This window comes from Suncus etruscus, chromosome 5 (genome assembly GCF_024139225.1).
Source record: "Suncus etruscus isolate mSunEtr1 chromosome 5, mSunEtr1.pri.cur, whole genome shotgun sequence".
Classification (NCBI taxonomy): Eukaryota; Metazoa; Chordata; class Mammalia; order Eulipotyphla; family Soricidae; genus Suncus; species Suncus etruscus.
This window is the reverse complement of record NC_064852.1, coordinates 71,289,754-71,361,842: the sequence shown is the minus strand read 5'-3', so window position 1 is coordinate 71,361,842 and position 72,089 is coordinate 71,289,754. Positions and strand designations below refer to the sequence as shown.

The 72,089-nt window shown below is 42.2% G+C and overlaps 1 protein-coding gene and 2 pseudogenes across 1 annotated transcript; 1 reads left to right on the top strand and 2 right to left on the bottom strand.

The window, feature by feature from the left end:
- Window positions 1–9,749: 9,749 nt before the first annotated feature.
- On the bottom strand, window positions 9,750–20,582 carry PROC (protein C, inactivator of coagulation factors Va and VIIIa). The gene is made up of 9 exons (XM_049773133.1): window positions 20,398–20,582; window positions 18,854–18,940; window positions 17,481–17,647; window positions 16,329–16,353; window positions 16,083–16,220; window positions 15,845–15,979; window positions 13,171–13,310; window positions 12,276–12,393; window positions 9,750–10,409 (listed from the first exon to the last, which is right to left on the bottom strand). The coding sequence occupies exons 1-9, from the start codon at window positions 20,441–20,443 to the stop codon at window positions 9,832–9,834; spliced, it is 1,434 nt and encodes a 477-aa protein (XP_049629090.1). The 5' UTR covers window positions 20,444–20,582; the 3' UTR covers window positions 9,750–9,831.
- A 19,969-nt stretch (window positions 20,583–40,551) lies between these two features.
- LOC126008606 (cytochrome c oxidase subunit NDUFA4-like) lies at window positions 40,552–41,663 on the top strand (annotated as a pseudogene).
- Window positions 41,664–51,485: 9,822 nt separating this feature from the next.
- On the bottom strand, window positions 51,486–52,724 carry LOC126008605 (heterogeneous nuclear ribonucleoprotein D-like; annotated as a pseudogene).
- Window positions 52,725–72,089: the final 19,365 nt, after the last annotated feature.

The following is a 72,089-nucleotide window of genomic DNA, read 5'->3' as shown; positions in this document are numbered from 1 at the left end:
TATTTGCTAAACCTACCCAAAAAAATGCCACAAAATTGTTGAACAACAAAATGCATTGTCTCAGCTTTCTAGAGGTCAGTGGTCTAAGAGTGGAGCAGTGACAGCAGCAGTTTCTTCCTTTGGCTGTGAGAGAGAATCTCCTCTGTCTTTTCTTGCTTTGGAGAACTGGTGACAATCTAAGATATTCTGCTGTAAACAAAACACCTTGATATTTGACTCCACATTTACCTGATATTTTCCTTGTGCTCAAATCATCTTCCTTCTTGATAAATCTAAAATTCAGGTTTCCCTTTTAATAAGAACATCAGTAATAATAATACCCTCTACTCTGTATTACTTCTTCTGTATTACTTCATATAATTAGCTACATTTTCAATGATTCTATTATTCCTAAATAGGATCAACTTCTGAGATTCTAGGGGATTCAAACTTCAGCATATAAATGGAATAGGAATCAAAGTTGAACCCATAACTCTTTATGATAGTAAATCTTATCTAACAATTTAGTTGAGCTATAGTTCCCAGATAATTGGTCAAGCAATATTCTGGATGCATTTTGTCAGAGTTATTTTAAATTATAATTTAAATCAGTAGAGTGAGTAAAGAAGATTAACCTGGGTGGGTCATATCCTGTCAAGGGATGGAAAAAAACAAAAAGTGATAACTCCTGAACAAAAAGAAATTCTATCAGTAACAGCTTAACTTCTGGGTTAAATGTGAAATTCTTTTCTGAGTTGCTCCCATCCGGTTTGGGGCTAGCCAAGCCCTTGCTATCTCATCACTCAATTATTTAAAAAAAAAAATCTCTCTTTTTACTGTATGCTTATGTTACATAAATTATCTCTAATTTTTCTATGTGTGTGTTAGATCATTTTAATCCTACATTTCAATTTTTAGGAAACTGGCATCTTTATTATATTGAATCTTCACATATCTTTACTCTGTTGGTTCCGTTTCTCTGGAAAACCCTAATGATAACATACTTGCATTTACTTTTTTTCCTTGTGTTTTTATAGATAAAATTTTAGCCCAGAGAGATAACAGTGTGTCTAGCATCCTGAAGGCCTGAATTTGTACTGAGTATGAAGCAACCCACTGAGCACTGCCAGTAGTCCCTTGAGCACACTAGAAGTGTACCAAAAAGACATAAAAAAGCATAAATAAATTAATAATAAAGATATAATTTCCATCTGTGTATTGTTTAGTTTGTGTCTCACAACTTAACATCTAAGTCTACTTTTTAGGAGGGAGGCTGCATCTAGTGATGCTTGAGGTCTTTTCTGATACCAAGCTTAGGGGACTGTGTGGTGCCAGGGAATGAACTTGGGGGTGATCCATGAAAAACATGCAGCCCAGCCCTTTGACCCAATTCTATTTATTCCCCAACACCCAATTCTATTTTTTCATTTTTATATGAATATTTTACTAATATGTCTGAAAATATATCAGAAAATTATTTTTAATTTCTATTTGACTCTTTCACTAAAAGATATTTTTAATTATATGAAGTCTTTAATGTCTATTGCCTTCACGTTTTAGTTTATTTTGTAAATATCTTGAAAAACAATTTTCTCATGCTTGCTAATTTTATTATCTAGGATATCGATATATGCACCTTTTTTTTAATAGGTTTTATTTATTAGTTTCTGAGTTTTTTGTTTTTGTTTTTGGTTTTTTTTTTTTTGGTTTTTAGGCCACACCCGGTAACGCTCAGGGGTTACTCCTGGCTATGCGCTCAGAAGTTGCTCCTGGCTTGCGGGACCATATGGGACACCGGGGGATCGAACCGCGGTCCGTCCAAGGCTAGCTCAGGCAAAGCAGGCACCTTACCTTTAGCGCCACCGCCCGGCCCAGTTTCTGAGTTTTTAAGTAATATCCAAATTTTTCTTTGTACTTTTATCAATGATCATGTTATAGGCAGGGCTATTTGGGAGTCCTCATAATGTATGGAATCTAAACCAGCCCAAAGGACTTTGAGATCATATATTTAAAATATCTGTTCCATCTGAGAAGACTCAGAAAATCATTGAGATGCAGATGTCCAGGCTCAGAATATGATTGGACCTTCCTGGGAGAAGAAGCTCCACTATGTAAGAAAGACCATGCTAAGAATGTTAGAAAAAAAAAAAACGATTAAGAGATCCAGACTCAGGCCCGGAGAGATAGCACAATGGCAATTGCCTTGCAAGCAGCCGATCCAGAACCAAAGGTGGTTGGTTCGAATCCCGGTGTCCCACATGGTCCCCCGTGCCTGCCAGGAGCTATTTCTGAGCAGACAGCCAGGAGTAACCCCTGAGCACTGCCGGGTGTGACCCAAAAACTAAAAAAAAAAAAAGAGAGAGAGAGAGAGAGAGATCCAGACTCTCCTTAGAAACCAACATAGATAGCAACAGGCTTTGGGACAGTTTGGTAAAACTATATATGAACTAACTTGGAAAAAGTAAAGGTGCACATACACCCACATCTCTGTCTGAGAAGTGTATTTCTTTTCTTTTATCTTACCATACATTTACTGGCATCTCCCCCTAAATTATGGCCTTTCTTACCTTAAGGCACTTTTGCGCATTCCTGCTTAAGATGTATTCTTTGCTTTTCACTCTGATGAGTTCTCTGTTTCTGTCTGTCTGTCTCTCAAATAAACTTATTTCTTCATTAAATTATTTTCTGTGAAGGGTGACAACAGTCCTGAGAAGCCTGGATAGAATTCAGGACTGACTTTCCTTTCCAGCAAATACCATTCTTTGCTCCAGTCTTATTCCATGACTCCCCCAAAATTCTTGTCACAGGAGTTTATTTTCCATGCCAAGCAGAACAAATAGAACCCAGGGGAGATTTGACAACAGTTTCATGGGGCTTGTGAAACATAAGGTCTACTACTATTCAGGGGCTCATTGAAGATTCTCATCAGTACTAGAATTTTCCAAGCACAGGGGCCGGAGTGATAGCACAGTGGTAGGGCATTTGCTTTGCATGTGGCCAACACTGGACCGAGCCCAGTTCGATTCCCGGCATCCTATATGGTCCCCTGAACCAGGAGTGATTTCTGAGCACAGAGCCAGGAGTAACCCCTGAGTGTGGCCAGGTGTGACCCAGAAATAAAAATTTAAAAATAAATAATAAAAGAATTCCCCAAACACATCTGCAGGTGACCCGAAGAATAGAGAAGAAAGTAGTGGGCACACTTGAAGCTTTCACCTCCCTGCTTCCTATTTCACATAACCCTGCTCTTTCTACTGGGAGCAACCTCTCCCAGCTATAGAAACAATTAGTTTCTATATTATGAGTTTATATTGTTAGAAGCACAGGGCCATTTCTGAATAATTTGGGGCACACTCGTCAATGCTCAGGGGTTACTCCTGGCTCTGAGTTCAAACATTACTCCAAGCAGTGCTTGGGAGAGCATATGGGATGTTGGGGATTGAACCCAGGTTGGCCATTTGCAAGGCAAACTCCCTACCTGCTGTACTATTGCTCCAGGCCTTTAATTGCCATCTTATCCTGTAGTTTCCCTAACTGTGACTTCTTATTTTATTTTATAGACTTAAGTTTGTTTTGGTTGAATTTTGTATAAGAGATTCTCATCTATGTGTTAAAAAGTTTCTTCTTCCTCTATTGAATTGCTTTTTTGGCAAACATAGACCCCCAGTTAACATCATATATGAAGGTAAAATCCAAATGGATTAAAGACCTTGATATAAGACCTGATACCATAAGGTATATAGAACAACATGTCGGTAAAACACTCCATGACATTGAGACTAAAGGCATCTTCAAGGAGGAAGCTGCACTTTCCAAACAAGTGGAGGCAGAGATAAACAGATGAGAATACATTAAGCTAAGAAGCTTCTGCACCTCAAAAGAAATAGTGCCCAGGATACAAGAGCCACCCACTGTGTGGGAGAAACTATTTACCCAATACCCATCAGATAAAGGGCTAATATCCAAAATATACAGGGCACTAACAGAACTTTACAAGAAAAAAAAAAACATCTAATCCCATAAAAAATTGGGGAGAGGAAATGAACAGACACTTGAATAAAAAAGAAATACAAATGGCCAAAAGGCACCTGAAAAAATGCTCTTCATCACTGATCATCAGGAAGATGCAAATCAAAACAATGATGAGATACCATCTCACACCACAGAGATTGGCACACATCACAAAGAATGAGAACAATCGGTGCTGGCGGGGATGTGGAGAGAAAAGAACTCTTATCCACTGCTGGTGGGAATGCCGTTTAGTCCAACCTCTATGGAAAGCGATATGGAGATTCCTCCAAAAACTGGAAATTGAGCTCCCATTCGACCCAGCTATTCCACTCCTAGGGATATACCCTAGGAACACAAGAATACAATACAAAAACCCATTCCTCACACCTATATTTATTGCAGTACTATTCACAATAGCCAGGCTCTGGAAACAACCAAGATGCCCTTCAACAGACGAATGGCTAAAGAAACTGTGGTACATATACAGAATGGAATATTATGCAGCCGTCAGGAGAGATGAAGTCATGAAATTTTCCTATACATGGATGTACATGGAGTCTATCATGCTGAGTGAAATAAGTCAGAGGGAGAGAGAGACACACACAGAATAGTCTCACTCATCTATGGGTTTTAAGAAAAATAAGTCATCTTTGCAACAATCCTCAGAGACAATGAGAGGAGGGCTGGAACTTCCAGCTCACTTCATGAAGCTCACCACAAAGAGTGGTGAGTGCATTTATATAAATAACTACACTGAGAACTACCATAATCCTGTGAATAAATAAGGGAACTGAAAAGCCTGTCTGAAGTACAGGTGGGGGTGGAATGGGATGGAGGGAGATTTGGGACATTGGCGGTGGGAATGTTTCACTGGTGAAGGGGTTGTTCTTTACATGACTGAAACCTAATCACAATCACATTTGTAATCAAGATGTTTAAATAAAGAAAATGCAAAAAATAAAAAAGAATAACTGCAAATAAAGCAGTTCAGTCATAAAAAATAAGAATTGCTTTTTTGGTAAAAGATTTAACTTGGTCAGTCACACCAAAACCATCTTTAGACAAAAAAGCAAGGAGATATTATTACTTATATTTAAAGAGATTACAGCTAAGTAAATTGGTCTTAAGTTATAGCATAAAATAAAAGTTCAGAATCCTTTTAATAGCATTTTTCTATCAATCATCATAAGGGGTCAGACAGAGAAGGCGATAGAATGGGAGTTATGGATTGGGTGCTTTACCACAATTCACCCTTATGAAAAGGGTTAGAGAGGGGAACCCTGGTAGCTAAATTCTTTGTGTTTAGTATATTCTGTTTATAGACATGTATTAATTTACTAATTGTTTCAGTGGTTCTGGCCCCTTCCCTCCTGGATAACAGGTTGGTTCAGATCCTTCTGTCTGTCCTGAATATTTATTCTGAAGTTATGATTAATGGTCCATTCATCTTTGCCCAAGTCCTTCCTCTGAGTTACCTCTCCACTACCTCTTGATGCTCCAATTTTCCAAATACGTTCATAGAATGATGATTTAAATCTATAATGCATCAGGATAAAATATTTCCCAAGCAAAAAGTAACAATAAGTACACAAAGATTAAAAATATCTATTTTTACTTATCCCATTTCAGTTTTGTACCTATGTCAAAAGTCGAGTGGCTTTAGTAGTGTGTCTATTTTGGGATTTTCTATTTTGTTCCATTCATCTCTAGGTCTCTTCCTTCACAAATACTATAATTGAATCCTGATTACTATAGTTGATTGCTATAGTTAATCACAACAGTGCATAGAGTAATTCTTCCTACTTCCTATAAACTTTTCATTAATAGATATTTATGAATTCTATGTATTTAGCGTTATTTGCCTTTACATACATATATTTATAATAAGAGTATCTATATCTGGGCCCGGAGAGATAGCCTAGCGGCGTTTGCCTTGCAAGCAGCCGATCCAGGACCAAAGGTAGTTGGTTCGAATCCGGGTGTCACATACGGTCCCCCGTGCCTGCCAGGAGCTATTTCTGAGCAGACAGCCAGGAGTAACGCCTGAGCACCGCCGGGTGTGGCCCCAAAACAAACAAACAAAGAAAAACAAAAAACAAACAAAAAAAAAAGAGTATCTATATCTGCTAAAAATTTGGGCTTTGATAGGAATTTTATTAAACCCACAGATCAATCTTTGAAGAAAAATTGCCATCTTCTTACTGAATTTCTGAAAATTTCTCCATGTTAAAATATTTTAAATGTATTTTATCTGTATTTTATCACATTAAACACACATATCTGATATAAGTTAGGGTTTTTTTGGGGGGGGTTGTTTGTTTTTGGTCCACACCTAGTGATGCTCAGGGGTTACTCCTGGCTATGCTCTCAAAAATCATCCCTGGCTTGGGGGATCATATGTGACAGGGGGATCAAACAGTGGTTCGTCCTAGGTTAGTGCATGCAAGGCAAAAGCCCTACTGCCTATGCCACCACTCTGCCTCCAATCTGATACGTTTTTAAAATTCATAACAGCTATTATATTTTCTTTATAGCTCATACAAGTATTTTCTTTTTTTTCCTGTTTTTTTTTTTTTTTGTGGGGGGTCCACACCCAGTGACACTCAGGAGTTACTCCTGGCTATGAGCACAGAAATCACTCCTGGCTTAAGGGACCATACGGGACACTGGGGATCGAACCGAGGTCCGTCCTGGATCAACCATGTGCAAGGCAAAAGCCCTACTGCTGTGCTATCGCTCTAGCCCAAGTACAAGTATTTTCTTTAGAAGTTTTGTGGATTTTTTGTATTGTGTTTATTTTGCTTATGCACCTTCTTTGTTAGTATATAGAAACGCACTTGATCCTTGTATATGAATATTTATTCTTATTCTATTTATTTTTTGTTGGACATATCATTTTCTTTTTTGTGAAATAAAAACTATCTCACTTGCTAGATGATAATAACAAGGATAATCAAAAACTTTATATATAAAAGTTTTAGAACTATATTTCCAACAAAAGACAATTAAAGAAGTTGTACTGACATCTTAATCCTCACTTTATTGATCATTTGTAATTGGAGAAACTAGAATATAGCAGTATTATCTCATTTTAGGATGTTCCTTCCCAATTGTTTTGTTTTGTTTTACTTTATTTTATTACTTTATTTTATTTTTGGTTTTTGGGCCACACCTGGCAGCTCTCAGGAATTACTCCTGGCTCTTCACTCAGAAATCACTCCTGTCAGGCTCATATGGGATGCCAGGAATTGGACCTGAGTTCATTCGAGGTCAGCCGCATGCAAGGCAAATGCCCTACTCTTGCTGTCACTTTGAGCCCCCCCCAATTGTTTTATTAAATTTGCTTTTGAATGACTCTCTTCTTTATCATTTAATGTGAGGTTCATCAAAATAAAAATAAAGCCCTCTATCAACAATTTCTTACTCATAAAGTAACATTTTAAGTCAATACCTATTTTGCAACTATTTGTTGATGAGGTAGATGAAAAGCACCATTACTTTCTGGACTTTTGGTCCCTGAACATAGTACATTATCTTTCTGATACACTAACCATTACACTTACCTCTAAGGTACGTCAAAAACAACTTTGTTATTTTTCTTGTTTTTACTTAAAAGCTATATTTTTAAAAATTTCTTTGTCCTCAGAATCAGTTCCAGAAATTTTGAATGGTTGGTTTTTATTTGTATAACTTTCACTAGTTTCACCATGGTATAGGACAGATCTACTCAATCTTCATGCCAGAAGTTATCTTTTTTTTTTTTTTTTTTTTTTTTTGGTTTTTGGGCCACACCCAGCAGTGCTCAGGGGTTACTCCTGGCTGTCTGCTCAGAAATAGCTCCTGGCAGGCATGGGGGACCATATGGGACACCGGGATTTGAACCAACCACTTTTGGTCCTGGATCTGCTGCTTGCAAGGCAAACGCCGCTGTGCTATCTCTCCGGCCCCCCAGAAGTTATCTTGCCTATGCTAATTAACCACCTTGATGGGAAACTCTTCTGGACAATATTTAACAGGGCCAAACACCTCCAGAACACCGTCCCTCTCAAAGTCATTCAACAATGCAAATGAAGACATAGCACATGCACTAATTAGCCCTAGGATTGGCTTCTATCCACCTCTCACTGTCCTGCCCCTCCATTTTTCCAGTGCACAGAAAGAGAAGGGTACAAGGTACCTCATCTCATGCATACCTCCTTTTCTGTGCTTGCACAGAGAAAAACTTTGTTTTTTCTGATTTGTAATTACCACCTTGGATTCTGAATGGTTGTCAGAACCAGTTATCATCTCATTAAATCTTTCCACTTTAGAGTAGTGCTATACTTGCTAAAAGTGCTGCTCTTCATTATCATTGACCCTGGGACCCTAAGGACTCATGCCTACTCAAGTAGAAAAGGCCCCAAGAGACACCAACTGCAGTAATTTTCAACATTAAAATGATCTGGAGAGGACTGGAGCAATAATTCAGTGAGTAAGGGATTAGATTTGCACTTCAAAGAACCAGATTTGATCTCAACATTGCATATGGTTCCCTGAGTACCCAGGAGTAATTCCTGAGTGCACTCAGGAGTTAGCCCTGAGTATCACCAGATGTGGTAGCAAAATATATGTATAATTATATAGAGAGCTTCACATATTATGTTGGTGTTCTCCAAACTAAATCAATTAAATCAGAATCTGTGAAGGGGTTCGGAACTGGGGGTTAGGGAAGAGCAAGTTTTATGCAGCCTGTGAACTTTTTTTGAAATCTCTCTCACTCATTCTCTCTCTCTCTCTCTCTCTCTCTCTCTCTCTCTCTCGTGTGTGTGTATGTGTTTGTGTGCAAGTGTAGATACATCTCATCACTTCAGTTATTAAAGTGGAAGCTAAGTGACTTGCTTCAAGCAACATATAGACTAATTTTAAGACTGTAAGCTGTCCTGGCTTTGTCTCACGACCATCCATTTTTTTTCTTTTCCTCAGTTTCTTATTTTATCTTTGTGTTTGTGAGTGTGAGTGCCTGCTAAGTCTTGAATCTCAAATACACAGCTCCATCAGCTGTGAATTCACTCTGGTTGAAGTCACACCTTCAGGGGTTCTGGTTATATGGCCAACGATGCCTTCCCAGATCAGCAGGTGCACGGACAGCTAAGAATAAAGAGGAGCATCTGGGTTTGTGAGTCAGACCTAAATTAGAACCTTGGCTCCCCCATAGTAGCTTTCCTGAACTTCAGTTCCCTCCTGTGCAGTATGAGCTAAAAACTTCTACCTCCTTGTTTGGGTTTACTTATAAAGTTTTGGTCTCAGGCTCCCTGATTTTCACACATTCCTTCTTCCAAATTCCTGCAAAGGGCTTTAAATTTTATGGTCACTTTAAAAACAAAACAAAAAAAAAAATTTTTTTTTTTTTTTTTGGTTTTTGGGTCACACCCGGCAGTGCTCAGAGGTTACTCCTGGCTCTGGGCTCAGAAATTGCCCCTGGCGGGCACAGGGGACCATATGGGATGCCGGTATTTGAACCACCGTCCTTCTGGATGTAAGGCAAATGCCTTACCTCCACGCTATCTCTCCGGCCCCTAAAAAAATTTTTTTATACAAACATTATCTGTTTCAGGCTACACAAAACTTGCTCTTCCCTAACCCCCCAGAGGGACTTCAGGCATAAATAAAATTCTGTTCCAAGCATGTGGCATTTGCAATAGGTGCTCAATACAGGCTACTTTCCTCCAGAACCTATCCCAGAAAGCACATAGGAAAGACAGGAAAGCTCTGGCGTGCTTGATCCCTTTAATGCCCCCACATACTGTCATTCAACAGCCCAGCCCCCATTCCAAAAGTGGTGCAGGGCCAGCATGAGGGGCATTAGCCGGACTGGTTCTGGAATTGGTGCTCCTTGGTTCTGATGTGGTCATGGATCCAGTCAAGGTAGCGGCTGACTTTTGTGTAGACACCATAGTTATGCAGGCGCCCACAGCCCTCGCCCCAACTCACCAGGCCCACCAAGAACCAAGTGTCCTGGAAAGCGGCAACCATAGGACCCCCACTGTCGCCCTCACAGGCATCCCGAGGGTCCCCCAGGATGCCTGCGCAAAGCATGTTCTCCGTGACTCGGTTTTGCATGACCTGGATGCACTCGCTGTGCGATGCCACGGGAATCTGGATGAAGTTGAGTATGGAGGTGCGGTTCTTGCTGGTCTCGCTGCGGAAGCCCCAGCCGGTCACCACCGTCTCCTGGCCCACCTGCGTGAGCTCACGCTCCGAGAGGCCTTTGTCGGGGAGGCAGATGGGCACAATGTTTTGCGAGAGCGGGGCGGGCTGTGCTAGGTAGAGCAGCGCTATGTCGTTGTCTGTGGTTTTCTGGCTGTAGTTGGGGTGGATGAAGATCTCCTGGATATTTATGTCCACCTCCGTGTTCTCCCAGCGCCGCAGGTTATACTCCCCTGAAAGACAGAGGGGGCTGTCAACGTGGACCTGGGAGATGTCCTCCGCCCTGGTAGAGGGCAGAAGTGGTCACCCTAAACATGCCTGAATCTCAGGTTTCTATAGGGTAATGGCCTGGAGGGGTGACACAAAGGGAGGTAGAAGGTAGTTGTGAATTCAGGGCTTACTCATGACTGGAGCAATATGTGGGTCCTCTTTATTCCCTGGAAACTCAGGGTACAGAGTAGACTCACAAAGGGAACATGGTATTAGGGCAGCTGGCGAAACAAGATTCTTATCAGTATAGAGCAGGCAACGATCTGGCATGTCCGTACCAGAGCACAAGGCTGAGGGATATGAAAGATGGGCTGAGGGCGAACAAGGCAGGACCAGCAAAACACACAGAGAAGAGCTCTTGGGACAAGGGTTCTGCCAGGTAGAAAGATCTGGATGACACACACAAGAAACAAGATCTTCTCAGGCAAGGCCAGCAGTTTCTGTAAGGGGACTGATGGAAAACTATAAGCAGGAGCCAGAGAAATAATATGGACAGAGTGCTTGCCTTGCATGTGGCTGACTTGGGTTCTATCTCCAGCACCCCAGATGGTCTCCCAAACACCACCAGAAGTGGTCTCTTAATATAGAGCTGGGAGTAAGCCTGTGTGGGGGGCCCCAAAACAAAATTAAAAGTTAAAAAATGTGAGCCAGAGAGATAGCACAGCTGTAGGGTGTTTGCCTTGCACGCAGCCAATCCAGGACAGGTCCCCCGAGCCTGCCAGGAGCGATTTCTAAGTGCAGAGCCAGGAGTAACCCCTGAGCACTGCCGGGTGTGACCCAAAAATCAATCAATCAACCAATAAATAAATAAATTCAACTGGGAAAAGAAAAGTGTCCATCTGGAGCTGATAGCACGGTGGGTAGGGAGTTTGCCTTGCACACAGTAAACCCGGATTCGATCCCTGGCATTCCATATGGCCCTCCGAGTCTGCCAGGAGTAATTTCTAAGTGCAGAGCCAGAAGTAACTCCTGAGTGCCGCCAGTGTGATCCAAAAACAAAACAAGACAAAAAGTGCTTATCTTTAAAGGGAGGGGGCAGATTCGATGCAAAACTGCAAGAGTTCACAGGTCATTGCTTACACTGGAGAGATGATTTATATGCTCATATCCAAAACATCTTTTTATTTTTTTTTATGGTTGTGGACACCCCTCCACCTGCCTCACACTGGGAAGCCAAAAGCTGCTATGCAGAAGCTAGGGTCCCACCGTATGAAGCCAGGGGCCCAGGCCCTGTGGAGACTTTGTGAATCTCTGCACCCAATGGTTCTAGTAGCCTACACACAGCATGTTCCACATGAGTGAAGAAGCACCCATGTGTACAACCCCCTAACACACAATACAACTGTATAGAAGTATCAAGGCACAGCTTTGAAAGAGTTCCCAGATGACAAACAGAAGGTTTTACTCTATAAAATCCCACCACACGAATGCTGGAGTCTGTGCACACCAAAACTCTTTGCCCCAAATTCTTTGCATGAAGCTTAGGAAACCTCTTCTTTTTTATAAGAACACCACCCTGTGTTGCTAAGGGGCCAGGAGTCACTTTCCACTGCACAGGCCTGAGTATGCAGTGCTTAGGTCAATGCTGGAAATGTTCATAGCAGAGCCATAAACAGTGCATAGCCCAATGCCACCAGGCAGTACTCAGCAGCCACTAGAAGCACAGCAGGTAGTACTGAGGGATGAGGGCTTGCAGTGTTGAGATCAAACCCAGGGCCTCACACATGCCAGGTAAGTGTTCTACTTTGAGCTGTATTGTTAGGACCTCCAAACCTAGTGAGCCTGTCTGGTATCACCCCTTCCTGAGGTCTCTGGTGGCCCCAGCACACCTAGCCTGACAGTGAGTTTCTTCGTGTTTTCAAAGCAGTGGGCCGCTGTCAGCACCCAGAACGTATGGATGAGCACTGCTCCACAGACCAGCTTCTTTTTTGAGTCCAGCAGGATCACCTAGAAAAGGTTGAGTTAATGATAGCACAGTTTTAGCAACCTGAGGCAGGCTTCCCAGTCTCAGCATAGCCCCACCATCTTAGATTTGCTAACCTGAAGCACTAGAAGCACAAACTCATCTTTCCTGGCTTCCCTGGTCTCATGAGTCCTGATGTAGAGCTCTCCTCAGCACTTTCTATTTAGAATGTTCTTTGGAGGTGGCCTGTTCGTTCCACTGTACCTTGCTGCCTTTGTCCTTTGACACTATTCCTAGTGTCTTTCTCATGACACCAAGAGAATTCTTTGCCTCTCTGAGGCACAGAGTAGCTTCAGGTCTTTAGGATGCTTTCTAAAGATGCCAGGATGCCATGAGCATCCCACTGGACTTTGCTCCACCCTTGTCCTGCAAGCACTCTATTCTAGTTATTTTGCTGTTTACTTGGGGACCATAGCCCCAAGGCCTCTTAGGGGGATCAAGTATCAGCTCTGGTGGTGAAACTCGAAAGGTGGTATGGCAAAGGGATTGTGACTCTCCTGGTCCTCTCCCTAAGCCAGACCTCTAATAAAACAGTGTTAACTTTTTGGCTCTTTAGCTCAGAATTTAATTCTGCAGTCTTTCCCTCCCCTACCTCCCCCATCTCTGTTAGGACTGTTCATCGACCCCAACTACTCCTCAAACCCCCCCGGCTCCAACCTATACCCCTGGTATTGACACCCCCAGCAGGCAATAGCAGCACTTCCCATCCCACTCTGTGCTTCCAGGGTCAGGAATGCATAGGCCACTGCCCTCCTACTCACCTGCCAGGGGCTATCACCCCATTTAGTCATCTTCCCCATGATAAGTCGTGGATCCATCTGTTCTGCTTGTTCTGTGTCACGCTTCAGGTTCTTACGACGTCTCTCGACTTGTTTAACTGGCTTCCCACAAGGGAACTTTACTAAGGGTAGGGGAGGCATTGAGGACCTGTCCATACTACTCTCAACACAGCCCTCCCTTCTTTGTGTGCCTCAAGCTTGCAGGTTAGCTTGCTAAATTGTAGGACTCCAGCAATGCTCAAATAGATAAGATGGTCAGTCAACAAACAGTGTAAGTGACGAGTGACAAAGAAATGACAAGTCAGAACAAGCCACCATTTCTTCCCTAGTAGGATGCTCCCAAATTCCTAAGAAAGGTAAGGAGGTGGCAGGAAGCCTCAGAGAGCTTCAAATATTTTTCTAAGGAAAGTAAATATGTACCAGGGACTGAGGGCTGGAAGTCTATCAGATTACCCCATGATGGCATTTTGGCTGGACAGAAAGATTCTGATGTAGTGCATAGATCACAGAGAACTATCTGCAAAGAAATGATTGAGTAACAGAGAATGGACATGCAATGACAGTGACACTCTAGATGGGAACAACAGATGTGATCTTAGTTCACTAACATAGTTCACCAACCGAGGAAGCAAAATTGGATATACAGTTTACAGTATACAGACATGCTACTTTGCAAACACCTAGAATACCAGAAACATCCAAGCTTCTGATGAAGGAAGTATATTGGGGATGCAGACCAGAATACTAAGAGCTTGTAAAAGAAATGACAAGGGTCCTGACTTCTGTCCAAGCACTCACCAGTAGCTCAGCATTCCTTTCACCCTTACAGAAGCTTACAGGTGGGTTCTTTGTGGATAGTAAACCTGACACTGTGGGCTGGGGACCAGACCCCACCACAGATGAGACATGTGCAAGGTTAGTGAAAGTCACAAGACTTCTTCAGGGTGGACAGATGCCAGCTTCCACTCCTACCCAGTCAGGCTGCAACTCCAAATATGAACCTGAAGGATTTCTATGGTAGAGTAGGTCATCTAAGGAAAATATCCAGTGTCTCGAACATGGCTGACTTGGTTCTAGCCCCAGCATCCCATATGATACCCTAAATACGATCTGGAGTGATCTGTGAGCACAGAGTCAGGAGTAAGCCTAAAGTATGGCCCAAATTCTCTCCCCTAAAAGAAAACAGCAAAGGGGCCCGGAGAGATAGCACAGTAGCGTTTGCCTTGCAAGCAGCCGATCCAGGACCAAAGGTGGTTGGTTCGAATCCCGGTGTCCCATATGGTCCCCTGTGCCTGCCAGGAGCTATTTCTAAGCAGACAGCCAGGAGGAACTCCCGAGCAACGCCGGGTGTGTCCCAAAAACCAAAAAACGAAAAAAAAAAAAAAGAAAGAAAGAAAGAAAGAAAGAAAGAAAGAAAGAAAGAAAGAAAGAAAGAAAGAAAGAAAGAAAGAAAGAAAGAAAGAAAGAAAGAAAGAAAGAAAGAAAGAAAGAAAGAAAGAAAGAAAGAAAGAAAGAAAGAAAGAAAGAAAGAAAGAAAGAAAGAAAGAAAGAAAGAAAGAAAGAAAGAAAGAAAGAAAGAAAGAAAGAAAGAAAGAAAGAAAGAAAGAAAGAAAGAAAGAAAGAAAGAAAGAAAGAAAGAAAGAAAGAAAGAAAGAAAGAAAGAAAGAAAGAAAGAAAGAAAGAAAGAAAGAAAGAAAGAAAGAAAGAAAGAAAGAAAGCAGCAAAGGGCCCAGGCAGGGGGGACTGAATCAATCCATCACTTGTGCCCTTAGAATCCATAAAGAAAAGCTCTCAGGCAACAGATCCATCAAGCAATTCTTTGCAACTTCCTGTGATTTTCGCTATTTCAAAATCAAAGCTAGGAAACAATTTAGTAAAAAAGATTCGAATTTAAAGAAGGAAGAAACACAAATTTAAAAAAATAAAAAAATAAAAAAAGATTCGAATTTAAAGTGGTAGGAGGCTGGAAATGTGACTCAGCAGTATAGCACAGGCCAGACCTGAGTTCAAAGCCAAGCACCACAAAACAATAGCAACAAAACGACAGACGGAAAGACAAATAGACAGACAGATAGATAGATATAGACAGGCAAACACACAGACAGACATGAACCACGAAGAGAGGGGAAGAAATAAAATTTTCTATTTTCCTGTTTTTAGGTCACCTCTGGAAGTGCTCAAGGGTTACTCCTAACTCTGTGCTCAGGAATTACTCTTGGTGGTTTTCGGGGGACCATATGGGATGCCAGGGAGCCAAGCCAGGTTGTCAGTATACTAAGCAAGCAAACACCTTAAGCACTCTGCTATTTCCCCAGACTACTTCATAGAAATTTAATCCAGGAAAAAAATAGAAAAGGAGGCAAAATCACACAGTTCCTGACTCTCCTGAAAAACCAAAGGTAAACAGATGGAGTAGGATCGTGGACAGGGGCTTTTGGAACGAAAAGCCAGGCTAAATGGATAGATAGATAGAGAGGCTGTAATCTGTCAGAGTTAGCGAGTTGAGCCCCGTCTAATGGAGTGATCCAATTGAGAGTGGGCAAGAGAAAACAGGCAAGCACAGCTGCCTGGAGCCTCCCTTTAAAGAATGCAGCCTGTCCTCGCTCAACCGCAGATAGCCCCCGTAATCCCCCACCCCAAACCCCGACAGATTCACCTGTGGGCTGGCACTGCAAGCCATCTTCCGCTAGCTGATAGCCAGGCGCGCACTTGCAGCGGCGGTGACCCGACTCCTCCAGGCAATAGTGCGCGCAGTCTCCGTTGTCTATGGAGCAGTTAGAGAAGCGCACCTCTGCGGGGCATAGTAGGGCCATCTTGTGACACAGCGCCCTTGAAGCTACCCTTGGGCTGCGCCCTCCCCGTTCTGGGAATCGGCGCCTCCACTAACAGCTCACCGTGTGCGCAGTAGCGTCCCTCCCAGCCCTGGTTGCAGTCGCAGCTGAAGCCACCGATGCCGTCGATGCACCTGCCATGGCCACAGCATGGGCTGTGGCACGGGTGCTCCTGGAGCGTTGTTGAGCACTGATCCTCGTCTGCAGCGTGGGATGAGGGTGGCATTGTCACTGGTACCGCCAGTCCCCTCCCTGGCCCCCAAACGGTGCAGAGACCCCATTAGGGCCAAGAGTCGGGAGTGCACTCACCATGGTATTTAGACCAAAAAGTCAGCTGTGGAGAGAAGCTTCATCAGGGGCCATCAACTGGTTGCCTCGGGGGGTCCCACAGGGCAGCTTAGGGGTCTAACCCAGGGAAAGAGGGCAGTCTCCAAGTGGCAGGGGAAAGAAGGCTTTGGTGTCTCTGTCCCAAGAATCAGCCAAGTTCCTCTGTGACCCCTTATCTACACTGCGACCCTTGAACAACACGGTGTTGCCCTACAGCAGGAAGCTGTGCTCAAGACTGTCTGCAACCATAGAAGGTCACTGTAATGGAAGGCTGTTTTGTCCCCTTGCAGTCCCTTATCACTCAGCCCAGCTTTCCAGGACTGCTCAGACATCAGGAGTGGTGCTGACTCAGCCTGAATCTCCTGCAAGTGAACACCAGCACAATGTGGTGAAACACAGATTTCTGTTCAAACATTTGGGCCAGGGACTGTGGATATGGCTCAAAGTACTAGAGAGCAACTGCCTTGCATCTCTGCTCTGCATGGTTCCAGAGCATACCCCAGGGTTGCCTTGAGCTGAAGCAGCCCCAGGTCAAGTATCACCAGGAGTGACCCATGGGCCCCCTAAGCACTGCTTATGAATCCCATTCTACCCCCTCCAAATAAGAAAATTAAGCTGAATGATATGTCTCAGTAGTAGAGACTTAGCCTTGCATGTGTGAGGCCCTAGGTTCTACCCCAAGTAAAACATTTTCACAAGCAAAACAACCTATGGCAACAGGGACTGCTTTTAAAGAAGTTCCATCTGCTGCTCTCCAGAACAAATAATATGTGGACAGAGCATGGTCAGGTCATACACAACCTGCTCAGCAGGGGCCTGGGCACCAGCAAAGATAGAAACTTCTATCTATCTAGGGACCAGCCAGGAAAGGCACAGGCAAGGAGGAATGAACTATGGAAGGCAAGGGAGGAGTCAGTTGAAGGCACCAAAGTGTTCTCCTTCTAAAGCTGATTGCAGAGCTCTACTCCTCACAGTCATATGGGCCGTGACTCAACAACCTCCTTAGCCTGCTTTTTGTCCCTCAAAGCTAAGAGAAAAAAAGGCTTCCCTCATGCCCTGGGGTCCAGTCTGCTGCTCTATCCTCTGCCTGTCAGTTGTCATCTTTCCCTCTAGATCCAGTGACAGGAGTCTTACAGTTTTATCCACATCTTGGAAAATCTCTTGGGCCTCCTCGAAGTCACAGATCTCCTCGATGCATTCCCGCTCCAGGTTGCTGGCCCGGAGCTCCTCCAGGAAGGTGTTGGCACGTTTGCGGATGCGCAGCACCTGGTGGGCACTCTCACTGCTGTAGAACACTGAGTCTAGTGGGGGAACAGGGGGACCCATTTGGTCCAGAGGCCTGAAGTGGACCACCTGGTGGCAATACTCCAGTTCTTCTATTTCCTGCCACATAAGCCAATATTGAAACAGAGGACAGGAAACAGCCATTCAAATCTTCCTCTGAACTTCTTCTGACTTCTAGGTGAACTATAGTGTTACATCTATAAACCTCAATTTACCTATCATACAATGAGATGGTCCCAATGCTTACATGTATGAGGCCCTTTTACTGCAGGCATACCCACACACATACACAGAGAAACATACACACTCACACTTATATACCAAAGAGATATGTTCATAGTTACCTGGCATAGAAAAGAGCATCAATGATACGTACCATATATTGTTTTTATCAAGACTGTAAAGTTGAATTCCCCTCATTTTGACTCAGCTTGGCCCAATCCTCCTTCCCCCCTTTCACTTCCCCACTCCTGAAGATCCCTTCCATTGGCCAAACACAGTGGGAAGCCAGCCCCTGCCACACAGTGAGCAGCACCAAATGTCTCCTGGGCTCTGAGATGTGTCTTTAGACAAGAGGAAACAGAAGCCAAGTTGAAAAGGAGTGAGCCGGGGGACTGAATTAGAGAGCTTCAGTATAGTAAATGAATGCAAAGACCAGAAAATGCATCCTCAAGAAGGGAAAGCTTTATGGGGTTGGGCCTAGCCAGGGGAATCAATTGTCAACTGTCAATCAGCCCAGAAAGATGGCTTATTTCCTTAAGTAAACCAGGCTTTGGAGTAGAACAGGAAGCTCATTTCTCTCCTACAGACACTACTTCTGGATAGTGGAGAAAGGGGATCCAGGGGAAGGGGCAAGGCAAGAGAGCTCCACATGTACACTTAGGAGTAGTCTCAGGGCAGTGGGACTGTGTCCTGGATCTTTAGTCAGTCAGAGAGAGTAGATGGAAATAGAAGACCCAGGGAACCCTGTAACCCATTCTCCTAGGTGCAATCAAAAGCTCTAGGAAATCACAGCAGACTCTCCACCACACTAAAGATGGTGATACACTCTAAACCCCTGTGTCCCAGGAGAGCCTCCATGGGACTATTATTCATTCATTCACCACCTGCCCCACTCCTGTCTCCCCACAGGCTCACAGGAGATGGTAAAAGGCATGAAGGCCTGGACAGGTTCCAGAAAAGGTTTTATCAAGTTCTTCTCCCAGGGTCCCAGTTGGCCTTACCAAGAGAAGCAGGTGTGCCGGAAATTCCCCAGAGGGTCAGCAGCAGTACAAGGCTTGCAAGCGGCCACATTCTGAAGTTGCTGACACCTGTCTGAGAAGGACTCCTGAGCTTCCAGCAGGCCCACAAGCCCACCCCCATGTGGGAGATAATACAAAGGCATCTCCTGCCTGCTGTTGTCAGGGCAAAGGATGGGGCTGGCATAGAGAGCCACCTGGTACATAGATCACCTTCATTCTGTTTGACTAAAGCCACATCACTGGCTCTGAGACTGAAGATGAAGAGAGAAAGTGACTGAGTATGAGGTCCTAGTGAGGATCAAAGAGGGCTCAGCATAGAGGTGCTTGGCAGATGGCCCAAAATAATCATGGCCTCCCTTGCTCCCATCTTCTGTAAAAGCTGGTAGGTGGTGCTTGTGCTGATGTAAGATCAGGCTAAGAATATTAGCTAATCTTTCTTGGACACTCACATTGCCCTTCATGCAATTTTTGTATAGTTCAGAGGCCAGGCCACCATGCCAGATAAACTGCAAATCTCAGCTCTAGAACAGTAGCATTGGGCAAGAAACCGAACAGTTCCATGCCTGTCTTTTCTCATTTATAAAATTGATAAAAAACACAACTACATTTCTGCTTACCAGAATTACTATGAAAATTAAATTACTTCATCTATTTAGAGTTCTAAAAATATGCCATGCTTATAGCAAATATTTAGTAAAATGTTTAGTAAACATTTGCTATTAGTTTAAGGGCTCAACACCTCCCAAAGTTGTCACTCCATTTCTAAATAAATTAGGGCTCAGCAGACATTATGCAGCTTCTCAAAAATTTAGAAATTGGGGCCGGCGAGGTGGCGCTAGAGGTAAGGTGTCTGCCTTGCAAACGCTAGCCAAGGAAGGACCGTGGTTAGATCCCCCGGCGTCCCTATGGTCCCCCAAGCCAGGGGCAATTTCTGAGCGCTTAGCCAGGAGTAATCCCTGAGCATCAAACGGGTGTGGCCCCCCAAAAAAGTTTAGAAACATTGGAGATAGCAGAGCTCTGTGTGATAGCCAGATCTGTGTGACTCTAGGCCTGGATTTTTTACCCCAAACCTCAAACCCCAAACCAGAGGTGCCCCACAAGGCCACAGAGATAGTTCTATTCCCCAAGACCACACTGAGTGGGTTAACCAATCTTCTCATCTGCACCTCCAATAACCTCCCTCAGAGATTATTTCTGGCATTTATTTAAAATCAGATACCCCAGAGGTGGGGGTGGGGACAGTGGGGAGCTTTGAGCTCCTAGCTTCCTCTGGTGATGACCCTCAGCTTCAGAGACCCTAACATCATTTTCACCTGTCCCAGAGTCTGGATAGTAGGCATATGAGTGGGATCCTGTGAACGGTGGCCCCCAGACAGGAAGAACGCTAACCAGTGCCTGTCCTAGCCAGTGCATAAGCCCTGATTGCCCTTAACTCCAGGTTTCCCCAGCCTCTAGAACTCTTGCTCTAGTATCCCACCCTCACCCTGCTCAGCACCCCTCACAGACCTGCCTCGAAGAGGACTTACTGGGGTGGGCCGTGCAAAAACAGCCAGATCGTCCTCCTGCCGCCATGACAGCCTGGAACTCAAGTTAATCCATAACAGCAAATATTTGTTCAGCCCTCAGAGCTGGAGCCTCCCTCTCCACAGATTAACAAACAAGTTCCTGACTCTGGACAGCTCTGTTTTCCCAGAGCCCACCTCTGTCCACCCTGCAGGGGATGGGACAGTTCACATGGTACAGATCTGTTCTCTGAGCCTCATCACAGGTCATTTTTGTAGATAGTGTTTTTTTTACCCAGATTTTCACAATTTACATAAAGTCACCATGGATAACCCGAGTCAAGATGCCAATAAGGATAACATACCCTGTGTCAAGAGCCAGTACCAACATAAAAGAACATTATCAATTATGTCCTGACCAGCCATCCCCATGGCTGATGCAAAATATGAAAAGTTGTGCCTCTGTGTGTCCCTTACATAGTGGGGAATCTTTTCTAAAATTTCAGTTTCAATAATTCCACAATTGTTTCCACAATTACACGTGACTATTCCTGAAACCAGAGCTGTTATAGGACAATCTGAGGACAATCTTGTATTACTCACAACATCCACTTTGCTGGTATGCAGCAGATGGGTGGGTTTTCCTGTTACCTTCTGTCCTCTTGGTGAATATGTGAGAAACATTTAAAATGATACAAAAAGGCTGTAGTCACTGGGTGACAGGGCTGCAGACAGGAAGAGAAGAAGTAAAGGTGACTCACATCTCTGGCCAAGGTCTGCTGTCCATCAGATCAGGCTTCCTTCATCCACTGGAGCACTGAATCTCACTTCTCCATCTGCATCACTGGGATCCCCTTCCACATAGCTATGTGACACACCTGCCTCTTAGGACCACTCTGGGAAGTACCCCAGCTCATTCTACCTGGTTTTCTCTCCCAGATATTCACCCTAGGGCCCAGGAGCTGGGCCTCCATGTTTAGTCCATGCACACTGATATAGGTTCTAGAGCCTGGCTTTTCACATCTACAGATAAGCCTGCTGTAGATGAGGATGGCATCACTGCACAGAGAGGCGCTGAGAACCAAGACTCCAGAGAATTAGAATCAAAGGAAAGAGCAGGAGTGGGCCCAGTCTCCAGGTGACCAGGATACATCCTGGTTTTGAGGGCCCCACGCTTTTCTTGCACACCCTCCTTTCCTTCCATCAATGGAACCACAGTGATCCTGGCAGCCAGATGTGAAATGCCATGCATCAGGTCCTGAGATACTACATAGTCCATGCGAGAGGGCAAAGGTAATGGACTGAAAGTCTATATGGCATGTTATCTCTTGGTGGCTTTAGGGAAGAGGGAAATCAGCACAAGTTAGGGTGGCCAAGGCAGGCTACCTGAAGGAAGTGATACTTTAAGTGGGCATCGGAGGGCAGAGGAACCCAGGGGAGCTCAGCAGTAGGGAAATTAATGACAATGGGAAGGGGACTGACAATTAGAGCTTGGAATGGAGCCCAGGATGGATGGACTGTGACAGCGACAGTGACCATCTGTGGCAGCTTGCCTGAAAAGGGAAGATGTGCTAAGATCTCTCTTACCAGGCAAAATCATGCAGCCCAAGTGCTTGACCACACAAGAGGGGCAGTCGCACAGCTGTGAAACTTGTAAAAGTACTTATTGCACCCATGTTCGTGGCCATGAATCTCTCCTGTTAGTCTGCATGGCTGCTGTTCTGTTCTGGGTTCTTCCTCCTCCCAAATCCTCCAAACACACACACACACACACACACACACACACACACACACACACACACACACACACACACACACACACACACGCAAGTGTTTCCTAGAACCCCATTTCTCCTCACCAAACTTCTCGGGTTCACTCGCGTTCCAGCCTAGCACTGGCTGTCAATGCCACAGGAAGTCTAACTAAAGTGAAAACACTGATCAGAACCTGCATATCCGGCCCGGAGAGATAGCACAGCGGCGTTTGCCTTGCAAGCAGCTGATCCAGGACCAAAGGTGGTTGGTTCGAATCCGGTGTCCCATATGGTCCCCTGTGCCTGCCAGGAGCTATTTCTGAGCAGATAGCCAGAAGTAACCCCTGAGCACCGCCGGGTGTGGCCCAAAAACAAAACAAAAAACAAACAAACAAACAAACAAAAGAACCTGCATATCCACCTCACATTTGGAGCGATCTAGATGACAGCCTCGTGCTTTTCTGGGGGTACCTGCATCATTGCATCCTCATTGGCTGGCAGTATGGAAGAACTGTGTTACCTCCCCAACACAGGGAATGAGTCGACCACCAGGAATTATTTCTGATATCTGAAAGAGTTGTAAACCTTGCGGGAGAGGCGAGATGTCTTTATTCATTTGCAATGAGTTTCCAGCAGGGGGAGCTGCTCTAGTGCCGGGCAGATAACTGGCAACTATTCAAATTGCTACCTCACCAGCAATTCCGTGTGGGCCACTGATTAACTTTATCTGCCTCTGGGGTTTCGCTTCCCAGCTGTGAGTCACCCCAAGTGGGTGATTGAATTCAAGCTGGCCAATTTCAAGTGTCTGAACAGGACGCTGAGTTATGATTTGAAGAGGAGGGACGTATTTCTGTTGGGAGAATTTTGCTGTATTTGTAAACATGCTGGCAAAAAAAAAAGGAAAGAAAAGCCAAATCCTTGGATCTTTGGATGAAAAGACTTGGAGGCTTAGGATGCAACTAACAGTAGAATTTACAAAAACCTCGTCTTTGGGCACAAGAGGGCTTATCTATCTACTTATTTATTTGATTTTTGAGTCACATACTGCTGTGCTCAAGATTAATTCTTATCTCTGCACTCTGGAATTACTCCTGGCAGTGCTCTGGAAACTATATGGGTGCTAGAGATTGAATCCAGGTGGGCTACCTTGCAAGGCAAGTTCCCTCCCAGTTGTACTATCAGTCTGGCCCCAGAATAGGCACAGGCGGTATAGTCCTCAACTTATCTTCTTCCTACCTTTTAATTTCTTAGTCTCATTTTCCAAATCTATAAAATGATGCAAATAATAGCAATTCACCTTGGATTTTTTTTATTAATTTACTTTATTTAAAGAAGATGTGTCATATAGTTGACACAGTTGGTTGTATTACATTAGTTTCCAGATAAGTGAAAGCAGAATTATTTTAAAAAAAAAATAGAAAAAGAAATAAAAGAGGAACAACAAAAAAAGTACAGCAACAAGCAAATTTGTGAAAATTGAACATTAATTGAGTTCACTTACATATTGATATCCAATGGGTGTGTCCCTACACAGATAATAGTATTAAACAAAAATGAAGTTGTTATGGTCACAAATGTGGCTGCCACAGTCCATGAATTGAAATCACTATTGCTGATACTGCAGTGTTTTTGGAGCATGTTTTCAGCTGCTAAGTTTTCTAGGACATGAGAAAGAGGAAGAGTGGGGGAGAGAGAGGAAAGAGTGTCTGCACTCACTTAAAAAAATACTGGTGATATTAGCCCAGATACAGATATACCTGGAATTTTTATCAGATTGGTGTCTCTGCAGAGAGCCTAAAGAAGTAGTGAAGCAGAGTAATAGGCAAAGTGGTGATTATGGATGGTGGGAGCAGCAGGCATGGCTTTGGTAGGGCAGGGACTAGGACTGTTTTTTTTTCTCCCAAGATTGCCAAGTTTTCAGATGAGAGCCAGTGTACCCAGGATTTTTCACTGGTTGGTTTATATGTTTCAAGAACAAAGTCAGTCCATGGAGCTGACCACGTGAAGACATGGTGATGAAGTTTGTGAGTGGTTGTTTTAAGGATTAAATTAAGTATTTTCTACAAAGTGGGCAGGACTTTGAATTTAGCAGGCCCAACCAGCAAATGTCTCTCTAGGCTCTCCAAAAAAATAAAATTTTACCTTTGCTTGGATCAAAACTCAGTGTGAATGGAAGCTGAACTTAGAAATGCCTGTGAACCGAGGGCAAAGGTAAGCCAAGAAAGGAATGGGGATAGTATAGTGTCCTTGGACTCTGAGAACTCAACCATACCTAACCTAATCCATCAGCATTCTTCCCTGGTTTTCACTGATACTGGTAGAAGATGTGTGAGAACAACTTGAGCATTCTGACTCAGCAGAGCAGTTAGAGCTGAGAGTGGAGACGGGACAGAAGACTGCCACTGTGGCTTGCGCATGCCCTGTGCCTACTGCTCTGCCCAGTTCTGACATGGAAGTGAGATGGTTCAAAGCTCACCCAGATGAGGTGGGGAGAAACCAAACACTCTAAGAAGTACTCCACTGAAAGGCAGAGTTGAATAAATGCATCAAAGTCAGCACAGAAGTTCTTTTATTTTATTCATCATCTACATTAAGTTATATGCAGTAAAAGTTATTCATTTTACTAGAACTTTGGTGGTGAATCTGATGAGGCTTATAACAGTATGAAACTGTATTCCTGCTATAAATATAAGTGCATATCTATCTATATCTATATTTACCTATCTATATCTGTATTTATATATATATATGAGTATAACCTAATGATAATTAAGTACAATTACATGTTTTAAGTTGAGCCAGAGGGATAATACAATGGGTAGGATATTTCCCTTTTATGCAGCTAACCTAGATTTGATCTCCAGCACCACATATGGTTCCCAAAGCTTGCCAAGAATAATTCCTGAGCACAGAGCCAAGAGTAACTCCTGAGTACCATCTGGTGTAGCAAAATATATGTGTGTGGATTAGTTTTGTTTTGTTTTTTCTTTTTGGTTTTTGGGCCACACCAATGACACTATGGATGTCACTCAGGGTGACACTCAGGGGTTACTCCTGACTATGCACTCAGAAATAGCTCCTGGCTTGGGGGACCATATGGAATGCAGGGTGATTGAACTGCAGTCTGTCCTAGGTTAGCACATGCAAAGCAAACACCCTACCATTGTGCCACCCTTTCGCCACATATGTCTTAATTTTTTTTAATTTATTTATTTTGTTTTTGGATTTTGGGGCCACATACAGTAGTGCTCAGGTTTTACTCCTGGCTCTGTACTCAGGGATCACTCTGAGGAGCTCTGGGGAACCATATGGGATACCAGGGATCCAACCTACATTGGCTGCTATGCACCTTTATAAATAAACATCAGTATAAACTACATTATATTCACCACTACATGTCAAATTCCAGAGCTAGGGTATGACTAAAGTAGTAGAGTACATGTTTTACATATTCAAGGTCTGGGGTTCCCTCCTTTGTGATTCACTGGCTCCCTGAGCAACATTGTATGTTACCTAGGTAGCCCCTAAGTATTGTAATCCTTCAAAAAACATTTATTTTCATGTTTCATTGTAAAATTGACCCTTTTATGTAATTTACCTATGCTCCTTCCCTCTAATAACCACTAACTTGATCTAACCATCTAAAATTATATTCATTTAGGTTTGTTTGTTTTTCCAATCTCTCATATAATAAGATTCATTCCTTTTTATGTTTTTATGTTTTTATTTTTAAAATTCACTCCTTGGGGACCAAAGTAATAGTATAACATGTAGGACATTGGTCTTGCATGCAGTCAACCAGGGTTCAATTCCTGGCATCTCAAATAGTCCCCTGAGTGCATCAGGAGTGATTCCTGAGTGAAGAGTCAGTAGGAACTCCTGAGGACTGTCAGATATGGACCCAAAACAAATAAATATTTTAAGAATAAAATAAAAACTCTTTGCTACTGTTGATATGATCTGCTCTATCCCGTCTCTAATGTCTTTAGTTGAAAGGATTAGTTTGATCAATTTATGGGACTGGCAGCAGAAAATAGTATAAATATGGGCTTTTTTGGGTTTGCTTGTTTGGTTGGTTGGTTTTTTGGGCCACATACGATGATGCTCAGGGGTTACTTCTGGCTATGCACTCAGAAATTGCTCCTGGCTTGGGGGACCATATGGGATGCCGGGGATCGAACTGCAGTCTGTCCTAGGTCAGCAGCATGCAAGGAAAACGCCTATCGCTGAGCTACCGCTCCCGCCTCCGGTTTGTTTGCTTTTAAGTCATACCTAGGATTATACCTAATTCTGCCCTCAGAAATTATTCCTGGCAGGTTCTGGGGACCATATGAGACTGTAGGGGTCAAACCCTGGTAGGCTGTGAGCAAAGCAAATGCCCTGCCAGCTGTTGCTATTGCTCCAGCCCCTGGACTTTTTAAAAATTATTAGTTTGAATGATTTGGGGCCACAGTTGGTGGTTCTCAGTTCTTACTCCCAGCAGTGCTCAGGAAACCATAAAGGGTGTTGGGGATCAAACCCAAGTCAGCCTCATGCAAGGCAAGCGTCATACCTGCTTTACTATCACTCTGACCGCTAATGTGGGCTTAATAAAAGTTGCAAGCCAAATTTTTTTTCCGGCATTCATTTTGATTGCCATATAAAAGGTTTCTTAAAGGTTGCAGATACAGAAATGGTAAAAAGAAAAATGTCCTACTGTAAGCACAAAAACTGTCATTGTTGGGACCGGAGAGATAGCACAGTGGTAAGGTGTTTGCTTTGCATGAGGAAGGACGGTGGTTCGAGTCCCGGTATCCCATATGGTCCCCCGTGCATGCAAGGGGCAATTTCTGAGCATAGAGTCAGGAGTAATCCCTGAGCGCTGTCGGGTGTGACCCAAAAACAAAACAAAACAAAAATTGTCATTGTTAGGGGCTGGAGAGATAGCATGGAGGAAGGCGTTTGCCTTGCATGCTAAGGACAGTGGTTCGAATCCCGGCATCCCATATGGTCCCCCGTGCCTGCCAGGGGCGATTTCTGAGCGTAGAGTCAGGAGTAACCCTTGAGTGTGCCGGTGTGACCCAAAAACTAAAAAAAAAAAAGAAAAGAAAAATTGTCATTGTTATTTCTAATATTATTTTGGTGCTAGTTTAACCCCGATTGTATGTACACCCACTTTTTTTTTCTTTTAATCAGGCTACACCTGGGGTGTCTCCTGGTGGTATTTGAGAGACCTTTTGATCTAGGGGTTGGGCCCACGGCTCCAATATGCCAAATATGCAAACTAGCCTTTTGAGTTATCTTCCCAGCCCAATAATCTTTCCATTTTTTCGTTCCTGTTTTGACAGTCCTGGCAGTGCACCATCTGCAGTGCTCGGAATCAAACCCAGGTCAGTGTAAAGAAAGCACCTTACCCGCTGTAAATTATGTCTGTCCTTATGTTTGGGGTTTAAGAGTCAAGCCCAGCTTGGCTCTCAAACTTGTTATCTGAGATTTCGCCCGAGCCTTGGTCGCTGCCCTCAAGTGTCAACTGATGAAGCAACGTCCAAGGTGTCAGGATGGCACGGCAAGTTCTCCCTCGTCTGGCCCAAAGGGAGCTTTCATGGAAGGCTTCCGGGAGGAGGCACGCCTGGATCTAGGGAGGTTAGTGGAGAGCATCTGAGAGGTGGAGGTGGAGCCGGACCCGGGCGTGAGCTAAGAGGGCGGAAGCCGACCCTGGGCCCGTCCCAGCGGCTGCTATCTCGGACCCACCATCGCCGTCCTAGCCGCTCTCCCGCCTCCGGGCTCTGCTCTTGGGCCTCGGGCGCAGCAGCGGGTCTCCGTCTTTCCGCACCCAGGGTCTGGGGTGGCGAGCGCGCGGGCTGCACCGTGCCCGGAGCCTGCAGGGCGGCCCCTGCCTCGGCCGGTGGAAGCGAGCCCAGCTCGGCGCCCTGCCACGGTCCCGCGGGCGTCTGCTGGCAGCGGGCCGCCCGCTGAGTCAGCCCGTGAGTCAGCGCCCCCGACCGCGCAGGGCCGCCGTGTCTGGGCCCGATGGGGGCTGGGGCGCCTAGAAGGGAGGGAGTGTGTGTGTGTGTGTGTGTGTGTGTGTGTGTGTGTGTGTGTGTGTGTGTGTGTGTGTGTGTGTGTGGCCACTTCCCAGTAGGTGTGTGTGTGTCGATTGGAGGGGTGTGTTTGTGTGTGGTGTGTGGTGTGTGTGTGCGCTTAGAGGGTGTGTGTGTGTGTGTGTGTTTGTGACCACTTCCCAGTAGGTGTGTGTGTGTATGTGTCGATAGGAGGTGTGTGTGTGTGTGTGTGTGTGTGTGTGTGCGCGTGTGTGCGTGTGTGCCAAGTCTGGGCCTGAGCTGGGGGCTGGGGTACAGCAAAGAGGGTGTGTGTATGTGTGTGTGGTGTGTGTGTGCGCCTAGAGGGGTGTGTGTGTGTTTGTGACCACTTCTCTGTAGGTGTGTCTGTGTGTGTGTGTGTGCGCACGCGCGTGTCAACTCTGGGCCTGAGCTGGGGGCTGGGGTACAGCAGAGAGGGTGTGTGTGTGTGTGTGTGTGTGTGTGTGTGTGTGTGTGTGTGTGTGTGTGTGTGTGTGTGTGTGTGTGTGTGTGTGTTTATGACCACACCAGCCATGCTCATCAGGGGTTACTCCTGGCTCTGCACTGACTGTGGTCAGGGGACCACAGGGGATGATGGGCTCGAACCCTATTTGTCTGACTGCAAGGCAAACGCCCTCCCCACTGTACTACCACCACACAGTCAGGCCATGCTGCTAAAGTACTCCAGAGTTTGTCTGCAGCTTAAAACTACTGGCGATCTCAGTTTGTCCTGCACCATATCTGGGGACCCTGCACTCTGCGATGTGGCAGAGTCCCTCACGGGGTCACAGTTTCTTGCTCACTGGTTGTTGCTGTTTGTTATTCATTAACCAGTTAGAGGTCACGCAGTTTCCAGGAAGGCAGTCAGGTCTGCCTCTTTATTGCCTACTGACTCCCAGGAATGTGACAGGGCCTCATCACCTACAGGTTGGGGCGAAACCTGGTCATCAGGACAGACATTTTCTTTTTAACTCAGTAAAGTGTTTGCTTTGAACAGTTGCACCGAAGTACCTGGCTTGCACAGAGATGCACTTTAACCATAGACTGTTTTTTCAATGGTGATCATATATGGATTTAATGATCTCCTAGTAGGTTACAACTACTGAAAAAATGTGATGACATCTAGACATATTTCTCATATCTTAAATACGAAACACAAGTACCATGAAATGGACCCTTAGTTTTAAAATTGAATCACAGTGATTCTTTCACCAATGTCCCCAATTCCTCCCCCGCACCCCATCTCCACAGCCTGTTGAAATTTCATTGACTCAGAAATACCCATCCTGGGAATATACCCCAAAACACAGCAAAAAATGAAAAGGGTTCTTACCTGTTAGCAGAGGCTTCCTGTTCAACCCAGGAGTCAAGAGTAAATTTTACTTTTTTTTTCTTTTTTTAGTTTTGGGATCATATCTAGTGATGCTCAGGGGTTACTCTTGGCTCTGAGCTCAGAAATTAATTCTCTCTCTCTCCCTCACTCCCCCCCTCTCTTTCTCCCTTTCTCTCTCTTCTCTCTCCCTCATGGTTGAAAAATACTGAACCTACGCTATGCTTCTAGACTCCTTTGGCTTAAAACAATCCCAAAATTCCATAAGCAGTTATTCAATAAATCTACATATTTGGCTTGCTCTGAATCCTGGTAACTGGTATGGGAAAGGAAGACACATGATGGTAGAGGGAGAGGGTAAGGATAGGAAGGTCAATAAACTTTAGTGCTGTTTGTATTTCATTCCACATGTTACTTTGATTTTTTCTTTAAAAAACTTTTCTAACTGGATCTAGAGTGATATAGTACAACAAGTAGAGTGTTTGCCTTGCACACAGCTAACCTGGGTTCGATTTCCAGCATCCAATATGGTCTCACAAGCTCACCAGAAGTGATCCGTGAACACAGATCCAGGACTAAGCTTTAAGTGCCACCAAGAATGTCCCCCCCAAATCCCCCAAAATTGTCAAACTTACAGAAAGGGGTCAGGAACATAAGTGACAGTCCTGTATACCCATCACCAAGTTACTGCTGGCTACCCATATGTATCCAGCTTTCCATACCAACAACCCCAATTCCTGCAGATGTCTCCAGCCAGCTGCTGCACTTCCCCAAGTGAAGGAAGGCTCAAAAGTCTTAATGGTCACCCTGACAACTGATCATAGCAGAACTAAGGTGAAAGTAATTTTCTGTCCTGTAGATTATGCCCACTTGGCACTCTCTCAGCTTCTAGTCTGACTGGAAGAGTATCTAGGCATATTCTGAGCAGCTGTGACTGCAGCAGGACCATCAATAAGGAAAGTCTTCACCTACAGTTCTGTCCTAAGTTCTCACTTTGTGGTCACTTGTTTCCTAGCATTTTTTTCACTGAAATGATCCTGTGAGGAGGTGACAGCAAAATCCAAGTAATGAAGATAGAAACTGTATTCTGTTGTAGAGGAGATTCAAAGGTAGTAGAGAATAATGCAAAGCAACAAAAAAGAGATTGGTTGTTTGATGTAGATGTTTATTCATATAGGCCCTTAGGCACTATAAAGTGTCACATTCTGAGGTTCAGTGTCCCTGGAAGGAGCAGATAGTGCAGGTGTTTTGCCAGGATAAGGGTCTTGAAAAATCTGTAAATCAGTGGCTGCTCCTATGAATCCTTCTCTGCAAAAGAGATACACTTGTGCTGTAGTCTGGGCCCCTAAATATGATATGGTTTCTAAATAAACTGACAGCCTACTTTATAAACTAGAAAGTGTTCATTAGTGCTTTGACAGTGAGGAATGCAGCTCTTAAAGGAACAGAAAGTCATGTTTGTTCCAGAGGAAACAAGGGTAGACATTTATTAGAGAAGAGAGCATCACATTGATTGTGGACTCCGTTGCCTGCCCCATAACCATTTCTCTTTCCTTCCTAGCATCTTGATATTGTTCAGAAATCTGCCTTTCTCTAAATACTTGAGGGAAAGCTCACTCATGCCCAAAGTCCTTGCTGCAGCTTCTGGTGGAGTGAGGTTGAGGAGAGTCTCAGCCAGCAGGCTGAATCTCTGCAGGTTATTCCTTGGACTAAGAATTATTTTAGGACTGGGTTTATAATCAAATTTAAGTGTTTAACTATGAAGGTGTATAAAATGAGTGAGAATGAGCAAGTGAACATTCACATGTACCCAGGTATGGTGGCATGGCAGCCTGGCTGCTTAGTCCTGGAGCATCTGTGGAAGTATGACCTCCATGTCAAGCAATAAAAGAAAAGGTCCTGAGCTGCCTCCCTGGTGATCAGACTCCATGTAGAGCTAGCTTCTGAGTTTTCACCTGAAGCCTGAGTTAGAAGAGAAGCTTTTATTCTCTCCTTTACAACAGTATTGATTAAATATTGATTTTCAGGGCTGAGAGATAGTTTAGCAGATAGGGCACATGGTTTGCATGTGACCAACCTAAGTTTGATCCCTGGAATTCTATATGTGTCTTCAAGAACTGCCAGCAGTAATCCCTGAGTAAAGAGTCTGGAGTAAGACCTGAATGTTGCTGAGTGTGGCCCAAAACAAACAAATATTTTTTCCCTGTAGTCAGAGCAACAGTATAATTGGTCAGGCATCTAGCTTACATGCGACCATCTCAGGTTCAATCCCCTGCACCACATATGGTCCCCTGAGTCTGCCAGGAGTGATCGCTGAGTGCAGAACCAGGAGTAAGCCCCGGATATGTGCAGTGGTTCAGCTGTTCTCCAATTATGATCAAATACTTAAGGTTCAGAAAGGGGAATCTCAAATCCTCTTATTGTCACCCACTGTAAAAATATATTTTATAATATGTTTACAATAGTTTATCATCAGATACACACTTAGCTTCACAAAATCTGCAAGATAATATTTACTCTTGTGGCACATTCTATTTTCTATTCTCTTTCCTGCTAACTTTATTTCGTAGCATGCTTATGAACTAATCAGTACCTGCAGTTTGTGGTGAATCTCTTACTGTGTAAATGGGAACACTGCCATTCTCAGGAAAGTAAATTAGCTGAGTGTGACTTTTCAGGATCATCTACTCATCTTTAAAATAGCAACAGGGACTGAGAGATAACACAGCAGGTAGGGCATTTGCCTTGCATAAAGTCAATCTCAGTTTAATACACAGCATCCCATATGGTCCTATGAACACCAGCTGGGAGTAATTCCTGAATGTCTCAGGAGTAACCCCTGGAGCATAGCCCAATGTGGCCCAAGCCCCCTCCCCCCAAAAAGTGATATATTTTTACAGCTATGGAGGATAAATCAGTCTAAATAATAGTAAGAGTAAGTAAACAAGAATGAAATTGGGTTTGCATCAAATTAAAATACTATACATGAAATAAATTATTAATATAACACTGAACCAGCCAGTGAATAGCTTGATGTCTGTTCTAAACTCCCAATAGGAGTCACTCTTCATATCATCACAAATTCTTTCACAGGCTAAGAGGACATAGTTAGACAGGTTAAGTGACTTACCAAAGGCTGCACAGCTGGCAAAACCAGGAGCAAAGTGATAGTCTGACTCTACCCAGTGTTTTTCAAAGTGGGTGATACTTTTCCCTAGTGGATGCTAGAATGATGCCAGTACAATCATAGTCTGGGTTGCAACTTGGGGTGCACTTCTGTTGACTTAAAGAAGGTAATTTTTCAGGGAGAATTTGAGCAGTTTTCTGTTTCTAAGAAGTAGGAGGTAGGCCAAATGAGTCTGAAGTCTCTGCTCTTACTCAGGTTCTTTTGGGGAGGAGGTGCTGCTCCACCTGCAATTCCACAGCAAGGGAAGCCCAGCTGCCTTCACCCAGTTTAAATGATGTGTGCCTGGTAACCTAGTCTTAGGGAGATGATGTGCAGCCATGAGTCATCGCAACCCGCTCCAAGGAGACCCCTCCTCCCCAGCCGACATGGGCTGAGACTTAGTTGCCAAGCAATAAGACATAACATATATAAATACAGTATGATCTCTTGCTGTCTTTTCCATGCTTCTTTCCACCCTGAGCCTTGATTACAGCTTTTCCTATGACAGTTGTCTGGTCCTCAGCTGAGCCCAGAGTAACTGCAGAATGTGGAACATGGAATCCTAGTTAGTTTTTGGTGCTGGGATCCAACACCAAAGAGGAAGAGGTAAAGCTTTGCCGGCACAATGAGGACATACTGTGCAGAATGGAGAGAGGTCTGAGCAGTACCATGCATGTGGGATTTTACCATTTTGGCTGGATTTGCTTTTTTCTTGCCTAGCAGAGTTAACAGATATTTTGACTCTTTCCAGTTTGGAGTTATTGTGAATAATACAGGATTGGATATATTTACAAATCTTCATGTCAATATGTGTGTGTATATATATATATATATATATATATATATATATATATATATATATATATATATATATATATATATATACTACTTAAGGAAACACCAAGACAGAGTGGAAATGCTGGTTCATTAACTAGGTATTTTCTGTATCTCACAGATAAAAGATGAAGCTTCCAAGAGCATAAGCAGCTTGCCCGTGCTCACATAGCTTGGCTGAAATTCAAAGCCAAGGCTGACCTTTGTGTGAAGAGGTCATTGACAGGAAGTAATATTTTGAGTTGAAAGCAGTTCTTGGTAGGTAATTACTGCAGCAATGTATAAGTAGACTGACACTGAGCACAGGTTGCTGAGCTCATCACAAGTCACTCCGGGAAGGCAAAGCAGCAGATGATCTCTAGAAGCCTCAGTGGCAGAGGCTGCATGATTCTTGTTTGTCTTTGCTTCTCTGGTTTGTTTTGGGAATTCACAGTGGTGCTTAGTTCTCACTTCTGGCAGTGCTCAGGGGATTATATATGCAGTGCCAGGAATCAAACGGGTTGTCCACATACAAAGCAAGTGTCTTACTCCTAAGCTATCTCTCCAATCTCTGTTTTGTTTTGTAAAGATGTTGTCTACCAAGTGTCTACTGTAAATATCCTATTTCCTTTGTAGTTAATTTGAGATGAGAGACTTTGAGACAAGATCCTGCTCTTCCTCAGCTTTCACTCCCTGGTTTAAAGAAGTGTTTCCTCTTTCTGCCATTTCTTTCATGTGTTACTCAACATTTTCCTTTTTAAATTTTTTTTAATTTTTAGGTCCCACACAGTGGTGGTTAGTGTTTACTCTTACTCTGTGTTCAATGATCACTCCTGGCAGAGCTCCAGGGATCATATGTGGTGCTGGGGATTAAACTTGGGTTGGTTATATGAAAAGCAAGCTCCTACAAGCTGTTCTCTCTTTAACCCCCCTCTCTCCCCTCCTCCTCTCTCCCCTTTTTCTTATTTTTTTCAATTATGTTTATACCAGTGTGCCTCATGGAACATTCCACTACATGGGAAATAATGCCTTACTGTTAATATTCAGTCTATACTAGGCTTGGCTAGTATATACTAGCCTACTGACTCCTATGCAATTTTTTTTGAGGTGGGGAAGCACCTAAGAGCTCAGAGAGCTCTCTTGTCACTCATTGGATATATTTCTTTAAACAGGCTGGGTAGGTTGATACCAAGAATGTGCTCAGGTACATCTAGAGTTCTATACCATTGGACCACCAGGGCCAACAGAGAGACACACAGGAGCCTCCAGGGCTACATATGGAGATGCTGGGAAACATGTAATGTTTGGATTTCAACTGTTGTCTTGTTGCATGCAAAAAGTATGCATCCCTGATTGCTATGCAACCCTCTATTTTTAACAAAACAACATGATTTTCTGATTACCTCTTTGTTGTAAGATATTATAACTTCTTGTATTGCTGTAATGATCCTGGGTCCTTTTTTTTTTTTTTTTTTGGGGTCACACTGGCAGCACTCAGGGTTACTCCTGGCTCCACGCTCAGAAATCGCTCCTGGCAGGCTTGGGGGACCATATGAGATGCCGGGATTCGAACCAATGACCTTCTGCATGAAAGGCAAATGCCTTACCTCCATGCTCTCTCTCCGGTCCTGATCCTGGGTCCTTTAATAGAGAATGATGGTCAGTAACTAAGACTAGAGGGACTGGGGAAATAGTATAGTGGGCAGGGTATTTGCTTTGCACACAGAATCAAGAGTAATTCCTGGACATCACAGGGTATGACCTCCAAACCAAATCAAAGAAAAAAATCACATCCACACAAAACCCAGAAACGAAGATTAGACCTAGATTATATTTCACTTTCAGGTCACTAAGGCTGCAAGATTTTTGTTGCTCCTTTTTTTTCTTTTTAAGGGAGAGGGCACCTGGTGATGCTCCAGGTAATACTGGGAAACCACATGAGGTGTTGGGGATTAAACTGAGGTCAGCTTCATGCAAGACAAATACCATTGTATTATCTCACCAATCCAAGCTTCAGGTTCTTATGGCAGTAGGTTAGGTAAATGACAGAGATTGAGGTTGTGAAAGCTCTGCAAAATCAGATTGATGAGTATAGAGAATTAATAATAAATGCAAGATTTATTGGGCAGGAGAACCCAGACCAGGCCAACCAAAGAAAACAGTTTGTCCATTTGGAAATAACTATAGATTTCACAAATATATATATATATATATATCCTCTGGAATAACTGATATTTTATTTCTACTTACTTGTGGTATAAATTACTTCCAGGGCAGAAGCCAGATGATCTGAAGACTCAGGGAAAGTAGGGACAGGGGCCGGGTGGTCTAGACTCCAGATTTAGACTGTTTCATATGACAACAGGAAACTGTATGTTTTGCTCATGGCACAGATCCTGTGAAAGCTCAATAGGTTTCTTTAAGCTCACTGGTTCATAAGCCTGTTCATAGGAGTGAGCTATAGGAATCCAAGTTAGTGACTCATAACAGAGGCCCATAATCTGATACTTAGTTTCCTAAAAAGAGCTATGTCTTACAGTGGTGTTTGGACACCCTTCACTCTAAAGGGCCTCTAGCTCTGCTATTTCCTAAAAGAGGTTGGTGCCTGATCAAGCGCTACCTGTTTCTGTTGCTTTCCTAGGTCAGGATTTTTTTTTTAAATCTGTCTTCCAGACAAGAACATGAACTTTCCCAACTCTCATGTTCTTTATCAGCCTTGCCTTGCCTTGGCATCTGGTTTGCTACAATAAAGCAACCTTGGCAGAGGCTGAGCAGTCAAATCCAAGTAGCCTCAGTAGTAAACAGGCTGAAGTGTCAGTGACACTGCTGTCACTCAGGACCCTGAATCCTGCTCCACTCCGCTTGAGTCTATCAGGCTTGTAATGAAGAGGAAGAAAGGCACCAGTGCTATGAGCCTGTGAAGACTTGTATGAACCTGTTTTGAAAGGAACAACATCCTGCTGGGTTGAGGGATGATGAGCCAGAGGATAAAGATGACTAATGCTTATGGTGTGAACCCTTTTGACAGTCTAAGGAGAGGGATTAGGATTCTATGAACCACCTCTCAGAGGGCACTGGGAAGCTTGTTAGGAGGAGGCCAAAAAGGTTTTAAGATGGCGGGACTGAACCTAGACTTCGGGCCCCAGGATCTAGGAGAGACAGCTAGAGGATAACAGGGAGTGGTGCCCGTGCATTAGTTAATCAAGGAGGGGCTCTATAATCTCTTAGGGAGAGAGAGGCCTTACAGGCTCTAGGGAAGCCTGGACAGGTGGATTGTTCAGTGCGCACCAGGTGACAACAGCCACACACTCTTCTTCTGCTAGTTTTTTTCATATGCAAATAATTTTGCTGACCTGTTTCTCAAAATATTTGTGAAAAATAATGAAATAGCGTAAACTAATGAGAAAATTCACAGAGAAGAAACAGTAAGAAAATAAGAGAAAAAGGACAAGAAGAAAATATATAATAGATAATAGGGAATCTTTATTTTGCTATCAGGGCCAGAGGTCAGAATTGAAGAATGGAAATTAAAGGAAAGAGCTGGGAATCACCAAGAGATTCCAAGCAAACACTCAACTTTATAAAAATAGATTATAATTTATCGTTTGATTTTTAAAATTAATTTGATATTTTAATGGCACATTTTTTACTAGTAAGTCTCAAAATGCATGAACTCAGATAACCCATGATTTCTGTACCTCTTTATCCTTTAAAAAATTCTCCAGTATCAGTTCATTATACTCTCTTTGTATTGTATTATGAAAGTGAGAAAAATTAGTCAACACTGGGACAAGGGCTAAGGGCATGTGAAAGGGACAGTAAGTCCCTGTATGAGTTTCAGTTCTGAGATTTAGTCAGCTTTGCTTTCTCATTTTGCCTCAAGCACTCAAGTATATATTGTGTTCCCAGAAGTTGTTATTAACTCTACTATTCATTTATAAGCATGTCATCAAAAAATTAGATCAAGGCCAGAGAGAATCAGGAATCACTGCTGGTGTAACTTAGGGAATCCTATGGGATTCCAGGACCACAAACCTGGGTTGGCCACATGCAAGGCAAGCCCCTTATCAGCTGTATTATTTCTGTGAAAAAGTAATGTTTTCCATTCACTTTCCATAACACATATTGGAATTATAGTCATCTCCAGTGTTTATATGCATGTTTATATCAATATTTTACAACTTCCATGTTGTAAAAGAAATTTTTACATCCCCCCCCCATAGTTTTCTTTTTCTTTAATTTCTAAAAAAAAATAGGCCTTGTTGGCTGCTCTTGCCTGAATCTGTGTTCAGAGATTACTTATGGCAGGCTTGGGGGGGACCAATTGAGATGCCAGGGGTTGAACACAGGTTGGTTGTGTCAAGGCAAATTCCCTACCCATTCTGCTATCATTCCAACCCCTGCATATTGTTTATTTTGTTTTTCTGTAATTGAGGAAACATGGTTATAATAGTGCTAAAGTTTATGCTTTGGTATAAAAAAATCATTGTATCTCCATCTTCACCCAAGTGCCAAAGGCCCTCCACCATTCTCCTTGTTACTAATTTTAATTACTTTTGATTATAATACCTATATTATTTACTGTGTTGTCTTTGCAGAGCTACAGAATATCCTACACTACACCACCACCAGAGTGCCAGGATCCTTTCACCATTATTCCACTGTCTCTCCACCATCTTAGCATCCTCAGACCACAATTCTGTTGACTATGTTTCTTACATTTAGAACATTTTTTGTTTTGTTTTGTTTTGTCTTAGCTACTATAAGAGAGATTGTTTATTTTATAGTTGTATTAGACTAATAGGATACATATAATGAATCTTTAATGTCATTTTAATGCTTATTTATAAAAATTGTTCATTAGACATTTTATGAATTATTATAATTCATTTCTGGGAAGTTTTACTGTTGTATAATACATATATGTGATTCAACATACTTGCTATTTATGGGAGTATGGGTATAGCTAAAAATTATAGTCTGAATAATTCAACTATGTTAGATTCAGATCAATTTTCTCTAACTCTTGTTCTGAAATGTTGTTAAAGTGTGTTTTCTTTTTGATGATAGATTCTACAATATTAATTGTGTCTTTGGGGATTTATCTATGTTATTATGTTTGCTGATGACAATTTGTTTTTGTTTTATTTTGTTTTCATTTTGTTTGGGGCCACATCCAAAGGTGCTCAGGGGTTACACCTGGCTCTGAATAAAAACTCAGGGATAAAAGTTGATGGTGCTCAGGGAACCATATGGAATGACAGGAATCAAACTGGTTTGGTTGAATGCAAGGCAAGTTCCCTACCCAGTATACTATCACTTAGGCACCATGTTGATGACAATTTTCAAATCAATATGTTAATTAGTTTGGTTGGATTTCAGGCCAACCCCAGCATAATTGAGAGTTTACTCCTGGATCTACACTCAGGGATCATTCCTGGAGGGGCTAGGGAACTTTAAGGAATTCCAAGGATCAAACCTGGTCAGCCATGTGCAAGGCAAGCCCCTTGACCACTTGAGTAGCCCCTCAACTCTCAGTATATTATAAGGCAATGTAGAATTCAAACACAAATTGGTCATATGTCTATTGTTAGTAAAATTTTCTGTAAAATATTGCACATATAGAATGAAAATGCCTAAAAAGGAAACCATTGACACAATGGAGAGCTAGACATAAAGGATTGGATAGAAATGAAACTACAAAAGGAATGAGGCATTGTCCGTATATTATTTTTTATCAAAATGTAGAATACAGTGGAAATATTTAACAAATAATATTCAAGAAATATGTTCAACAACTGGTAAACAAAAGGAGTGGAGATGATCCAGATCATAGAAAATATGCTTTCTTAGAAATGTTTCTAAAGTCTCTTTTCACACAAAGAAAGCTTGTTGGAATGTTACAAGCATCAGAAATCTCAGAAGTCACTTCTCTTTGATTAGAGAACCACTATTCATTATTTATTAGCAAATTTACCTTATTTTTTCTTTTGAAACAATAAGCTTCTACCCTAATTGCCTTGAAAATAGTAATACTAACAACAATAAGCTTGTCAGATTTTTAAATATAGCATATGGCATTCCAAAGGGGTTCTGTTTTGGCTCTCCATGTCCAGATTCTCCATGCTGACATCTCAAGGCTGACACCTCTGAATACTATGCAATAGTCATCCATTCCTCAGTCCCCTTATAACCTAATCAGGATATCTGTCCATATATGGTCCAACATGTATGTCGAGTTCCTGAGTGAACTTCTTGTGGCCTTAACCTTTATAGTAATACTAAGATCTCTGCAGGCACAGGCATGTGATATGCTCCAGCTCCAGTCAATGAGATGCTATTAAGAATAATTTTAGCTTCCTATGACAAACATGAACTGTTCTCTCTCTGTCCCTGTCTCTGTCTCTCTCTCTTGGTGTTTGGGCCACACGGAGGTATCCAGGGATTACTTCTGACTTAGCACTCAGAAATCACTCCAGGAAGGCTCAGAATCATATGGGATGTCGTGAATTGAACTTGGGTCAGCAACATGCAAAGCAAATGCCCTATTCTTCATGTAGGATATGAAGGTATAGCATACAACAAATGTTGTGCTATCCCTTCAGTCCATCTCTCTCTCTCTCTCTCTCTCTAAGAGAGAGAATCTGAGCTCAAGAATCACTCCTGATAGGGTCTGAGGGACCACCATATGAAGTGCTAGATCAAACAATGTCAGCAATGTACAACACAAGCACACAACTCGCTAAACTATCTTTCTACTTCCTGGACCCTTATTTTATATGAAAGTCTGGAGTCTTGGAGTCTGTACTGGGAATGGTGATAGTGTGGCCCACTATTCTCATTTCTAAAAATGTCCTAGAGGTAATATTGTTAGAGGAAAGAATGAAAACAGGAAAACAGTGATAAAAATGCAGTTGTTTCCAGAAGAAGGGTTTCTCAAGAAAGGTTTCTAGAAGAATATTTCTAATTTTTCTTTTGCTTTTTATTCTTAATCACATGGATATTAGTCTCAAGCAATCCTGGGAAATAAATAATTTATTATGGAGTTGATCGGTTATGGACTCAGGTAATGGATGACTGACTACATTGGAAAGGAGGATGAACTTGGTAATATTATTAGGTATGAGTTTTCTGGAAAAAAAAAAAAGAAAAGAAAAGCAGTCTGCTGGGGGCTGATAGGAACTTTTCCTAAATAGAGAATCTTGAGCATTCCAAGCATCATATCTTGATTTCTAATGTTATTCTGTACTCAAAAGGAAAAGATTTCTTGTAATAGTGGCTGATTCTAGAACAGGGATAGGAAATATTCAAGATGAATTTGGTGTGCCTGGCAGTACCAAAAAGAAAGGAAGTGCTCAAAAAGTAAAATAAAACCACACAATAATGTTGGAATGTTCATGGGAAAGAAGAGCCAATGGAAAGAACTCCCAACTGCCAAACTTGAAAGAATTTGAGCAACAAAATCATAATGTAGTATTGTATTACAACCCAAAGTACAAAATAAATATCTTAGGGCTCATACTAACGTAAATAAGTTATTGCAAGTAAACGTGGAAAAAGAGGCAAATTCTCCAAGGAATAATTTTTTGTTGTTGTTTTGGGGACACATACTATTGATGCTTAGTAGTTAAGTCTTGGCTCTGTACTCAAGAATCACTCCTGGTGGTGCTTGGAGGGCCATATATAGGATGCTGAGGATTAACTTCAGATTGACTACATGCAAGGTAAGCTGTATTATCTCTGTATTATCTCTCTAGTCCCTCTCCAAAGAATTTAAGAGTGTAGATACTCTTCTTTCAGGAAGTGGAGTTCAACTCTCCAACTACAGGTATGAGCACAGTTATAGTCTTAGAGAATACAATATAGGGAGAGGGAGTAACTGGAGAAATTTGTTCTGGGCCCAAGGTATGTAATACAGCAGTGCTGCACCAGATCCTCAGTCAGGCTAAGAAGCATCTGAGCTTGATCTCTGATTTTGTATTTATTGGAGCTGGGGTTACTGGGATAGCATTCTATACCATCTATCTACAATTATTTAATTCAAGTGTCAGTTAATCAGTTAGAATAGCCCAGAATCCTGTAACAAATTAAATTCAAATGATCAATACAAGTTCTACTCAGTGAATGTAGATCACAGCAAACTGAAGACAGACCAGACTTCAAAATGAAATGTTTCACTGGAAAGCTACAAAGAATAACAGTCTTCTAGAAGGAAGAAATAATTACCCTCTAACTGAATGAATTTACACTAATATGTTGTTGAGGCTTATAGTGATTATTAAATAGATTAAACTTGGTATATATCATTAAAGCCGAAAAATCTGCTTTAATCCTTTAGACTAATACATTAGAAATAAATGACTAGAATTTAAAGTGGGGAAAAATAGAGAAATCAAGGCCAGAGTGATAGTATAGTGTATAGGGCATTTGCTTTGTACACAGCAGACTCAGATTTGATATATGGCATCCTATATGGTTTCCTGAGCTCATCAAGTATAATTCCTGAGCTCAGAGCCAGGATTAACCCAACCATCACTGAGTGTGCCCCAAAAACCACACACATACAAAAAAAAAGGTAGAGAAATATGGTAAAAAGGCAAACAAAATCAAGACTTAGTATATCCTGTTGAGAGTTTGTACCCTTAATAGGGAATGGTACTTCTTTCAGACCCATTACTTTAGTTTAATCAAGAGAAATCTCTGAACATATCACAATGGAGGAACGTTCTTCAAAATTCATCACAGGACTCCTTTAAGTTGTCAAGTTAATCAACCACCAGGGAAATCAGAGCCAAGAGGAGCTTAAGTCTACATGTATCTTAACTAAATGTAATGTGATTTCTGGTATGAGATTCTGCACAGAATATGGCTTTAGTTAAAAACTTAAGAGATATCAGGGCCAGAGAGATAGCATGGAGGTAAAGTGTTTGCCCTGCATGCAGAAGGTCGGTGGTTCAAATCCCAACATCCCATATGGTCCCCTGAGCCTGCCAGGAGTGATTTCTGAGCATAGAGCCAGGAGTAACCCCTGAGCGCTGCTGGGTGTGACCCAAAACCAAAAAAAAAAAAAAAACAAAAAACAAAAAACAAAAAAAAACAAAACCAAAAACTAAAGAGATATCAAGGAATAAAATAACTTTAGTTAATGGTAGTGCTTCAACATTGTTTCATTAATAGTGACAGATGTACTATATTGTAAAATAACAATAGAGGAAATATTGTAGAGGGGCAACTCTGTATTCTCTTCTCAGTTTTTCTGTATGTGTAAAGTTGTTTGAAAGTTAAATGTGTGTGGGTAAAAAAAAAAAAAAAAAAAGAGCGTGAGGGTAGAAAGTGAGGTCGTTTCTCCTCTTTCCTGTGTGGGAAGTGCTGCTGAGACCTGGTCTTCTGACTACACAGGTGACAATTCTCAGCCCAACCTATTTTGAACCCATCCATTTTATTCTTGGTCAATGGGAAAAGATATTATACTGTTTAAGTTGTCTGGGGCCAGAAGCTGATTCCCTCTGCCTTGAATGGCCTCTTCTCCATCCTTACTTCCTCCAGCAAATAATTCATGTTGGGAAGAGGAAACAAATTACCAAGTCTTCTAAAAAGATGTCTGGTTCATGTTTCAGATACTGTAATAGGCAAGAATCTCATATGAAGGTCCTTGTTGACCAATGAACAAGGCCTACATAATTCTGGGCCCTCTGAACATCATGAGTTATAATTCCTCAATTAAATTATGTTAAATGGTACAGGTGACTTGAAGAATAGAACAGGATCAGGGAAAAAGCACAAAAAAGTTGGTATGTAGGCTTCACATGCAAGAACTCCAGGTTCATAGCCATCTGGAATACCACTGGGGGTGACCCTTGAGCAGGGCTAGAAGTATCCAAGGGCATTGCAGGACATGATCCTAAAAACAAAAAAAAAAGAGAATAGACAAGCTGGGTGGACCTAATCTAAACATATTATCTCTTTAAAAGCAGAAATTTTCTCATTTGGAAGCAAAAGAGGAAGTCATCACACAGATTCAATGTGTAAAGGGGAATTGTTGCTGGTTTTAAGCATGGAAGGGATTCGCAGGGACAGCAAGCTAATAGGAGGCTCTGGCTGCCATCAAGAAAACAGTACTTCACTTCTACAACAAATGGTTTATATTAACAATGAGGATGAGACTGAAAGCATGACTTTCAGGCTTCCACATGAAAAGGTATACTAGTCAAATCCTTGAGTTCAAATTTGTGGTACTCAGCAGAAAATCCAGTCATGAAACCATGCAAGTTCCTGTTGAACATGAGCTAAAAAGCAGTTGTTATTTTAATTCACTAAGTCTTTGGCAGTTTGTTATTTAGCAAATAAAACTAACATACCAGGTATCCTTTGGAGTCTTCCCTCAGTCCCCAGCCACCTTTCTGATTCTGTAGCACTTCACACACATCCCTGTTATAGGACAAGTTGCATGGTATTATAAGGATCCATTCACTTGTATGCTCTTTTCCAAGATTTTCAGTCCCTAGATGTGGTGAGGACATTGCTATCTTGGGCACTAAACAGCAAAGTTAAAACATTTTGTTGAAGTTGCATTAAGAAAAATAAACCCAGGGAATAGGAGAGAGAGCATGGTGGTAAGGCGTTTGCCTTTCATGCATCCCATATGGTCTCCTGTGCCCACCAGGGGTGATTTCTGAGCACAGAGCCAGGAGTAACCCCTGAGCGCTGCCTGGTGTAACCCCCCACCCCCAAAATAAAAGAAAAAGAAACCCACTAAAATTATGAACTTATAATCATACGTACAAAGGTAACCCAGGTTTGAAGTTGTTTATATATTACAAAATCATAAATTTGTAACACTATGTCCTAAGATAACCTAGGATTTATATTGAAGATTAAAACATAATAAACTAGAGGTACAGTAAAAGGAAATGAAGGAAAAGAGTTTATATGGATCCAGAAGTGCATAATCCTCAGGTTAGTAGGTGAGGAAAGTCTGAGGAAAAATTCACCTCTAGAAGTCTTGGTAAACATCAATTGAATGCCTGCTATGTAGTCAAACTAGAAACCCTGAAAGACAGAGAAGTTTGACTAAATTTCTGCTCTTAAAGATATATTCCCCCCACATGTATGACATTCCAAAATGTTAAAATTGAAATATTAAAGATCTTGAATTTAGACACATGTATTCTTTAAGTCATTCACTATTTTTTTTATTGGGGGACACACCCTGAGGCTTTTAAGGTTTATTCCTGGCTCTGCATTTAGGGATCACTCCTGGTGGGCCCAGGGGACAATATGGGGATCAAACCAGGGTTAGTGGCATGCAAGGCAATCACTTAACCTTCTATGTCTTAGGCCCAAAGTCCTTCACTTTTTAAGCAAGTGGAAGCAAAGAGACTTGCTATAATTTAGCCCTGTAGGGGGTTTAGTTGTTTTGGAGGTGGTGCTTAGGGGCTGGGATCTACCTTGGGTAACCCATATACAAAATACCTTCACCATCCTTTTCAGCTATCTCTCAGACCTGAGCACTGTAGGGTGTAAGTTCATTTGTATCCTTTGTTCTTTGTGTAGGGTACCTAAGTCTCTGGTGAACCATTACCGATCAGCAGTCTGGTAATCATATGGGTGGTTTTCATACTCTGGGTATTACAAAGACCAGTTAATGATCATCTTGGTTCCTGCACTTTTGGCATCTCTAATGGTCCTGTTTACAAACATAACAAAATTCAAGGAAAGGATCCAGACATTTTGATATTACACAAGTTTTCTTTCCCTACACCAGTGGTTCTCAAATAGTGAGGTGCGCCCCGAGGCTCCAAAGAGGGCGGCGCGTTTGACGTCAGCAAACACTGTCATAACAAGCTAAGCCCCGTGTTTATGTCTCTGTATGTCTGGAGCTGAGAGTTGCTGTGTCCTGCTTCAAACCCCGCTTTGAAAACGTGCTCATTGTAGCCATTAATTCAGACATCACCTCTGATTAAGAAAGCAGCTCGAATTATTTTATATATTTTTGTTTTGCAGCTTAAAGTTTGTTTTTGTTTTTTTTTAATGAAGATAGTCTTTACAGTCGCGTGGGGGGGGGCGCAAAAAATGTTTTCTTCTTCCTAGGGCGGCATGACAGAAGCACTGCCTTACACCAAGGCCACCGTTTCTTCTGACGGGCTAAAGTCCCTAAATTAGAGCAATTGCTCACCTTAGCGCCCGCTTGGGTGCGCTCCCAGCTCCCACATTTCAGCTGCTAGGAGGAGGAAATGTGGCCTGGGAAAGGCAGGAAGCGGTGGGCTCCAAGAGGTCCCCATGAAAGAGGTTCTGACGGCACCGGAAATTCTAAGGGACCTTGGCGAAAAGGAAGCCGAGGAGGGGAAGATTTCTGGATCAGAGTAGCGTGGGAGTAAAAAAAAATGCAGACGAAATGTTGCTTGGCAGGTGGGTTCCCATCCCAAGGGCCTTTAACGCTAGTGGGATCCATTCTGTTTTCTGGGCGCTGGGGAAGGGAACGAAGAAGCAAGGGTTTGAAGACCCAATTTTGGGTTTTAGCTGCTACTTCTAGCATTGAGGGTGGGGTGTCCAACGGGCTGAGGTTTCCACATCTGTTGAACTGCCCCAGTTAACCTTTGCTGGGCTGACTTACAAGGGGGATGACAAATCTAACAGTTGCATGCATGAATCCCTGTCAGGAACAGGATTGCAAATCACGGCGCCTAACAACAAAACAAATAAGCCCAAAATAAATAAAATAAAATAAAACGCACCCAAACCAAAAACTTGTAAAATGTAGATGGATGATTCTGGGGTGGCAGCAGCGACTCATGCTAGGTGACTGCTGTCCAAAAAAAAAAAAAAGTCTAAAATGCAGTAGAAACATTTGGAAACGAGAATTCCTAAAAAAAAAAAAAAAAAAAGAAAAGAAAAAAGAAAGAAAGAAAAAGAAAAAAGAAATGTCTAAAATGCAGTCGAAACATTTGGAAATGGGAGTTCCTAAAAAAAAATAAAGAAGCAGAGTGTTTTTGTTTTGTTTTGCTTTTGCCTGCAAACGCTTTGCCACGGGCTCGAGTGGGGACGCAGAATCTCGGGTTCAGCTTGGCCCCAATCAAGCTCACACCCGACACCCCTTTTTTCCAGAAGGGACTTTGCGAAGTCGCGGCGGCCCGGCCGAGCACAGACAGACAGACAGAGACTCCAGGAGGGCCGGACGTGCGAGCGAGAAAGTGCACAGTGTCCCCGACTCCGGGGCAGAGCCGAGAGAGGGGCGGGGTGGGGTGGGGTGGTGGTAGGCCGAGCCCGGAGCCTGGGAATTCCCCCGAACCAGCCCAACGGGATGGAGCAACGCGGAGCCTGCGTGGGCGGCGCGGCGCGGCTACTGCGCAGGCGCGGGCGAGGCCTCCGGACGCGCGCGCGGCGCCGCCAGCTCGGGCGCGTGCCCGTGGCGGGTTCCGCGCGCTCCCGCGGAGGGACGGCCGGAGGAGCGCGCGCTCCCGAGTGACCGGGCCGGGCCGTGACGCGCGCCGCGCCGCGCAACGCCCGACGTCACGGCTCGTTGTGGAGTGGCGGCGCCTCGGGACGCCGCTGCCGCTGCCGCTGCCGCTGCCGCCGCTGCTGGGGGGGCCGCCGGGGGGCCGGCGCGCGGGGGGGGTCGCGAGGCTCGCGGCGACGACCGGCACTGCCCGACGCCCCGAGGCCCCGCGGCATCCCGTCTGGCCGCTCCCGGACGCGGAGGCGCCGTCCCCGCCCCGGTTCGGCCTGCGGTGGCGCCCGGCGCGCCGCTTCCTCCTGGGCTGCGCGAGGAGCGCCCCGAAAGGATCGCGGCGCCCGCTCGCTGCACGCGCGCTCCCCGCTGCCTCGCCTCGCCTCGCCTCGCCTCGCCTCGCCTCGCCTCGCCTCGCCTCGCCTCGCCTCGCCTCGCCTCGCGGGCCCGGGCTCCATGTGAAGGGGGAAGGACGGGCCGGGCCGCGCCGACTCCTCGCCTCGCGCGGCCGCCCCGGAGCTCCGGCCCAGCCGCGGGGTCGGCGGCGCGCGGCCTCCCGGAGCGGTGACAGGCCGGCCGCGCGGGGGCGGAGGGGCAGCGCACCCCACCCGGGCGAACGGACGGACCGACGGCCCCGCCGAGCGCAGCCCCGAGGCCGGTACGTGTGGACGTGTGCGTGTGTGTGCGTGTGATTGGTGGGCCGCAGGCAGTGGAGCTGTCACGGAGAGCCGTGGCGTTGCTTGCCATCGGCGCCAAAGTGCGTACCGTAATTGAGCCCCGACACATCTGTCGCCCCGGTTGACTCCCTCCCGGGGCTTTGCCCCCCCCCCCCTGAGCTGGGCGCCCACAGCCTTCGCCACCCGCCGAGCACTCTTCCTTGCGCCTGGGACTTGCTTGTGCGTCCTGTCGTCTGTCCCCTGGCTGCGGCCTTGCGGCTCCCAAAGCAGATGGTGAGGTTTCAAGGAATGTCCAAGTTATCCCAGGCAGGGTAGACGAGCTGATGGGTAGAGAATCTCTGCGGGAAGTCTCCATGCGACTCTGATCTCTGATGCCTTGTTCTGTAGGTTGTATTTCTGCGTCTTGGAAAGAGAAATGAGTCCAAAAAAAAAAAAAAAAAAGACTGAATACTGATCTCAGAACCCCCGCCCCTTCCCTGAATTCTAAACATTTGGGTCAATAGAATTTATTCTCTGCCCAGATAGGCTGTTCTATGTGTTTTATGTGGCCTAGTGAGGTGATTGTACCTTATTTTGCAATAAGACTGGACAGGAAAAGCTCCCTTATCAAAATCTGTTTATTAAGTATGTTTTGATAATACTGTATTTCTTGACATGTGCAGGTTTTTTTTTTAATTGAGGAAAGGTTGTCATTCTCTGTCCACCTGGCTTTTTTGGGGGCGACATTAGGAAGTTTTGCCTAGATTGAATAGGGACTCACACACATGGCAAATAAACTACCTGTGCAGCCATATCACAAGCCCCATGTGCACATTTTTTAAAAACTAAAATTAAAAACATTTTTTTTGTGATTTAGGCAATACATTACAGTTACTACTGTAACTACAGTAGTGTTAATGTTTATGGTGTTTTTTTGGGGGGGCATACCCGCCAGTGATCAGGGGTTATTTCTGGCTTTTCACTTGAGTCATTCCTGGCATTGCTTGGGGGATGATATGGGATGCTGGGGATTAAATCCAAGGCAAGGCAAACAAATACCCTACCCGCTGTGCTATGGGCTCCAGCATCCTTTGATTTTGTTGCACGTGGTGTAGTTACTGTATCTTCATGGCCACAAGAGTATCCACCTTCCACCACTGTCTTATGTTATTCCTAGTCCACCTCTTCATACCCCCTTAACCACTCCCCCCACTGCTTGGTAATCTGTTTTGTAACCAAAGGTAAAGAGTTTTTCATCACTCAATACTTAATGTCTATTCCCTTTTGATTTCTATATGCCACACACGAGTGACATTTTATTTTAGTGACGTCTTTTTGTTTCTTTTGCCACACAACCCCTTTTTGATTAGTCTCATTTGTTTAGTTTTGTTTTCTCTATCGCTGGAGTCAAATCATCGAAGATACCTTTGAACTCCATATCCCACAGAGTTCCTCTGTTTTGTGTATGTTGTGAGATATGGACCAGTTTCAGTTTTCTGCATGAGGTTATCTAGTTTTACATATGTATTTTATATATATTACTTGTTATCTGCAAATAGTAAGAGTTTAACTTCTTTTCCAATTTGAATGCCTTAAGATTTCTTTTTCTTGCTTGATTGCTATGGTGAGGATGTCAAAGTAATAGTGGGGAAAGTGGACTTCCTTGCCTTTTGCCTGACATTAGAGGGAAATCTTTCAGGTGTTTTTTTCTCACTGATATGATGTTGGTAATGAGTTTGTTGTTCATGGCTTGGTATATTCCTTCTATCCCTATTAGAAGATTCTTTTTTATTTTATTGTGAATGTACATTGAATCTTGTCAAAATATTTTTATTAGTATGGTACATTATATTAATTTTTTTTAAAGTATGTTGAACCATCTTTGCATCCTTGGAATGATTCTGACTGATTATGGTTTTTGGTCTATATGAGCCACATTTGGTGATGTTCAAGGGTTACTACCAGCACTGCCCTCAGGAATTACTCCTGGCAGTGCTCCGAGGACCCTAGGAATGCTGACGATCGAACTGCTTTCAACACTTGCAAGGCAAATGCTCTACTACTGTATTATCACTCCAGCCCCATGATTTACTAAGATTTTCCTGAGAATTATTGCAACATAGTTCATAGGGGATATTGACATATAATTGTCTTTAAGTAATATTTCTGTCTTGTTTTGGTATTGTTGGTAATTGTTGGGTAATGTTGGCTTTCTTAGACCTATTAGGAAGTTTTCCTGCTCAATATTTTGGAAGAATTTGAGAATATATGTAAATAGTCCTCTTTGAAGCCTCAATGGAACTCACTAGTGAACCCATCTGGATTTGGGCTTTTCTTTTGGGAAGTGGGGGTGTTTAGTTGTTTTATTGCTGTTTAAATGCCCTCACTTGCGATAGGTTAGTTCAAGTTTTCTACTTCCTTGTGATTCACTCGTAGAAGGTTGTATAATTCTAAATATGCATTTATTTCTTCTAGATTCTCCAGCCTTTAGTAATACAAAGTGTTTGTAAGTCAACTCTTAGGATCTTTTTGTATTTCTGAGGTATCTATTGTAATTTCTTCTTTTCTATTTGGCTGATTTATCTGGCTATTGTTGTTTTGTTTTTGTTTTTGGTTCAATCCTGTAATGTTTAGGTAATTACTTCTGGCAGGGCTTGGGGTATTGATTTGAATCTGGGTTTGCCATGTGCAAGGTAAGTGTCCTACCCACTATACCTTTGCTCTTTTTTCCTTGTGAGTTTGGATTGTAAATCTTATTCTTTATTTTAAGTTTTTTAGTCTTGTTTATTTGTTTGAAACCAGCTTCTGGTTTCATTTAGCTTTTTATTTTCTTGTCCTCCATAATCATTGATTGCTGTTCTGTTTTTTATTTGTCTCCTACTTAGTTTGAGATTCATTTTTCTTTTTGTAGGTTCTTAAGTTTTAATGTTAGGTTATTTATCTGAGTTTTTTCTTTTTTTCCTCATGTAATCCTCTGTTGCTATGAACTTCCACTTCATTCTACTTTTGTTTTGCTCAGAGGTTCTGTTAGTCTTATTTCGTCATTCTTGTTCCCTTTGAGGAATTTTTATTGATTACTTTTTTGTGTTTGTTTTTGGGCCACACCTGGTGGTGCTACGGGGTTACTTCTGGCTTTGTGTTCAGAAGTCACTCCTGGCAGGCTCAGGGACCGTATGGGATGCTGGGAATTGAATCTGGGTCTATCTTGGGTCAGCTGTGTACAAGGCAAACACCTTATTGCTGTGCTATTTCTCCAGGTTCACATTTTGAGAAATTTTTTTTTTTTTTTTTTGGTTTTTGGGTCACACCCGGCAGCACTCAGGAGTTACTCCTGGCTTCATGCTAAGAAATCGCTCCTGGCAGGCTCGGGGGACCATATGGGACGCCTGGATTTGAACCGATGACCTTCTGCATGAAAGGCAAATGCCTTACCTCCATGTTATCTCTCCAGCCCCATTGAGGAATTTTTTAAATTATCTTCTTTGATTTCCTCTTGGACCCAATGTTGTTTAGTAGTATGTTGTTCAGTTTCCAGATGTTAGTGCTTTCCCTGGCTTTATTTTTTACAGTTAATGTCTACCTTCATGACACCGTGGTTTGAAAAGATACACTTGATATGATTTCTATTTATTTTTAACAATCGCATTAAGGAAACATTTATATGAGGTTTAAAATGAAATCATACAAATAAAAGTTGTATAACCAAATCCTCACTCAGTCATACCACGGATAGCAAAGGACAAAATAATAAAAGAAAACTAAATTGGTAGTTATATACAATCAGATACAGTTATGTCTTATACACTAGAAAGTCTTTACAAAGTTATCATCTTAGAGCAACAGATGACCAATCTCTGATGTTGTCCTGCAAAATGGGTAACTTTAAGCTATCTCCTCCTGTCTTTCTCCATGTATGGCTGGTAATGATTTTGGTGATTGCCTCTCCTATCTCGATGACTTGCCATGAGTGCTTTGTTGGCCACTGTAGTTTGCATATCTCTGTCCATATCCATAATTATACCCAGTATAATCATATTTTCTGTAGCCACTATAGTTTTGATCAGCATCATAAGCACTATTGAAATTGGCATATCCTTGATATGCCATAAATAGTTATTAAATCCTTGGTTCCATTTTTGTTCCTGACATCTGCCACAACCCCTAATACTGCCTCGTCCACCAGCTACAGCACACTTTTCTCCTTTTGCTGTAGCTATTGCTGCCTCTTTGAATTGTGCAACTTTGATTTCATACTTCTCAGATACAATTTGATGGTATCTGCTTTGTAACAAAAAAAATATTTGGAGGGGGGGTTGGGACCACACCCAGTGACACTCAGGAGTTACTCCTGGCTCTGCACTCAGAAATTACCCCTGGCAGGCTCGGGGAACTGTATGGGATGCCGAGAATCAAATCCAGCTCCATCCTGGCTTGGCTGTGTGCAAAGCAAACATCCTACCACTGTGCTATCGTTCCAGCTCCTACTTTATAACAATTTTTTTTTTTTTTTTGTTTTTGGGTCATACCGACAGCAGGGGTTACTCCTGGCTCTATGCTCAGAAATTGCTCCTGACAAGCTCAGGGGACCATATGGGATGCCCGGATTCGAACCACCGTCCTTCTGCATGAAAGGCAAATGCCTTACCTCCATGCTATCTCTCCGGCCCCCATCATAACAATTTCTTAACTAGTTTTTCATCTGTGTACATGATAAAAAAAAAGTCCTACTATTCTTTCATTTGTATCATGGGAAGCTAAATATTTTTAATGTTGTCAAAGGCTCCAAAATATTCTTTAATTTGTTCTTCAGAAGTATCTGGGAACAGCCCACCCACTAAAGCCTTTTAGGGGGCTTCTTCCCCTTTAGACCTGTGGCCCTTTGGGGTCTATCAATTTGTCATTCATTTTCTGTTCATTGAGTTCCAAAACCTTATCAACACTAGCAGCATCTTTGAAAAGCACAAATCCAAATCGTCTTAATCTTCCAGTAACTGGATGTTTTAATTGTACAGTCTGTAACCGTCATGCTGCTGATTCTTATCTCGTTGATTTTGGATTTCTCTGTGTTGCTTTATTCGTTCATGTTCTCCATGACAGCTGAGTGGTGGCTGGGGGTACTGGCACATACTTCAAGGCACGGCAGCTGTGATAATGAAGTGTTGTATGGAGTTGGATTTAAAATGGTGGCAAAAGAGCATGATTTCTATTTTATTGACATTATGGACAATTGAATTCTCATGATCCATCCTGGAAAATTTTCTGTATGCACTGAAGAATAATGTGTATTTGGTTTATGAGGTGTGGTGAATTCCTTGCTTATATCTGTTAATTCTTATTCCAATTTCTTTTTTTCCCCCATATTTTAAAATAAAAAAAATTTTTTTGGACTACAGTGCTCAGGACTTACTCCTGGCTCTACATTTAAGGATCAATCCTTGAGGTCTTGGGGAGACCATATGAGGTAATGATAATCGAACCCAGTTGTGTGCAAGACAAGCACCCTACCGGCTGTAATATCACTCTAGTCTCCCAGTGTCTTGTTTAGAGCTCTTTTTTTTTTTTTTTGGTTTGTTTGTTTTTTCGGGCCACACCCATTTGATGCTCAGGGGTTACTCCTGGCTAAGCGTTCAGAAATTGCCCCTGGCTTGGGGGGACCATATGGGACGCCGGGGGATCCAACCGCGGTCGAGATCTTTCCTTGGCTAGTGCTTGCAAGGCAGACACCTTACCTCTAGCGCTACCTCGCCGGCCCCAGGGCTCTTGTTTTCTTATTAATATTTTACTGTTTGATTTGTGCAATGTCAAAAATTATAACACAAAGGCAAATAGAATTATCAAAACTTAGACCAACAGGGGTCAATTTGAAAAAAATATTATAGATCTCCATGGTGTTACTAAAGTTAGTGCCCAAGGACTTATATTAGGCTGTAGTTGGTTCTTGTACAGTCTTTTGTGCTATTAGGCTCACTGAGCTTGGTGGATGTCTATGTAACTTTCTCATCAGATTTCCTGTGTTACCACCAGGCTGACACTGCTATGAAATTTTGAGGTATCACATGGCCATGTGTGGCTGCACAGTGCAGGATCTATAGATCTGAAACAAACTTGGTGGCGAGGCAGTTTATAAGATTAAGTTGTGGAACTGGAGAGTTTCTGTTGGAGGGTGTCAGGTGTGGCACAGGGCAGGGATGCTGTGGCTTCAGACATAAAGGGGAATCTTCCCACTCCTTTCTGAGACTCACAGAGGTATTAGCCAGGACCAGACTATCTAGGAAATATGGGTGATCATTTTCTTTTGGATCTTGGTAGAGGAGCTAGATCGTTTTTCTGCTGGGAAGATAGGTGGTGATGGACCTTTTTAAATATTTTGTGTATATTTTGAGTGGTTATTTATGCTCTTTATTGTATGCTATAAGAATAGTAAAAGAATAATACAAAATGATAATGCTACTTATCTTATATAAAGAGTAATTTGTCCTGTAGTTCTATGATGATATGACACCTTTATTTGTACTTTAATAGAAATGTTCTAAATATTTGCTATTTTTTATGGACTGTGGGAAAATAAAACAAAAAAATATAAGAAAAAATTATATAATCACTTTCTAAGGGATTGAAATTCATTTTTGTCTCATTATAGTTGATCTTTTAATACCTCTTCATTATGGAAATTTTTGGTTTTGGACAGCACAGTGGTACTCAAGGTCTATTCCTGGTTTTGCACTCAGGGATCACTGTTTGGAAGTGTTTTTCTTTCTTCCATTTTCTGAAAGAGCCTGAAAAGGATTGGCAGTAGGTCTTCTTTCAATGTTTGGAAGAACTCGCTAGAGAATTCATCTGGATCTGTGCATTTGTTTTGGGGCAGACTTTCGATTACCATTTCTATTTCCTTGATAGTGATAAGTCTGATTATGTATTCGAAATCATCTTGGTTCATCCTTGGGAAGTTATAGGAGTCCAGGAATTTATCTATTTCTTGGGGTTTTTTTTTTAGAATTATTTAAAAAAATTTTAATAATTTAAGATTTATTTTGAGATTTTAAAAAATTATTTTGAACACCATGGTTTCAAGGTTGTTCATAATGCAGTATTTTCTCCCACAGTTACAAAGTTGTTCATGATTGAATTTCTGTCACACAATATACAATACCCTTTACCAGTGCACATTTCCTGCCACCAATGTCCCCAGTTTCCATTTCATTCTTCCCTTCTCTGGCAGGCATATTCTCTCTCTCTCCTCTCTCCTCTCTTTCTCTTCTCTCCTCTCTCTTCTCTCTCTCTCTTCCACTCTCTCTCTTTCTCTCTCCCCTCTCTCTGTACTCTTTTTCCTTTTAGACTCTATGATTTACAATATTGTTACTGAAGGGGTATCATGCATTTCACTTTATCTCCTTTTAGTACCCAGTTCTTGTCCAGAGGGATCATTTCCAACTATCATTATCTTAGTGATTGATCCCTTTTCTGCCCTAATTGGCTTTTCCTATTTGTGACAAGCTTCCCACCATGGACTGATTCTCGTGGCCCTTCATCTCTATTGTTTTTGGATATTATTATCATACTGCCTTTTTTATATCTCATAATTGCGGTTATCTATTTATTTCAATTTTTTGGTTTTGGGCCACACCTAGCAGCGCTCAGGAGCTATTCCTGTCTCCAGGCTCAGACTTACTCCTGACAAGCTTGGGGTGGGGGACCATGTGGGATGCTGGAGATTGAACCTGGGTCATCCACATGCAAGGCAAATGCCCTACCTCCTGTGCTATCTATCACTCTGGCCTTACTTCTTGGCATAAAGGTTTTCTTTCTTTTTTTTTAAATTAATTTATTTAAAGAATAAATAGTTGACATAGCTGATAATAATACCTTTTTAGGGAGAACAAAAGCAGCATGCTTTTTTTTTTTTAAATAGAAAATTGAAAGAAAAACTAAGGAGATGAAAGAGAAAGGAAAGAATATTTCTGAAAATTATTGACTCACAATGAATTCATTGAAGCACCAGCAGAAATTTTAGTAAGCTAATCTCTTATTTATTTTTTTTTTTTAAAAAAGGATGAGTTAAAAAAATACAATAATAATGGTGTGAGAGTGGCAACTGTTGTTTGCATTGGTCCAGTAAAATATGGGTAAAAAGAAAAAAAAAAAGCCTTAGCCTAAATACAAAGAGACCTTATCCCTAAAGTTTTCTGGGCATAAAGATTTTCAAAGTAATCTCTGGTGATCTTTTATATTTCTGTGATCTCTTATGATCGCTTTTCTTTCATTTCTGATTCAGTTAAGTTTCTCTTTATTTGAGTTTTGCTAGTGTTTTATCAGATCTTGGTTTCATTGGTCTTTTGGATTTTTTTCCTCAGTTCATTAATTTCTGCTCTAAGTTTTATAATTTCTCTCCTCCTCCCTGCTTCAGGCTCATTTTGTTGTTGTTGTTGTTGTTTTTCCAGTTTCTTGTGCTGTATGGTTAGTTTATTTATGTTTCCCCTTCTTTCCTTCCTTTCTAATGAATGCTTGATAGCTATGAACTTTCCTCTTTTTGGAGGGGGTGGTGTAGAGTTCACACGTGGCAGTTTTCAGATCTGTTAGCAGTTGTTTTATGTATTTTGTTGGTTTCATTAGGTGTATAATATGTTTAGAAGTGTGAATTCTTCTTGATATACATATTCCTGATCATTAACAAATGTCACTTTTTGTTTCATAACTCCTTTATTCTAAAAAGTCAGTGTTGTCTGATACCAGTATGTCCACCTCAGTCTTTTGTGGGGTTTGTTTGCTTGAAATATTGTCTTTTATTTTTTGATTTTGAGTGTGCTTGCCCTACTGTTTAAATGTGTTTCATGTAAGCAGAAGGTTGGATTCTAATTTTCTAATCCATTCCTGCCATATACATCTCTTAATTGGTGCATTTAGACTGTTGACATTGGGTGAGATCATTATCATGAAATTTTTTGCATGCTTCTGAAGAATTTTGGCATGTTTGTGAGACTTGTATTAAAGTAGCCCTGTTAGTTTTTCTTGAGGAGATGGTTTTGAGTGTATGATGGTCACAAGCTGTTGTTTATTTGTAAAGTTCTGTATACTTTGTTCAAATCTGACTACGAGACTGGCTGAGTAAAATATTTTTGGTTAGGTATTCATTGAGTTAAAAACAACAACAAACTATATCCTACCATTGCCTTCAGGACCATAGAACCTTTATAATAAACTGGAGTGAATCTTATCAGTTCCCATGTATATGATTTAATTCTTTGATCTTGACTTTTTCAGTATTCTGTTTCTATTGATTTTACATTCTGAGTGGATATGTCTTGGAGAATTATTTGGACCTCTTTTAGTTGCTACCTTTCCGGCCTCTTGGATCTGGGTGCATGGGTTCTCCAGCCCTGGGTAGTTCTCTGCAGTGATATTTAACTATTGCTTCTACATCAGGGTTACCCTCTTGTGTTTTTGGGACCATGATGTTTCTTATATTGTTCTCTTGAATTCATCCCAGAATTCTCTACTCTGCTGTTCATTTGTTTTTAATCTTATTTCTATCTTTTACTGCTGTCTTTAGGTTTTCTGCATTTCATCTTGCAGCCCACTGATTTTTGTTCTAAGCTACGATTACTCTATTGCTAAGACCTTCCAGTGAATGTTTCATTTCACCTACCAAATTATTTTATTTTTTTGTTTATTTATTTTTTCTGCACCCCACCTGGTGGTGCTCAGGTGTTATTTCTGGCTCTGCTCCAGAAATCACCCCTTGGAAGGCTTGGGGAACTCAGATTGGCTGTGTGCAAGGGAAAATGCCCTTTTGCTGTGCTATCGGCTCCAGCCCCACCTACCAATTCTTTAGTTCTTTTATTTCTGTTTATAGCTTTTTCACTTCTGCTCTCATAGCCTCTTGCATTTTATTGGCTGTCCGTTCCATTGTTTCTTTGACTCCATAAACATCCCCAGCATTTCCTATCTAAAGTCCTTATCAGATAGGTCATATAACTGGTTAGTTATATGACCTATCTGATTGAGTTTTTAGGACTACTATCTTTGTGCACTAAGTGTTGCTTTCCCATCACAACTTTTTGCACCCTGGAGGTGTTTTTTTTTGTGTGTTGTATACATTAGTGACTAGTTAGAAAGTCCATATATCTTCTCTGTGTGATATGATGCAAGCAAAGTGATATTTCATTTTCTGTGAGATATAATGAAGTAAAGAATGATTGGGGGGGGCAGAGAGGGGATCCTATCCTGTGTGAAATGGTCCTATTCTGATTATAGATTTGAAGCTTTGAGTTTGAGCAACCAGGGGCCTAGCTGGAGCCTTCTTGGCATTTGGGTACTTAGTGAGTTAGGTTGATGTGCTTGGGGTAGGACTCCTGACTTGGGGGTGAAATGACTGGGTTCTGAGTACAGCTAGGAAGTACAACTTTGAGTTTGTTGGACTCAATCCAGGGGCCATCATCAGCAGTACTGTGACACTCCTAGAAATTCTTGAACTGGGGCATTGAGTGTTCTAGCATGTTGTCTGGTGGTTTTTGGGGCCACAAGAGAAAAATTAAAAACGTATCTGCATATGTCTCCACAAAGAGTGGAGACACGGTTTTCATTTCTGGGATGGAACTCAGGGCCCTTGCACATGTTCATCATGTGCTTTACCACTTGAATTCTCTCTCTGTCCCTGGAAAGTTTTGTTTTTTGTTGTTTTTTTGTTTTTTTATTTGTTTGTTTGGGTCACACCTGGCAGCGCCCAGGGGTTACTCTTGGCTCTATACTCAGAAATTGCTCCTGGCAGGCTCAGGCGACCATATGGGATGCCGGGATTCGAACCACCGTCCTTCTGCATGCAAGGCAGACACCCTACCTCCAATGCTATCTCTCCGGCCTGGGCCTCGAAAGTTTTTGTTGTTTTTTTTTTGTGTGTGTGTGTTTTTTGGGTCACACCCCGCAGTGCTCAGGGTTTTTTTCCTGGCTCCATGATCAGAAATTGCTCCTGGCAGTTTCGGGGACCATATGGGACGCCGCTGGGATTCATACCTTCTGCATGAAAGGTAAATGCCTTATCTCCATGCTATCTCTCCAGCCCTGAAAGTTGTTTTTTAATAGTGTTATTTTTCTCCCATTCATTATTGTATTATTACAAACTGATTGACAATTTCATTTTCGCATTGGTGTATATAATTTTTTTCACATTAATCAGGATAAAGGCAAAGTGATTTGACATTTCTTTTTTTTTTCTTTTTGGGTCACACCTGGCAGCTCTCAGGGGTTTCTCTTGGCTCTATGCTCAGAAATTGCTCCTGGCAGGCTCAAGGGACCGTATGGGATGCTGGGGTTTGAACCACCATTCTGTATGCAAGGCAAACACCTTACTTCCATGCTATCTCTCTGGCCCCTGACATTTCTTTTTATAGAAAAATTGTTGATAAATTCCTTTGATTAAAATTTCATGTATAACTTGAATCTTGATGATCTATAGTAGTATGTAACTTTTTATTAAATTATCAGAAAATTTGTGGTTGAGCATTTTTATAATGTCTAAAATATGAAATGGTTCACTAGTTAGTTGATTTTTTGTTTGGTTAAAATTTAAACATAGTTGAGCCTTCTTGAATTACGTTGAATGTGATATTATAAAACAGTCAGATTTTCCATATGTCTCCTTTAAGGGTGCTAGTTGTTAAAGACTCTAAATCAGGGGTCTCAAACTCACGGCCCATTTGCAGCCTTCTGTACAACATATTGTGGCCCTGCCCTAGAGGAATCTTTTTTGTTTTGTTTTGTTTTAGTTGTTTGGGTCACACCCACCAATGTTCAAGGCTTACTACTGACTTTGCACTCAAGGATCGCCCTGACTTTGCCTCCTGCGACCCCCGGGTAAATTGAGTTTGAGACCCCTGCTCTAAATGATTGTACTGCATTATATACTTTATTTTTAAAATTTATGTTTAATACTATTAATCTTGAAGTAGCATAGTCCCTAAGTCTTCATTTCTTCCTTTCCCCTTTCCTTAATGCTTAGTAATATGAAATTTATAATCCAGTGCCAAGGGATTGCCATCATTTAATTCTATCTATTTTCTTGATTTGTTTATTCATGTATCAAAAGTTGCAGTGAGTTGTGTGATATTTATCTTTTCATATAGCTGCAGAGTATTCCTTTGCATATGTATACTCCAACATCTTGAATCTTTTTATCTATAGTTGGACATTTTGGCTGTTGCATATCTTTATTGTTTCTCAAGTGCTGCAGTGAAAATAGTTAAATATATATAGTTTTGAATTAATGTTTTTGTGTTTTGAGGGTAGATTTCAAAAAGTAGAATCATGGGGTCATATGGAAGCCCTAAGTCTCCGTACTGTTTTTCATAGGGGCTAAACCATATTACATTCCAAAGAGTGAAAGAGAGTTCATTTGACCCCACATGTCCACCAATAGTGGTTGTTTCCAGTCTTTGATAAATGCCATTCTTACTGGTAATAGAGCAGTAGGAGATATCTAATTGTCACCTTGATAATTGTCAATTTGTTAATTGACTATAAACACATTTTTAGTAAAATGTCTTTTAATGTTTAATGATTGATTGAAGACTATATAGCACACTCAATAAGTTGCAATATTCAACCATTATGTCATATAGGATAATTTTTTGTTTTGTAGTTTTTTTGGGCTACACCCTGCTGCACTCAAGAGTTTACTTCTGTCTCTGCACTCAGAAACCACTCCTGGCTCAGGGAACCATATGGGATGCTGGGGATTGTACCCACATCCTTTCTGAGTTGGCAGCATGCAAGACAAATGCCCTACCACTGTGCTATTTCTCCGGCCCCAATTTCTAGGGCTTTTTCCCCTTTTGGCTTTTTTTTTGGGGGGGGGAGGGCGTCACACCTGGTGGTACTCAAAAGTTATTCCTGGCTCTGCGCTCAGAAGTCACTCTTGGCTTGGGGAATCATATGAGATGCCGGGGTATCGAATCGCAGTCAGTCCTAGGTCAGCTGCATGCAAGGCAAATGCCCTACCTCTGCACCACTGCTCTGGCCCCAAGAGGAAGTTATTTTAATTGAAAATTTCTACAACTTTGTTTGATTTTACATGCCTACCTCCCCACCTACACACACATACCTTTTCACTTTCTTGTTGTCATAGATAAATGTTTCATAGATAAATGGTTGTGGTGCTCTCACACTTTAGTGGTATTGCTACTGAATCTTTGGTTGTAGTAAGTACTGCAGATTGCACATTTGTGTTGTTGTATAATGCTTGAATACATTTGGCTGCAGTGTGTTGTTGGAGATCATATACTTTATAATGGCACCTGACGGCATTCAACATTGGGCCTTTGCTAGTAGATACAGAACAAATAATTTACCAGTACTCTACCTTCATCCCCTTTGGTTGAGTTTTTCACATATAGTAAATGGACTCTTAGGTCAACTCACCCAACATTTTTTTTGGCCACAACTGACAGTTCTCAGGGTGTGTTTTGGCTCTGTACTTAGGGGTCATTCTTAGAGCTGCAGAGGATTGAACTCAGGTTGGATGCATGCAAGGCAAATGTTCTACCCCTTGTGCTATTTGTCTGGCCCTTCCACCCCAACTTTTGTTTATACAACAATTTTAAATATATAGGAAATTGGTAATAATGGACATCCATATAATTATCTTCTAGATTGAAATTTTGTTGATATCAACATATTTGCTTTATACATGCATTTATATTATTTTTGACAGAATTTCTTGAAACTAAACTATGGATATTATGATACCAACCCTTAATAAATCAACATGTCTCTGATATACTTTTGTTTACATAAATAACAAAATTATTATTGAGGGGCCAGAGAGATAAAACAGTAGGTAAAGTGCTTGCTTTGCATGAAACTGTTCCAGCATTATCAGGAATGTGACTGACCCTGGAGTCAGGTGTAAGACTAGAGAACCACAGGGCAAAGCTTACTCTTGAGTAAATAAGCCAAGGGTAAGGGATGCTCAGGGATGGTGGATGGAGCTTTGGGGACCATATGTGATGATAGGTATCCAAACAAGGTAGGTTGCATGTGGGAAAAATGCTTTGCCACTACATTTAAATATACTTATTTATACTGAAGAATATATTTTTTTGTCCACTGAAGAATATTTTAATGTTATATAAAATCCATTCTTACCAAACTAAGACTCCCATAAGGTTAATTCACTGTTCTAGATTATTAATTTTTTTAATCTCTTCTAGTAGGTTAGCAGTATTACCTATTCCTCCATTTAACATGAAATTTGTAGGTGGAAGGTTTGGGACACACCTGATGGTGCATGGCACTAATCCTAGCTCTGTGCTTATGAATGGCTCACCAAAGTGTCCTGAGGACCATAAGGGTGCCAGGGATGGACTCTATGTCTCCTGCATGTGGATCATGCACTCAGATCTTTTTTTCTTGTTGTTGTTTTTGGTTTTTTTTTGTTTTGTTTTGTTTTTGGGTCACACCCGGCGGTGCTTAGGGGTTACTCCTGGCTGTCTGCTCAGAAATAGTTCCTGGCAGGCACGGGGGACCATATGGGATTCGAACCAACCACCTTTGGTCCTGGATTGGCTGCTTGCAAGGCAAATGCCGCTGTGCTATCTCTCCGGGTCTGCACTCAGATCTTTTTTTTTTTTTTTTTTTTTTTTGGTTTTTGGGCCACACCCAGTAACGCTCAGGGGTTACTCCTGGCTATGTGCTCAGAAGTTGCTCCTGGCTTGGGGGACCATATGGGACACCGGGGGATCGAACCACGGTCCGTCCAAGGTTAGCGCAGGCAAGGCAGGCACCTTACCTTTAGCGCCACCGCCCGGCCCCCTGCACTCAGATCTTTCAGCTATCTCTCTGACCCTAATTTGGCACTTACTTTGTTGTTTGTTTTGGTGCCACACCCAGCAATACTCAGGGGTTACTCTTGACTTCCTGCTCTGGAATCATTCTTGGTGGTGCTTGGGGACTGTCCGGGGGGGACCATATGGGATACATGGTATTTCTCCGTATATCTAACTGTATATGAGCACAGTAATGTATTTCTGATACCTAATCTGAAGCTTTTTATTGAGATTCAAGTAGTTGTCCTATAAAGTGAGTTACAATTTTATTTCTCATTCCGCTCACCCCTCACATATTGGTGTCATTGAACTATGTAGTTCTCCAGAAATTTTTCTCTGGGTCTGAAAACCTTGTGTAGTTGCTGCATGATCCAGGTAAAACATATTAAGCCACAATCTTTTCTTTTAATGTCTTGTTTTGTTGGCAACTCCCCCCCCCCCCCCTTGGTTTTGGGCCACATTTGGCAGAGTTCAGGGATCACTTCTTGACATGTTCAAGTGGTCTTATGTGGTACCAGGGATCCCATTAGAGCCATTGTGTGGGCAAGCAAGTACTGTAACTATCCCTCTGGCTCCTAGAGACAATAAATATTGTTTTTCACAGATTGAGTGGAAATTTTTATGGACAGGCCAGTGATTGAAAATCACTAAATGCTCTGCTGTTCTATTATTGAAGTTTCATAAGTTTGATTTAATTGGCTGATTAGTCTAATTAGATATTTTGGGCAAGAATAGTTATTTAGGGGCCTGAGCAATAGTATAACGGTTAAGACATTTGCCTTGCATATGGCTGATCAGCATCCTATATGGTTTTGAACCCGATTGGCCAAATACAAGACTAACACCCTACTTCCTGTGCTATTTCTCCGACCCCTGGAAGTTTTTTCCCCCTAAAGATAATTCTTCCCCTGCCTCAATTCATATAGATTTTTAGTATAGACTATACTAATGACAAAAAATACTTTAAAAATTCATTAAAAAATTTATAAAATACTTTTATAAGGGAATATTTTTGTTTTGGAGTCATACATGGCAAAGCTCAGGGGTTACCCTTGACTCTGCTTAGGGATGGTGATACTCAAGAGGACCATATGGGGTGCCAGAGATCAATCAATTCTGAGTCTGCTGTATGCAAACTAGTGCCCTACCAGCTGTGTATCTGGCTCTTTTGAGGGAATTCTTATAATTTCCAAATTAAGTTCCATTAAGACTGTTGTTACCTTAGAGAGTGTTCTTTAGCATTCGTCACCTGCTTCTACCTTGATATATTCACTATGACTATGCTGTTACCATCTATGTCCTTTAGTAGTTAGTTTTTCACAGACAGTGTTTGTTGATTTTGGTACCCCAAAACCTAGCCCTATGTCTAAAGCCAAATGTTTGTGAAATGGACTTGGTCGAAAGCTGGACCTTACTGATGATTTACAGAGGTTTCTTCTGAATGTGCTATTTTTCCCTTCTGAATTTATTTTTTTTCTTGGTTTTTGGTTTTTGGGTCAGACCCTGCAGCTTTCAGGGCTTGCTCCTGGCTCTGTGCTCAGAAATCGGTCCTGGCAGGCCCCAGGGACCATCCCGGGGATGCTGGGATTCGAACCACTTTCCTTCCTGAATAGGTTGCATGCAAGGCAAACGCCCTACTGCTATGCTATCTCTCCAGCCCCTATTTTTTTTCTGTTTTTATTTAGCAGACAATTTCTACATTTTAGTCACTGCTTCAAGTTCTACTTAAATATGTTAATTTCAATTCCTATAACTACAACCCAGTGAATCAATTGCCATTTTTATATGCATATTATGGAGAGGAACTGAAGCAATAAGTAATTTCCTCACATTAGCACATCTTGTGTGTACTGAAGGTGGGACTTAATGCAGACAATCTGGCTCCAGAATCTGATTTTAAAAATTAATAGCACCATGTTGCCTCCAGTGGAAACAAAAAATACATGTAGTTTTACCATGATTATGTCACTATTATACATGTAGTGCTGTGTGCCTGGGTGTGTGGACACTTCCAGAGCCCTTAAAAAATGAAGGCAGTAGTTGGACAAACTTTGTTTTTGTTTTTAGGGCTACATCAGCTATGTTCAGGGCTTACCTGGCCCTGCACTCAGAGATCACTCTTGGCAGTGCTCTGGGAACCATATGGGATGTTGGGGATCAAACCCAGGTCTGCCATGCAAGGCAGGCGCCTTTCTGGGTGTTTTATTTCTCTGGTCCCCTGTTTCCTACTTTTATTTGACAATGTCAAACCATATATAAAAAAAGGGAGAAGGAAGGAAGGGGAGGCTCAGGATCTCCTTCTCTCTACTTCTCCAAGCATCATCCCCTGTTCTTATTCCTATGCCTCAGGAGGAACTCTACCTTCCTGACTTGTGGTAGAGTAGGAATTGTCAGGCATGGAAGAGAAAGGGGGGAGAGAGAGGAGAGAGAGGAGAGAGAGAAGAGAGAGAGAGAGAGAGAGAGAGAGAGAGAGAGAGAGAGAGAGAGAGACAGAGAGAGAGAGAGAGAGACAGAGAGAGACAGAGAGAGAGAGACAGACAGACAGAGAGACAGACAGACAGAGAGACAGAGACAGAGAGAAAAGAAAGTAAAGGAGTCAAGAGTTAGAGGGCCTTCCTTCATCCCCCCATCAGAGTTGGTTCTCTGAGGGGGGGGGGAGAGAGACAGAGACAGAGAAAAGAGAAAGTAAAGGAGTCAAGAGTTAGAGGGCCTTCCTTCATCCCCCCATCAGAGTTGGTTCTCTGAGGGTGGGGGGAGAGAGACAGAAACAGAAACAGAGAAGAGAGAGAAAGTAGAGGAGTCAAGAGTTAGAGGGCCTTCCTTCATCCCCCCATCAGAGTTGGTTCTCTGAGGGGGGGGTGAGAGAGACAGAGACAGAGAAAAGAGAAAGTAAAGGAGTCAATAGTTAGAGGGCCTTCCCTCATCCCCCATCAGAGTTGGTTCACTGAGAAGGGATCTTGAAGGAGCACTTAAGGTGTACCGAGGTATCTTAGCCAATGAGATGATAGAAGACCCAATATCCAAAATTCCAAAAGCAATTTGCTTAGAGTATTATGGTAGAGATTGAACCTTTAGGTCTAGTTAGAACAAGAATTCCTTACTCTTTTTGTGTTCACTTTGATACATGTTCTCATTACATGTAACAAGTGATTTAGTGGTTGATCTAGCTGAGCTCTGATCACCTGTGGACAATATATGCTACGTGTATATATTTAAACAAAGGATTAAAAGTTTCATAATTATGCCAGTTTTATTTCTCTTACAGGTTTTCCCCATATCTTAATATTTTTATTTTTGATATTCCTTGGCAGTGGTTTTTTTAGGTTAGATCTCCTCCATTCTCTAAATTTATCATTTTCTCTCAATATTTTCATCTTTTTGTTATTTTACTTTGCATTCTAGGAGACATTCTCAGGTTTTACCTCCATGACCACATCGAGGGCTTTATGTTCATTATGCCATTGGCATTTTTCCATCGCATGGGCATTTTAATTTTTCAGCTTAATCTGTAATTCTGGAAATCTTTGATCTTGCATGTTACCTTTTCCTTTTCATCTTATTTTCTTCTCTGCCTGGGTTTTTTTTTTAGCTTTCTATTTCTGTGTTTTAAAGGCATGTCTTTTGGCATTAGGGATACCAAGAAACTTCCTATAAATTTCAAAATATCTTGGGAGAAAATTATATTTGAGATTTTTTATGTGCCAGAAACAACACTGAACATTTAATTTCATAGTAATTATGGCTGATCCTATTGCCCTGAGTTTGCTGGTGAGGTAAATGATAATATCCTGATATTGCAGGTAAGGAAACAAGCTCAGAGATGTTCAAAGAAATTTGCTTAGAGTAGTATGGTAAAGTTTGAACCTTTGGCTCTAGTGAGAACAAGAATTCCCTAGTCTTTTTGTGTTCACTTTGATTACATGTTCTCATACATGTAACACTCTCTCTGTCCTAATTTCTCTGGGGTACACAGCACATCCAGTGGTGCTCAGATTTTACTCCTGGTTCTGTGCTCAGGGATCACTCCTAGTAGTGATATGTGTGGTACAGGAGACCAAACCAAGGTCTGCCATGTACAAGACAGCATCCTATCTGCTGTTCTATCACTCTTGTTCTTATGTGTCCTGACTCCTTAAACACAGACTGGGTCACAGCCTTACTTGGGTTGTGTTACAGGTAACAGAATATGAGTGACTTGAAAAAAAGTTGGTTTTGGTAGGTTTCTGAGTGTGCAACACCCAAAAATTAGTCCAAAATCTGCCATGTAATGAGTCTTTTTTTGTTTGTTTGTTTGTTTGTTTTTTGGGCCACACTCGTTTGATGCTCAGGGGTTACTCATGGCTAAGCACTCAGAAATTGCCCCTGGCTTGGGGGGACCATATGGGATGCCAGGGGATCGAACCGCTGTCCTTCCTTGACTAGCGCTTGCAAGGTAGACACCTTATCTCTAGCGCCACCTCTCTGGCCCCCATGTAATGAGTCTTAAATGTTTCTGTCAGTGCTCACCCATTTTGTATTTCTGGATAAATAAAATATAAATTCTATTTTATTGATAAATAGTAAGACTGCTCTATGGGAATCTGGGTGTAGAGTCAACATGGTTAAAAAAAAAAGTCGACCCTCAAATTTAGATATTCTCATCTGTCTTTCTTTATAATTGTTAGTTACAAGGTTCTGATACTTGGTTAAATCGGAATGCTTTATTTATATAGTCTATTCCTTTCAGCAATATAATAAAACAGTCTTCTCTGGGTCATATAGTTTTGCCTTGCATGAAACCCAACCTCAAGTTCATCTTGGTCAACATGGTCCCTTGAACAGAGTGACCGGAGTAGCATAGAGGCAGGAATAAGTAGCCCCTAATAACAGGAATGCTGAATGTGGCCTAACCTTCTACCCTCACCCTACTCAAAATCCAGTCTTTTAAAAATAAATGACTCTTAAGTATTTTATTTTTTCTTATATCAGGGAAGAGCTGTATAGGAGTTTAATGTCCTTTGGTAGACATTGGTGATAAAATTTGGAAAAGGTGCAATGACTTGGAATGCCAGTCTTAAAAGTAATGGTCACCCTCATTCAGATCCCTAGTGTACACATGGGCCAAGCTGCTGTGATCCTCAGTGTTGTAGTGATTTCTTTCTTTTTTATTACCCATAACTAGCAGTGCACAGGGCTTACACTATGTTCAGGGATCACCCCTGGCAGGCTCAGGGTACTGGGGGATAGAACCTGAGTTTACCATATGCAAGTTCCTTCTCTCCCACCCCACCACCCAGTTTTTTTTTTTTTTTTTTTTTTGCCACATTGTAGTCAGATGTAGGAAGTACTAGAATTTTAAAAATGGGCTTGTGTCACAGTCAGGAAATACTGCCATTGGTTAGTGGTTGTGTTAGCACTACAGCAGGGGTCTCAAACTCGCAGCCCATGGGCCGTTCGCGGCCCTCCGTATAACATTTTGTGGCCCGTGGCCGGCCTTTAAATATCGCAGTATTCGCCCGAATAATTGCAATAAAAATCACATTAGTAAGAAAAAATCTCATTAAACATTCACATACCCCGAGCAGTTCTGTTCGGGGTATGCAAATGTTTAATGCGATTTTTTGCGATTTCTTTCTTACTAATGCAATTTTTTATTGCGAATATTTGGTAAGTGAATAATTGCGAATACTTTGCTCCTAGCGCAAATGTCATTTCCGCTGCTCCTGCCCGCTGTCCCTTGCATTATCGGAGGCCTAAGGGAGAGAAGAGAGAGAAGTTTATTACAGAATTAGATTTTGTCATACCTTCATCATGGCTTCATCAAAGCTTGCAGTGAAGAGAAAGATTGGTGACAAGCACAGATAATTTCAGGAAAAGTGGGAGACGCAATATTTCTTTGTTGAGCACAGGGACATCCCCACATGTCTTATTTGCTCAGAGAAAGTTACAGTGCACAAGGAATACAACTTGAAACACAATTATTCAACTAAACATGCTGAGGAATGTGCTAAATATCAAGGAAATGAGAGCCAAGCGGGTTGCCAGTCTTAAAGCATGTCTAATGAGGCAACAAGATTTCTTCAAGAAAGCAACCAAAGAGCATGTTGCATCATGGTTAGTGAGATGATTGCTAAGGCAGGGAAACCATTCACAGAAGGAGAGTTTGTTAAAAAAATGCATGTTAAGGCTGCAAGTATTATCTGTCCGGAAAAGAAAGGTCAGTTTAGCAAAATCAGCCTTTCTGCCAACACTGTGGCAGAGCACATTTCTGACATGTCAAGTGACATTTATCATCAACTGTGTGAGAAAGCCAAATGTTTTGATGCATACTCAGTTGCTCTTGACGAGGGCAGAGATATAACAGACACTGCGCAGCTCACAATTTATGTCCGTGGTGTTGATTGCAATTTTGAATTGACAGAGGAGCTGCTCACAATAATTCCAATGCATGGCCAGACCACCGCTAATGAGATATTTCGGCATCTGTGTGATGCCATTGAGAATGCAGGTTTACCATGGAAGAGGTTTGTTGGAATAATAATCGATGGAGCACCATCGATGACGGGGAGGAAAAATGGATTGGTGGCACTTGTTCAAAAAAAACTTGAAGAGTTTTTTGCAGTAAATGCCTGCTGTGTGACAATGTGATGTCTGTTGTTGTGAAATGCATCAACCAAATCAGATCCAGGGGCTTAAAGCACAGGAGGTTCCGTGCTTTTTTAGAGGAAATGGAGTCAGAATATGGAGATGTGCTCTATTTCACCGAGGTACGTTGGCTCAGCAGGGGAAATGTCCCGAAAAGATTTTTTGAGTTGAGAGAAGAAGTGAAAGCCTTCATGGAGAAGGAGGGAATGCTGTTTTTGAGTTGAGTGATCACAAATGGCTCATGGACTTAGCTTTTCTTGTTGACATCACACATAAGCTGAATGTACTAAACAAGATTGTTACAAGGCCCCGGGGCAGCTTGTCAGTGCTGCCTATGACAACGTGAGAGCATTTTCCACAAAACTTGTGTTATGGAAATCCCAGCTCTCTCAGACAAACCTTTGCCATTTCCCAGCATGCAAGGAACTTGTGGATGCAGGCATACCATTCAGTGGTGAGAAATATGTTGATGCTATTTTTAGCTAGAGAAGGAATTTGATCACAGATTTGCAGACTTCAAAAAGCACAGAGCCACTTTCCAAATTTTTGTGGACCCCTTTTCCTTTGATGTGCAAGATGTCCCTCCTGTGCTTCAAATGGAGCTCATTGACCTGCAATGCAATTCTGATCTCAAAGCCAAGTTCAGGGAGATTAGTGGAAAAGCAGACATGCATGGGCAATTTTTGAGAGAATTGTCCCCCAGCTTCCCTGAGCTTTCCCTAATGTTCAAGCGCACCATGTGCCTTTTTGGGAGCACATATTTGTGTGAAAAGTTATTCTCCACATTGAACTTCAATAAGTCAAAGTACAGGTCTAGACTTAATGATTATCTTCAAGCCATACTGAGGGTCTCAGCTGCTTCCTCTCTAAAGCCAAATGTGGTTCAGATTTGTGAGAGGAGGTGCTGTCAAGTCTCTGGCAGCAAGGAATAGGCAAAAGATGCCATGTTCAGAAGAACTGTTCATAATCTACACTCAATGTTCTTCTATTCATGTTCAGAAGAAATAATTAAAACTGTTAATAATGACGTTTGAGGACTTTTTTTTGTGTGGAATTCCTTATACGGCCCTACCTCACCCCAGCTTTGCCTCCTGCGGCCTCCAGGTAAATTGAGTTTAAGACCCCTGCACTACAGTGATTCCTGGCAAACATAAACGTAACTTGTGTGCCTCAAATCAAAACTGAGATCCACTCACTGGTGGGTATATGTGCAAGCGCTACAACTAAAAGTATGCAAACCACTGCTGAGTGTGCTAAGTACTACAACCTGATGTTCAGCTCAGATAAGCCCCATAGCTAAATGTCCTAGTCCATAAAGCCTCTGTGTGTGTGTGTGTGTGTGTGTGCATGTGTATGTGCATGTGTGTGCATATTCCCTGATTTATGTGTGTGCTGGAGGGGGAGTCCCTGACCATATAGCCTGGTGTTCCTGTGTGTGTGAGAATCCCTGGCCATATAGCCTGATGTTTCTCTCTCTGTGTGTGTGAGTCCTTGGCCATATAGCCTGATGTTTCTGTGTGTGAGTGTGTGTGTATATGTGTGAGTGTGAGTCCCTGGCCATATAGTCTGATGTTTCTTTGTGTGTGTGAGTCCCTGGCCATATAGCCTGGTGTTTCTGTGTGTGTGTGTGTGTGTGTGCGCGCGCGCGCGCGCATGTGTGCGTGTGTTTCCTGATCATTGCAACAGTGTCAATAGTAATGGAAAGGGAGAAGGCAATAAAAAGCAAACTACTCAACCAAAAATTTTGTTGCATAGAATGAAAATTAGGAACTTTCGGGAGCCAGAGAAATAGCACGAAGGTAAGGCATTTATTTGCCTTGCATTCAGAAGGTTGGTTGTTCGAATTCCGCATCACATATGGTCCCCCGAGCCTGCCAGGAGCAATTTCTGAGTGTAGAGCCAGGATTAACCCCTGAGTGCTGCCTGGTGTGACCCAAAAACCAAAAAAAAAAAAAAAAAAAAAAAAAAAAAGAAAGAAAAGAAAATTAGGAACTTTCATTCCTAATGAACCTATTACTCCAAATTTTAGACATTTAAAATGTAGGATTTTTTTTAAATTGCTTATGCTTTGTATCCATTGATTCAGTTGGGGTGAAGTTTCAGCATTTTCATTTTGGATTCTGTTTTGGTTCCTCACTTTGGGATATCACTTGGATATAGCCTTTGTCCGGACCATTAATGGTTGCCAGGTATAAAGCAAACTACAATTTTCAGAACTGGAGAAATAAGTAGTACATCGGGGAAGGGCCTCGCCTTTCACAGCTGATATGGGTTTGATTTGGGTATCCCTCTTAGTTTCCTGTGTCTCATCAGGAGTGATTCTTGAGCTCAGAGCCAAGAGTAAGCTTTGAATACTTACGGTATGACCAAAAAACAAAATTATTTTTCCTTTATGTTAATAATTACAACATTTCTGACAAACAGATGTATTAGTTTGTGCTTTCACCAAGTAATTCATTGGTTCAGTTAGGTGTGCTATTATTCAACTTGTTTTGATGCTATTTATTTGGAGATAGATCCGGTAGTTACTTGTGCTTCTAATTCAAAGGCTATAAACTGAATTTCCCATTACCCTTTCTTTGTGTTAGAGTAATAATAAAGTGGGTTACAGGAACTCAGGAAAACATTTGTTTTTGAGGATGCCAGTTAATTATGAAAGAATATTATTCAGAAATTCAGAAATTATCAGATGAAAGAGATGGAAGGCATGGAAGAGATGAATAGGGCAAACTATGAAAGAAGGAAAGAAGGGCAGAACTTCCATGCCTTTCTCTAATATACCTTCCTCTAATTAACCTTCAAATATACCAGCCTCTCTGGCTACTATCCTTGTGGGTTTATCACAGAAGCTTGATTACATAGGTGTAATTGATTGTTGTTCCGCTCAGTTTCATGCCCCTCTCCGTTTTCTAGAGGTCAGTTAATTCCTACCCTCTGATCACACACAGTTGATTTCCCCTCATAGTCAGTCTTCATTCTTAGGTTATTTCCAGAAATCATCTCATTATCATAGCTTCTGGGTGGTGGGTTAAGTGAATTTGTTATGAATAC

What these genes read in the sequence shown, in the direction of transcription:
- PROC (XM_049773133.1), bottom strand. Translation starts at nt 20,443, where the DNA reads ATGGCGGCAGGAGGACGATCTGGCTGTTTTTGCACGGCCCACCCCA. An exon ending in TCCAAGATGTGGATAAAACT is followed by an intron (nt 16,354 to 17,480) that starts GTAAGACTCCTG and finishes TTCTCTCCACAG; the next exon opens with CTGACTTTTTGGTCTAAATA. An exon ending in GAAACTCACTGTCAGGCTAG is followed by an intron (nt 10,410 to 12,275) that starts GTGTGCTGGGGC and finishes TCTGTCTTTCAG; the next exon opens with GGGAGTATAACCTGCGGCGC.